Source organism: Euprymna scolopes, chromosome 46 (assembly GCF_053919585.1).
Source record: "Euprymna scolopes isolate OS-2025 chromosome 46, ASM5391958v1, whole genome shotgun sequence".
Classification (NCBI taxonomy): domain Eukaryota; kingdom Metazoa; phylum Mollusca; class Cephalopoda; order Sepiida; family Sepiolidae; genus Euprymna; species Euprymna scolopes.
Genome location: NC_136527.1, coordinates 42,875,576 through 42,947,664, shown reverse-complemented (window position 1 = coordinate 42,947,664; position 72,089 = coordinate 42,875,576). Strand labels below are relative to the sequence as shown.

The 72,089-nt window shown below is 30.6% G+C and overlaps 2 long non-coding RNA genes across 2 annotated transcripts; one reads left to right on the top strand and one right to left on the bottom strand.

The window, feature by feature from the left end:
• Window positions 1–21,795: 21,795 nt before the first annotated feature.
• LOC145270415 (uncharacterized) lies at window positions 21,796–30,585 on the bottom strand. The gene is made up of 2 exons (XR_013865350.1): window positions 30,484–30,585; window positions 21,796–23,350 (listed from the first exon to the last, which is right to left on the bottom strand). It is a non-coding gene; the product is annotated as an uncharacterized LOC145270415 (long non-coding RNA).
• Window positions 30,586–37,177: 6,592 nt separating this feature from the next.
• LOC145270670 (uncharacterized) lies at window positions 37,178–48,680 on the top strand. The gene is made up of 2 exons (XR_013865502.1): window positions 37,178–37,279; window positions 46,225–48,680. It is a non-coding gene; the product is annotated as an uncharacterized LOC145270670 (long non-coding RNA).
• The last annotated feature ends 23,409 nt before the right edge of the window (window positions 48,681–72,089 follow it).

Below are 72,089 nucleotides of genomic sequence, written 5' to 3'. Positions count from 1 at the left end.
ACATTTCAAAAAGAATGTAGTTTGCCCTCTGTGTGTGTTTTCATATGACGCAACATATTTGACTTCCGTGCAAAGGAAAAACCACATACCTCACAAGAATGTGGTTTATCTCCTGTATGTGTCATAATATGACTCAACAAATTTGGTTTCCATGCAAAAGAAGAACCGCATATTTCACAAGAATGTGGTTTGTCTCCTGTATGTGTTTTCATATGATTCAATAAATGTGGCTTCTGTGTAAAAGAAGAATTGCATATTTCACAAGAATGTGGTTTCTCTCCCGTATGTGTTTTAATATGACGCAGCAAAGTTGACTTCTCTGTAAAAGAAGAACCACATACTTCACAAGTGTGTGGTCTTTCTCTCGTATGTGTTCTCATATGATTCAACAAATTTGATTTCTGTGCAAAAGAAGAACCACATACTTCACAAGAATGTGGTTTCTCTCCCGTATGTGTTTTCACATGACTCAATAAATTTGACTTCCATGCAAAAGAAGAACCACATACTTCACAAGAATATGGTTTGTCTCCTGTATGTGTTTTCATATGACTCAACAAATGTGACTTCTGTGCAAAATAAGAACCACATACTTTGCAAGAATGTGGTTTCTCTCCCATATGTGTTTTCATATGACGCAGCAAAGTTGACTTCTCTGTAAAAGAAGAACCACATACTTCACAAGAATGTGGTCTTTCTCCCGTATGTGTTCTCATATGATTCAACAAATTTGACTTTCGTGCAAAAGAAGAACCACAGACTTCACAAGAATGTGGTTTCTCTCCCGTATGTGTTTTCATATGACTCAGAAAATTTGACTTCCATGCAAACGAAGAACCACATACTTCACAAGAATGTGGTTTCTGTCCTGTATGTGTTTTCATATGACGTAACAAATTTGACTTCTCTGCAAAAGAAGAACCACATACTTCACAAGAATGTGGTTTGTGTCCTGTATGTGTTTTTATATGACGTAACAAAGTTGAATTCCATGCAAAAGAAGAACCACATACTTCACAAGAATGTGGTTTATCCACTATGTATGCTTGCATGATTCCACAAAAAATATGTGCAATGGCGTGTATTATGATAGGCAGGCTTATGTATTAAAACTTTACAAACTCCATATTAAGAAATTTATATTTATTTTGAAACTAACGAAGAAAGGTCATTCTCATCAAGTAAGGGATTACTTTTCATTGTTGCAAGTTCTGGAAATATAAAATGAAATTACAAATTACACTTCATGTTGTAAAAAGTTGATTTATGTTGATTTTATTTTATTAAAAATATCAAAAACATTTATTATTTAATATATATATAAATATATATATATAGATATAAATATATATATATATATATATATTGTTACTTAAAAAGAAGTCTGCACTGATCATTTTTTCAAAATCCAAAGTTAAGCTGATTTATTTGAATGTAACTAAACAACTTTTTAAACAACCAACATCTCATTTGATTCGTTTTTATTACTCTATAATTTTACCTCTTCATATTTGACTTTTAAATGAAGTATTCTAGTGTTAACATCAATTTAAAAAATTAACTTCAAATCGAGAAGGCAAAAAGAAACTCCGCACAATGGAAAATTGTATTTTAATATAAATTTAAAACATTAACATAACACAATTACAACGGAAACATAATGGACGAGTTAATATTTAGTAGCATAGGTATTCTGCAATTTGACAGCCTGAAAAATTTTGGGTATTCTTTGAATCTACAGCAATACTCTCGTTAAATGGCATCCCACTTTACGTTTTGTTCAAAATTCTTTCAGATTTGAAATTTTATCATTGTTTAGCTGTTGCCTGATGTAATGCCATACGTTTTCGATAGGATTGAGGCCTTGGGATTGTGCAGGCCAATCTGATTGCGGAATATCATGCACTTCAAGGAAACTCTTGACATTATCAGTTGTGTGAATGGGAGCACTATTCTGCATGAAGATTATCAAAGTCTTAATAAAGTATTTTTAGAAAATGCTTAATCAAATTAAAGTATATTTAGAAAATGTTTAGACAAATTAATTAAGGCGAATTGATTAATGCCTCTCATCACAACTGAAACTCTACCACTTTGTAGTGTTGAAAATGTGCACCTAGGATAAAATTCCCAGTTATTTCTTTAATTGACATACAGCTTGTCATCTTTGTCTAGCCTACTGAACGTGTTTTCATTACTAAAAATTACTTTCGACTAATATGAAGTCATATTTTTCATTACATCTGATGAAGTCCAGAGGACGCTTTCTGTTCAGAAATCATTCGCTTGTGTTTTGCAACGCAACTTCGCAAATAAAATTTCTTCAGTCTGTTCATAACTATAGAAAATGAACACTTTTTAACACGATTACGCATTTACTGGATTTGGGGAGCCGTTTAAAATCTGTTTCTTAAACTATGAATCTGGATAGCATTGTTTTCCCTGTAAGAATTAACACTAGGATGGCCAGATTTAGTGGCATAAAAAGCACTGCCAGTTTTTTAGTGCTTTTGCACAGTAACTCATACCGTTTTCTCATCACAAGTCGATGCATGTGCAGTAAATGTTACGTTGTATAACAATTAGAGATGCTTTGTAAATATTTTAAGCTTATTTGTTGCTGCAGTTTTTATCTCCTCGATTTTACGTTATTATTATTATTTTTATTGATGTGAACACTAGGATAATTAAATTAAAAGTCAAACATGAACAACAGGTAAAATTATAGAGAAATAAAAGGAATCAAATGATGTATAAGGTTGTTTAAACTGTTACATTCAATTTAGCTTAAATTTGCAGTTTTTGAAAAAAATGATGAATGCAGACTTTCTTTTGGGTGGCACAGTATATATATAGATGTATAGACACTTTTCACTACACACATATATATATATATGTATTATATATAATTAATGATTTTCACTACACACATATATATATGTATTATATATAATTAATGATTTTCACTACACACATATATATATGTATTATATATAATTAATGATTTTCACTACACACATATATATATGTATTATATATAATTAATGATTTTCACTACACACACATATATATATGTATTATATATAATTAATGATTTTCACTACACATATATATATGTATTATATATAATTAATGATTTTCACTACACACACATATATATATGTATTATATATAATTAATGATTTTCACTACACACACATATATATATGTATTATATATAATTAATGATTTTCACTACACACATATATATATGTATTATATATAATTAATGATTTTCACTACACACATATATATATATATGTATTATATATAATTAATGATTTTCACTACACACACATATATATATGTATTATATATAATTAATGATTTTCACTACACATATATATATATGTATTATATATAATTAATGATTTTCACTACACACATATATATATATATGTATTATATATAATTAATGATTTTCACTACACACACACATATATATGTATTATATATAATTAATGATTTTCACTACACACATAAATATATGTATTATATATAATTAATGATTTTCACTACACACATATATATATGTATTATATATAATTAATGATTTTCACTACACACACATATATATATGTATTATATATAATTAATGATTTTCACTACACATATATATATATATGTATTATATATAATTAATGATTTTCACTACACACATATATATATATGTATTATATATAATTAATGATTTTCACTACACACATATATATATATGTATTATATATAATTAATGATTTTCACTACACACATATATATATGTATTATATATAATTAATGATTTTCACTACACACATATATATATGTATTATATATAATTAATGATTTTCACTACACACACATATATATGTATTATATATAATTAATGATTTTCACTACACACACATATATATATGTATTATATATAATTAATGATTTTCACTACACACATATATATATGTATTATATATAATTAATGATTTTCACTACACACACATATATATATGTATTATATATAATTAATGATTTTCACTACACACATATATATATATGTATTATATATAATTAATGATTTTCACTACACACACATATATATATGTATTATATATAATTAATGATTTTCGCTACACACACATATATATATATGTATTATATATAATTAATGATTTTCACTACACACATATATATATGTATTATATATAATTAATGATTTTCACTACACACATATATATATGTATTATATATAATTAATGATTTTCACTACACACATATATATATGTATTATATACAATTAATGATTTTCACTACACACATATATATATATGTATTATATATAATTAATGATTTTCACTACACACACATATATATATGTATTATATATAATTAATGATTTTCACTACACATATATATATATGTATTATATATAATTAATGATTTTCACTACACACACATATATATATATGTATTATATATAATTAATGATTTTCACTACACACACATATATATATGTATTATATATAATTAATGATTTTCACTACACACATATATATATGTATTATATATAATTAATGATTTTCACTACACACACATATATATATGTATTATATATAATTAATGATTTTCACTACACACATATATATATGTATTATATATAATTAATGATTTTCACTACACACACATATATATATGTATTATATATAATTAATGATTTTCGCTACACACACATATATATATATGTATTATATATAATTAATGATTTTCACTACACACACATATATATGTATTATATATAATTAATGATTTTCACTACACACATATATATATGTATTATATATAATTAATGATTTTCACTACACACATATATATATGTATTATATATAATTAATGATTTTCACTACACACATATATATATATGTATTATATATAATTAATGATTTTCACTACACACATATATATATGTATTATATATAATTAATGATTTTCACTACACACATATATATATATGTATTATATATAATTAATGATTTTCACTACACACACATATATATATGTATTATATATAATTAATGATTTTCACTACACACATATATATATGTATTATATATAATTAATGATTTTCACTACACACATATATATATGTATTATATATAATTAATGATTTTCACTACACACACATATATATATGTATTATATATAATTCATGATTTTCACTACACATATATATATATGTATTATATATAATTAATGATTTTCACTACACACATATATATATATGTATTATATATAATTAATGATTTTCACTACACACACATATATATATGTATTATATATAATTCATGATTTTCACTACACACATATATATATGTATTATATATAATTAATGATTTTCACTACACACATATATATATATGTATTATATATAATTAATGATTTTCACTACACACACATATATATATGTATTATATATAATTAATGATTTTCACTACACATATATATATATGTATTATATATAATTAATGATTTTCACTACACACATATATATATATGTATTATATATAATTAATGATTTTCACTACACACACATATATATATATGTATTATATATAATTAATGATTTTCACTACACACATATATATATGTATTATATATAATTAATGATTTTCACTACACACATATATATATGTATTATATATAATTAATGATTTTCACTACACACACATATATATATGTATTATATATAATTAATGATTTTCACTACACACATATATATATGTATTATATATAATTAATGATTTTCACTACACACACATATATATATGTATTATATATAATTAATGATTTTCACTACACACATATATATATATGTATTATATATAATTAATGATTTTCACTACACACACATATATATGTATTATATATAATTAATGATTTTCACTACACACACATATATATATGTATTATATATAATTAATGATTTTCACTACACAAATATATATATGTATTATATATAATTAATGATTTTCACTACACACATATATATATGTATTATATATAATTAATGATTTTCACTACACACACATATATATATGTATTATATATAATTAATGATTTTCACTACACACATATATATATATATGTATTATATATAATTAATGATTTTCACTACACACATATATATATGTATTATATATAATTAATGATTTTCACTACACACATATATATATGTATTATATATAATTAATGATTTTCACTACACACACATATATATATATGTATTATATATAATTAATGATTTTCACTACACATATATATATATGTATTATATATAATTAATGATTTTCACTACACATATATATATATGTATTATATATAATTAATGATTTTCACTACACACACATATATATATGTATTATATATAATTAATGATTTTCACTACACACATATATATATGTATTATATATAATTAATCATTTTCACTACACACACATATATATATGTATTATATATAATTAATGATTTTCACTACACACACATATATATATATGTATTATATAAAATTAATGATTTTCGCTACACACACATATATATATATGTATTATATATAATTAATGATTTTCACTACACACATATATATATATGTATTATATATAATTAATGATTTTCACTACACACACATATATATGTATTATATATAATTAATGATTTTCACTACACACACATATATATATATGTATTATATATAATTAATGATTTTCGCTACACACACATATATATATATGTATTATATATAATTAATGATTTTCACTACACACATATATATATATGTATTATATATAATTTATGATTTTCACTACACACACATATATATGTATTATATATAATTAATGATTTTCACTACACACACATATATATATGTATTATGTATAATTAATGATTTTCACTACACACATATATATGTATTATATATAATTAATGATTTTCACTACACACACATATATATATCTATTATATATAATTAATGATTTTCGCTACACACACATATATATATATGTAATATATATAATTAATGATTTTTACTACACACATATATATATGTATTATATATAATTAATGATTTTCACTACACACATATATATATATATGTATTATATATAATTAATGATTTTCACTACACACATATATATATGTATTATATATAATTAATGATTTTCACTACACACATATATATATGTATTATATATAATTAATGATTTTCGCTACACACACATATATATGTATTATATATAATTAATGATTTTCACTACACACACATATATATGTATTATATATAATTAATGATTTTCACTACACACACATATATATATGTATTATATATAATTAATGATTTTCGCTACACACACATATATATATATATGTATTATATATAATTAATGATTTTCACTACACACACATATATATGTATTATATATAATTAATGATTTTAACTACACACACATATATACATGTATTATATATAATTAATGATTTTCACTACACACATATATATATATATGTATTATATATAATTAATGATTTTCACTACACACATATATATATATATGTATTATATATAATTAATGATTTTCACTACACACACATATATATATGTATTATATATAATTAATGATTTTCGCTTTTATATTTATAGATGATTACCATATCATATAAACAAACTCACACATGGCAGCTGGTAACAAACGCACTGAATGATGAGGTCAGTTTGTCAGAATTGACATCATCAGAGATGAAAGGCCAACTATTTGACACACGCAGCTGTCAGAAGTGGGTGCAACTGCAAAAAGCAGGTCAGATATATAGCTCAACGTAAAAGGCAAAAGATGAAAGAGGCCTACAGTCAGTCGGCAATCAATGTTGCAAGGGCTCCATCTACCCACCTTCTGCTCAACACTCTTCAGGTCTAGCTGGGCGCGCAAATATGATGCCATGAAGAAACAAAAACTGCGCAACATACATTTTGTTTGGTACCGTTTTTTGACCAGTTATTCTAACAAAGAACAATGGAGCCTCGAGAAACTGTAAACACATGATAAAGAAGGATCCTGTGAAGTTTAGGAAAACAAAAAACCCATAAGATAAATGACATTTGATTTTTTACCCTTGTGTTTCTGCTCTCTCTCTTTATATATATATATATATATATATATATATATATATATATATATGTGTGTGTGTGTACATATATATATGTATATGTGTGTGTGTACATATATATATATATATATGCGTGTGTGTGTATATATATATATATATATATATCTATATCTATATATATATATATTTACACATGTGACGCACATAAGATAACAAAAAAAGAAACAGAAATATATGCTCAAAACTTTTTGAAGCTTATCATTTTTTCTAAATTTCTGTATCTAAAAAATTGATTTTAAGTTGTATTGCTATATTGTTCTTTCGTCAGTAGCATTTGCTATTGTTATAATGAAGCAGCAACGATTTCCAAATTTTGTGCAGGGGACTTCACTATTGAAAAAGGCAGTCAGTAACAAGATCGATAAGAGGGGAATCTTTTCTTCATAAAATAAACAACAAAAGACCCAGTCAGACAATTGCTAATCTCATGTTAAACAATGAAAGTGTAACATGGATCGAATGTGAGAAATCCCTAGAGGACTACTATGGAATTGTCATAAACACTAACAAACATATCGTTGAATTAGCAAACGTAAGACAGGCTAGGTTAGAAGGGATACAGTATACGTGGATAGAGCAGAGAAGCAGACTAGTCAGGGACAGGGAGCTGAAGATAGTTGTGATTAGACACGAGCCACAGGATCTTCAATAGCTTATTAGAAAGCCCTAGCAAAAGTTAAATGGAAGACCTGGCTCGCTGAAAGCCAGCAGTATGAAAACATGCCCATGCAGGTTTTTCACATGATACGGCTGATTCTAGTTGAGGCTATGGGTCCAGACAGTCATTAAAGATATGGGGACAGAAGTAAAAGAGGAAACTAAATAGGGAATAGGGGACTAGTATTTCAAACTAGAGAGAAGGAAAAAGGCAGGTAGAAAATGAAACGTTACTGTTGTGATGAGGTGCGTCATATACAGAGATTCTGCAAGAATCTCATCCAAGGAAACGGGGGTGCACTGCTTATGTGATTCCCGTCGAATGAAACAAAGGCATACCAATGCACATAGTCCATAGCATTGTTGTATCATTTGGATTATTTAGACTATTGTTCTCATCTTAAGTGTTATTTTTACAATGTTTGCACAATAAATAACACTCAAGATGAGAACTGCAGTCTTAATACTCTAAATAATACAAAGAATCATTCCTCATCTAAAAAAATTCAGACGCGTAATATTGTAATTTGTTTAAGAATCTAGATTATTTTTTTTAATTTAATCAAAGTTACTTTTGAGGTTTGTTGAATGTGTTTTTGGGTGAACTTAAAAATACATAATAATAAGTTTCTTTAATTATCAGCATTCTTTAAATAAACGAACAGAAAATCTGATAACTGCAAAACTGATAAATACAAAAATTAACAATAACTGCAAAACTAATAAATACAAAAATTTAATTAAAGAAATGAGAAAACAAAAAACTAAATGTCAAAAAAAGCTAAAAAAAAGGGGGGAGTTAGATCGCGAAATTTGACTGAAAAAGTCGATGTTTCCAAAATGGAGGCTCGATTTACCAGAACTTTGTATTAGAAATAGAACACACCGAAAAAAAATGGTAAAAATTGATCATCTGATTGATTAGTGACCATTAGATAAAAAAAATAATCCGTTATAAATTTAAAAAAATAATCCGTTATAAATAAAAAAAAATAATCCGTTATAAATTAAAAAAAATAATAATCCGGTGAAAATTGTTAAAAATAATAATCCATTGAAAATTAAAAAATAATTATAATCCTTTGAAAATTAAAAAATAATTATAATCCTTTGAAAATTAAAAAAAAAAATAATCCGTTGAAAATTAAAAAAAAAAATGACAATAGAAAAATAGATAGGGGGTGTACCACTTCTATACATGCATCGAGCATTCTTCTTTTACTTTAAACTTTTGAATCAGTGAAAAATGTATCAAATATTTTTTTAGTAAAAAATAAATAAGTTGTTTTGGTCGACATCAAGATTATTCCCCCCACCAAAAAAATCTTTACACTGATGACTTTTAAAAGATTTTCAAGGATGCTGAAAACGAATATATACTTTAAAAGTTGCACAGAGAAATAGTTTTCATGATATGAAAAATTTACTTTTTCAAAAATGAGGGATCAGTTTTCATTATAAATTTAATGTAAAATGAACACCCACTTTATGGTCACCAAGTAAAGCGGGCATTTTTTTGTTTGTTTTTTATTTTTTTTAAATCAAAAGTATTTTTTGTTATTGTTGCAGCACCGACTCCGCCCCATTCTGCACCGCCAATGTAAACACAGAATTTTTGTGAAATGTTAATCAGTACACTCTGTTCGATAAACTTACATAAAAAGTGGAAAATTATGTTTTTGTAAACCGCTCATGAAAACATAATTTCTTTTGATCAATTAAAAAGCATTAACAACTACATAACACATAAAAATGAACCACATTTAAAAACTTTCTTATTATAAAAGCCCACTAAAAGTCCTCCGCAATGTGACAAGTCACTTTACGCTCGTGCGCACACGAATGCAAGAACCGAAATTACGTAAACAAATACAATGATGCGTTGTGATATTAACTATTTACTTATGGAAACTAAAAAATATTTTTTTTTAAATGTAAGTTCTCTTCGCCAAAGAGAACTATTCGGTCTGTGAGCGTAATCAAGCGACTAACGCCATTATAGCTGATTATACAAAGAAAATAATCTACAATAAAAAATATTTTGTTTTCTACGTTAGAGTTCATGCTTTTTCTAAAATTTTACTGAAAAATATTATCAATTCTGTACGTGAAAGCACATACAGAATTGGCCACCACTGATAACATAAAGAATTACGTAATGACCTTTTTTTATGTTTAAGTCAGTATTGAAAACAAAATCTGATAGATTAGTGACCATTCGATAATAATCCGATGAAAAAAAGATGAAAATAAAAAATACACATACGTGCGCCATGTAGTAATACTTACGTTTTTGTTTTATAATCTGCTTTCGATTAACTTTATCTGCTTTTATAAAGGAAACGATTTTTCAAATGTGATTGACTTCACAAGCTCTACTTAACATTCAAGATGACGAACGGAAGAGCAAGTTCGCAGAAAACAAAATTGAAGAGGAAAAATAAAACAAATTATTTCGAAATAGAGCCGATCTATTTGGTGAATATCACGGATAAAATTAGTATTATTTTATTTAACATTTTAATATTTACATGAGAGAGAACAGATTACAAATTTCATCTTTATTATTTCTTTAATTCGTTAATGGCGGAAACTGATAAGGGAACATAGTTTTGAAAGCCGCTTCATCGTATTTTGTTTTTATTTTATAGAAACAGATTTATTTATTATCGTATGTTTTTTTTTTTATAGATTTCTGTTTTTTTTTTTCATGTTTTAATGAATAATTTGTAAAAATTACATATGAAAAAAAAGTTATAATGAAAAATGTTTTTACGGCGGCTTCAGAAACTGACAAATTCAGCTAAATTTAAATAAATTTCAAAGATAATTAATAAAGTAAAGTGTTAAGATATTGATATAAAAAAGCTTAGGTACTTGTACAGTTTAGTCAAGACATTAAAAAATGAAAATATCGAAAAAAAAAAAAAAAGTTTAAATTGTATGTATCCGTTATTGGACGAAGTTCTTTGAAAAAAAAATTCACTTAATTTCATCAAGTATTTTTTTACAGCGAAAAAACAATTTGTTATGATACCGAGCAAAATGTTCGATTTTTAGAAAGAAAAGCTAGAATTTAGAGATGGGGAAGGGTGTCGGCGCTTTAACTGGAGTTATCTCCCTTTGTCATTTATAAAATTCAAACATTTTTTTTTTAAATCCAATATGGCCGCCTTCAACGCGCTCTCATAAAAACGTGTTTTTCTGCTGTAAAAAAAAAAACCCAACTACTTGATGAAATTAAGTGATTTTTTTTTCAGAGAACTTTGTTCCATAACGGATACATACAATTTAAACTTTTTTCGATATTTTCATTTTTTAATGACTTGAATAAACTGTACAAGTACCTAAGCTTAATTAACCCACCACCACCCCCACCTCCAAAGCGAGAGTTGAGTAAAAGATCAAAACAAGTGACAACAAGTCGCGAATAAATTCTATAGAAGCCAAAAAATGGCAAAAATTTAATTTTATTTCATTACTAACAGGGGGGGGGACTCGCCAGGTTTTGGCCGTTCGAAAAATACGATTAAATTTAACGTTTTTATTTGTTCAGATTTCCTATATTACAATGTCGTGATGTCAGAAGTAATAAAAAACGTATTTGGGTGTCATCAGCTAGAATCGAAACCAAAAGTAAAAACTGTAGTATTCAAAGCTGGTGACGTTACCACTGTACAAACGTGACACGCATATGAACTGATTAAAAATAAACTAAGATGAATGTACAAAATGTATAATGATTTCTTTTTTAATTCTGACCCTATAGAACTCACAGAAATGGTGACAGGAACTGACTGAAGAGTTACTAACTTGTAAGGGTGTGACTCCGTGTTTACCTATTCATAATCGGAGTCTACCAATTTTTACGACCGAGGTTGCAGGTGCGGGAATCTCTTGAAGTCGAAAGTAGTAGAGTATCCACAGGACCATTCAAGGTAAATTTAACGAGATCACCAATTAATAGAAGGTTTTCACCAAGGCACATCCTCACATACATAAAATAAAAATATAGAAATAACTCCGGCAAATAACGACACTTGACAAACAACTCAAAATCATTGTATTAAGATGAAATAACATTTATTTACGTGTTAGGAATATTAATTCAAATCGTTCAAACGCAAATGTTTTCTTGTAACGAGTGTTTATTATGCAGGCTTAGTTAAATGAGGATCTCGTGAGAATAGCATAAAGTTTAAGATTACTGATTTTTATGAACAGAGTGTCACACGTGGCTTCAAATGAATGTGAATATTTTTTGAGAGAAAAGCGGTCATTAAACCATGTAAACTTTCTTTTTTGTGATGATTTTATGATTGAAACCACATCGAATATTTTTAATTACTTTTTGTGAAAATATTGAATGAATACTGCTTATCGTAATGTTCCTGAAATATTAAAAATATTTTGAAGGTATTTTTTACATAAAAAATAGTTTTGGTACTTGTACAGTTAAACCAAGACGTTAAAAAATGAAAATATCGAAAAAATGTTAAATTGTATGTATCCGTTATGGAACGAAGTTCTCCGAAAAAAAATATCAAGTAGGTTTTTTGGTAATATCCATTGAAAGCGTATGGTGGCTATATGAGAAAATAAAGCTGTTTCTTTTCTGTGCCGTATCATGATTTAAATGTGTGAGTCTCGTCTAAATAACTATCGATAAATATTTAATAGGCCGACCAAACGGGTGATCAAAAAGTCAGATCGAGCATACCGGAAAACGAATTTTTTTTTCTTGAACTTTGCGTTTTTCGGATTATTTTGTTATGTTATGTTTTCTTAGTGGATTTTTTTTTTGGGGGGGCGTTTTTTTGGGGGGGGGGCAGAGATTATAGTTATAGGAATTATTAACAACAAAATTGGTGCAAGTCCAGATTAGCACTTGTAAACAAAAATGTGTACCTTTTATTTTCTTGAATAATAATAATAATAATAATAATAATAATAATAATAATAATAATAATAAAATACTCGACGAGAACACGACTGTTTTTGATTTAATAATATTTTTTTATTCAAACGTAACAAATAAAAATTTCAATTTTGCTTGAACTTTGCAGTTTTCGGATTATTTTTGATTATTATTATTATTTTTTAGCCGGATTTAACAAACAGACAAAACAAAACAAAAACAATTTTGGTGCTTATGCACTTATGTTACCGTTATTTTTATGGTATCAGTGCGTTCCCCACTGTTTGAAGTGTTTCTAATGTTTTTACCCACAACTATAATCTCTGACAACCCCCAAATATCCACCAAGAAAATAAAACATAACAAAATAATCCAAAAAGCGCAAAGTTCAAGCAAAAAAAAAACACACACATTTAAATCATGATTTTCTCTAGTTCAGATGGGTGCAGTAAATAAACTTTCAACTCGAAATGACCCCTAATGTACTAATGTATAACATACGGCACAGAAAAGAAACATTTCTAATGCGTACACAGCTTTATTTTCTCATATAACCACCGTACGCTCTCAAGGGATTTTACCTTTTTTTTTACAAGCGAAAAAACTATTTGTTATGATACCGAGCAAAAAGTTCGATTTTTAGGAAGAAAAGCTAGTATTAAAGATAGGGAGGGGGTGTCGGTGCTTTAACTGAAGTTATCTTCCGTGGTGTTACTAAAATTCAAACATTTTTTTTGTATCCTAGATGTCTGCCTTCAACGCGCTCTCATAAAAACGTGTTTTTCCACTGTAAAAAAAAAAACAAAACAAAAAAAAAACTACTTGATGAAATTAAGAGAATTTTTTTTTTGAGAACTTCGTTCCATAACGGATACATAAACTTTAAACTTTTTTTTCGATATTATTCATTTTTTATTGTCTTTGTTGAACTTTACACGTACAATATTTTTATAATTATATTATTTTTTGTGAAAATATTGAATGAACATTGCTTATAGTATTGTTTGTGAAATATTAAAAATATTTTTATAATTATATTATTTTTCATGAAAATATTGCTTATTGTAATGTTCGTGAAATATTGAAATATTTTTAAGGTATTTGTTTTTTAACATTAGGTTCACCTCGACAATTCACTTTAAAATTCACTGGCCTTAATGTTGTATGCACACGCGATAAACAAATCTACTTCTCTGTGACCGACAGTGCCACCTAGCGGAAACAAATCCACTTTTTTTTCACAACCGAGAAATTAGTAATATGCATGTGTATAAGCCAAAACAATTACGACTTTACTTCCTTGAGTAATTTCATGTTAAGAAATTACAGGATAGACATCCTTAACCTCCCTATGTTAAGAACTGCTTTCGGAATAGACAACCTTAACCTCCCCATGTTAATTCTGTAAATTCTTAAAGAAATGGCTTTTGCAATAAACATTCCACTTGATGGAGAGGGGGATATTTGCCCCAAATGTAACTGTGATATTCGTTGTCAGCATACTCACCCACAAATACTATATTTTAAAAAAGTGGGAGTTGGCAGTCGCAGAGTAGATTCATTTATAAAACGCATACATGGAAGCCAGTGAATTATAGTGCATAATATAGGTCTTTATATCCTCAAAAATACTCTGCAAAATTTAAATATTTTCTCATTCAGCATAGTCGAAAACATATGAAAGTCATAATTTTAAAAACAGTTGTGGAGGTGTTATCATTTGTCCTCTGAAACAGAAAATAAGATATTTTCGTTTTTAATTTATTGTGAAGGGGATAAACATAATATCTACATTTTACAAATGTTGAAAGAAATGAATTTCTACAGTTAAAATAAATATTGAAAGCCATTTTTCTATTTTATTTGGCATGTAAAATAATTTTTAATTAAATCTGTTAAACTGTATTTTTAATATTTAAAAAAGCTGATATTTCAGGTTCCTGTGGAAAACCGTGAATATTAAAAAGATCAAAGAGTTAAAAGATGACCTTAGTTTCTTGTGAATATAGAGTCAGCTAACAGAATAATTTCTTTTATTATTAATTTTCCATATCATAATTTGTATTCTTTTTTCTTTTTAAATTAGTCTTTATTCTACAAAATACCAATTTTAAATTCCTAAAACTAAGTTGTTTATTTAAATCTTAACTAAATCCTTGAAATTAAAATTCACATTTTCAATCAATATTAACAGATTGCAAAAGTTGCCGTGCACAAAATATTTAATTAATTTTTAAATCATAATTGTTTCAGTTACTTTTATATTTTAATATGTAAAAAAAAAACCTAAAAAACACAAAGAAAATCGGTACGGCCAAAACAAAAAGAGAGAGAGTAAGTATATTTTAAAAATCTATAAAAAATCAAGTAATTATCCAATCAATACGTAATTTTCACCGATTATGAAGTGAAGAATGAATTTTATAATGACGTACTTTTTTATAATCGATATATATATATATATATATATATATATATATATATATATATATATATATATATTCGTGGGCACAAATATGCTTAAAATGATAAGCCGAAACTTTCATTTTTAATATACCATGCTTTTAAGTGCTTTTAAATCCTTTTAAGAATCCATACCATAAAAGAAAAGAAAGTAATAAATAACTGCGCATTTTGCTAAAAATAAGATGATTTCTTTTGGCAATATCTTATTTATTCACTTATAGTGGCCTAACCGTGATACTAGATGCAAGAATTGTTTTCAACACATGCGACGCCTAGCATTCCCCAAATAGTTACGCATCTGGTATTGGCTAGCCTCATCATTGTTTCACTTTGGGGTTATGTAGGCAACAACATATATATATATATATATATATATATATATATATTTGTTCTCTTCTTTCTGTTTATGTGCTTATTATTTATTATTATTATTAAACGTTTGCTTTTAGTAATCTGTTACTTTTACGTTTTTTTTTGTTACGAGTACTTTAACGTTTATCACTGTTTTTACATATACGTGTGTGTGTGTATGCTCTTACGTATCTTATGTGAAGTCCACTGCTATATGTGTGTGTGTTCTCATTCTTACAGTTTCTTTTGCCTTGGAAGGTTTCTGAGACGTGTATGCACAATGTAGTTTGAACATACCTGGTTGCTTTGGCCAGCGGATGATATCTTCTAGTCGCTGGTCTGCCATCTTGCTGGGGAGTGGTACTTACTGCTGCAGACAGATTCATTAATGAACAAGATGGGATTTTAAGCTTCAAATTTTTATTCAAGGCAAGCCTATCATCTCGGACCCTGATTGTCGGGAGGGTCCCAATTTTCCGTCTGCTTCATCTGCTGCCTAGACCAACTCCCAGCCCATGTGGTCGTCAACTGGAAGCCTACCCACAATTCCCGTATCATCCCTTACTTCACGGTGCATTCTATCTAGGTCGTTCAAGGATGACTTGAGTGTGTCTGTCAAACCTAACCTTCTGACCCTGCTAACTCGCTGATAGGAAATCAAAGTATGCTTACATAACTTTCTATTTCTAAACTACCTAGATAGCAATTAAGCTGGGATTCCCAATACTACATTTCTTCATTAACACTACTTTTTATATGTATGTTTCGTTTTATATTATTTTATTTTTTTTAATTCACTTTTCCCACTTTTCCCTTCCTCGTTCTCCCCGCCAACCTTGTTCTCTCCTCCTAACCTTTAAACTAGAAAAATAACACTCTTAATATTGGGATTATACGTCTGAATTTTAGAGCCGTATATCTCAGGATAATCTGTTTAGCAAATAGAAATATGCCATGCTGCAGGTGGTGTGATTGAAAGTTTCGTTCAATAATTAAACATGTAAGAAATGCAAGTGTAACAGGATATAGCAAAAAAGTATATCACATATTTGAGGATGGAATAGAGTTTTGAGGGAGTCTGAATCTGGATTCTATACAAGTAAAATCAGTCTGAAAATGGAAGGAAAATCTAAACCATTAAAACCTTCATGTCTAGCTGTCTGCATCTCTAAATTTTCATTCTTAAAACTAACTTAGAAAAACTGATCAAGAAGTAATTAGTTAATAAGATAATGATCTCTCTTCTCTGAAAAATTGCACTTTAAATAAAACCTTTGAAAACCAGAAAATCTTCATTGTTTTATTACACGTGTAATTTTTGTCTGTAAAATTTATCTAAAGTGAGGGCCAGGCCTCAACCACCATAAGATCAGAAGTCAATTACCCTAATTTAATCGAGTATAAAACAAAAAGCCTTGATCACTTGAAAACGAAAACGTAAGTGAGAAAAACTATGTGTTTATGAAAAGACTATACGAACTTCTGTTGAACATTAAAATATTACATTAAGTAAACCAAGCAATTTATACCTAGTGTTCTGAAAAACAAAATTATACTTTCTCGATATCATGATGCTGCAAAAGTAAATAATAATGCCACAGTCTAATTTCAAATATAATTAGAACAACAAAAATTGCCACAGTTTTTAGTTTCTTTTTCTAGATAAAAACATCACAGCGTTACACATTTCTCACATCGTTTAATGCATCTCTGGAGAAAGTTTTGTAGAAGATGCAGAAATTCAGAAATCAAGCTGCATCATCTGATTATCAGAGTGATATTTTGCAGGGACATATTAGCTGATCTGATCCCACCTCTTAATGTTGATTTTTATTTATTTAATTTTCTATTAAATGAAGTACAATAAGCCTCCTAATGCTGATAGCTTTATTTAATTTCCTATAAAATGAAGTGCAATAATCTCCTGTAATTGAGTTAAACATTGCCAGGAAATCGGTCATCTCCATTCCTGTCATTATTGAACGTTCCTTGTTCTTTAAAAAAATCTTACAACGCTTAAGCAGATATTTAAACATGAATACTCGATATAAAATAGATGTTTTATTGAGATGTAGTAAATTTTAGAAGTGAAAAATCTGTTAAGACGTGACGTTGGCATAAAAGTTGTATTCTTTCATTTTAAACATTTACTTGAGAATAAAAACTTTTTATTTAAATAAAATTATCAACATAATCAAAGGATTCTATTCTTTTCTCTTTTTTAGAGAAGAGCCACATACATTACAAAATATGGCTTTTTAGTTTTTCTTATTTTACTTTGTATGAAAAATCGAAACTTACTTGGCATGTGTGAATGCTTTAAAAGTTTGGTCTTGTAACAAAAACAGAAAAAACACTAAATAAGTTACCAAGTTTGTTTTATCATAGGCGATCACTAGAGCGATGCAGACTGTTGCATTTCTATGCAAATGATAAAAAGGTGAATAAAAACAGACGTAAACAGAAGACGAGTAAGAAGAAGGTGTGCTACGTAGTTGTGTGCAAATAAACTTGAAATAGTGTCAAGTTTTGGATTTAGACGTTTTGACAACAGAGTTTGTGTTTGGGAGTTGAAAATTTTGACAACAGAGTGTCAAGTTTGAGAGTTGGAAGTTTAAAGAATCAAACCGTCTCTCTTGCACTTGGTTCACCAGATATATTTATCAGGTACTTTGTTAAATTCTTTTAAGTAATTTTATTTCCTCCTATGATTACTGGAATATATTTCCCTAAAATTCCAGCTTCTTTTATATCTATTTAGAAACATTGATAATCAAATTTTGATAGTGAGCAGTCATTATAATTCTATCTTGATCATAGTGAAGACATCCTTTTTACAGCCAGTCTACAAAAATTCCTAATAATAATAATAATAATAATAATAATTATTATTATTATTATTTTTTTTTATTATGATTATTATTATTATTATTATAAAAAATCAAGAAACGACTTTTTCCAATTTTCTGAAATGCAAGTTGTGGAGTATTTTTAACTACTATTTTGTGTGATTTTTGAAGCAGATTTATTTTGATTTTGTCATATTTGTAAGAAAGTCTTGTGAAAAATGGTTGGCCAGTTTCCTGACAGACGCTGTTCTGCTGGTTCTTGTTTGTGATGCTGAATACAATTTTGAGGTATTGATTTTGGAAAATCATCAAATATTGTTTCTCACATGCATTTCATATGACTCAAAGAAGTAAACATCTGTTCAAAAGAAGAACCACATACTTCACAAGAATGTGGTTTCTCTCTGGTTTGAATCTCTTTTGCACTTGGTTCACCAGATATATTTGCCAGGTAGTTTTTTAAATTCTTTTGTCTAATTTGATTTGCTCCTAGAATTACTGACATAGAAATTTTCCAACGATTCTAGTTTCCTTTCTATTTACTTATTTCCCTAAAATTCCAGCTTCCTTTCTATCTACTTAGAAGCATTGGTAATCAAACTTTGATTGTGAGCAGTAATTATAACTCTGTCCTGATCATAGTGAAGGCATTCTGTTTAAAGTCAGTCTATAAAGTCTCCCTAATAATAATTCCAGAAAAGACTTGTCACACTCTTGTTTGACCCATTTTTCCAATTTTCTGAAATGCAAGTTGTGGATTATTTGTAACTACTATTTTGTGTGATTTTTGTAGCAAATTTGTTTTCTGATTCTGTAATATTTTTTCAGTTTCCAATATGACTTATGTGCAAAAGAATAGATGCATACTTCACAAAAACATGGTTTGTCTCTTTTTCTGTAATAAACGAAGTTCTCAGAAATCAAGAGGTCCACAATGTGGGGCTAACATTTGAAGTCTATGAGATATATAGATATTCGAATGTTCTATTTAAGTTCTTTATCTCTCAAACATTGATGCAGTAAAGAAATTGTCTCCTGTATGTTTTCATATGATTTATCAAAGTTGACTTCAGTGCAAAATCACAACTACATACAACACGTGAATGTGCTTTGTCTCTCGTATGTGTTTTCAAGACTCAACAGATTTGATTTCCATGCAAAAGAACCACAATATTCGCAAACATATGGTTTGTCTCCTTTTTTAAAATTTTGTTCCTTTGAAGATTGTTATGCTGGGTATTGGTCAGCCAAACCAGCCACCATTATTAATGACACTCACTTCAACCAAGGTTGTCACTCTGACTCATTCCATATAACTATGTAAGGTTTGACAGCAGCATTTGCAAGGTAGGTGGCTGTAGGGATAACATAGTTGTAATGTATGTTTATATATCATTTCCAACTGTTCTTTAAGGTTAATGTTCCCAGAACTTGCTGTTACACTGGATGTTTATTTTTTTACAGATGGTCCAGTGGAGGTACTTACATACTCCATCATCTCTTGCTGTGTAGTAGCCATCTTTTAAAAAAAAACTTTCAACTCGATACCAGATGACTCACACTTTCCGATTTTGTGTGGCAGAATCTGTATTGTCTCTTTTTAAAAAAAATTCTTCCTTTAAAGATTGTAGGCTGGGTATGGGGCAGCCAAACCAGCTGCCAACATTGCCCCGCTTTTTGAAAACAATCAAAAGCTCTTTTTAGTATCCTCGTTGTTACCTTAAGTGCAATTGTCTGGATCTCTTTTGCACTTTGTTCACCAGGAATATTAGTTAGGTAGGACTTCAGGTTCTTCTTCATAAGCCCTGTGGCACCTATGATAACTGGTATGATTGATTCCAGTTTCTTTTCATATCATACATGAGACATTGGTATTTGGTCTGTTTCTCTCTTTCAGCTCTGTTCAGACCGCCATCATTGGGAACACTCACTTCAATCAAGGTTGCAACTCTCTCTGACTTATTCCATATAACTGTGGCAGGTTTCACAGCAGCATTTTAAAGGTAGGTGGCTGTGGGGATTACATGGTCGTAATGTATGGTATGTATTTCCAACTGTTCTTTCAGGTTGATGTTCACAGGACTTGCTGCTACACAGGATGTTTTATTTTTACAGATGGTCCAGTGGAGGTACTTGCATACTCCATCATGTCTCGTTGTATAGTAGCCGTCCCCTAGAACTTTGCAACTTGATATCAGATGACCAACACTTTCCAATCCTGTATGGCAGAACCTGCATTTATTGTCATTACTGATCCCTCCTGTATGTGTTTTCATATGACGAAATAAAGGAGAATTCCATGCAAAAGAACAACATACTCCACAATAATGGGGTTTGAGTTTTTTTATTTCATTTAATTTGTTTTTGAGGGGATAGGCAATTCTGCGCAATGTCAAACATTCTCCCATTAATTTACTCAAACCGAGGGATCTTTTAAAGAGTCTACTTATCCCTGTATTTTCTTATGTTTATGTCGTATATAAGCCCTTGCTTATTTTCTCCTTATCAGCTGTTAAGGACAGCACCATTAGGGACGCCTTGTATGTGTTTTCATATGCGTCAAAAAAGTTGACCTCCATGCAAAATTTAAACCACATACTTCACAAGAATGTGGTTTCTCTCCCGTATGTGTTTTCAGATGACTCAACAAATTTGACTTCCATGGAAAAGAAGAACCATATACTTCACAAGAATGTGGTTTCTCTTCTGTATGAGTTTTCATATGACTCAACAATTATGACTTCTGTGAGAATGTGGTTTGTCTCCAGTGTGTATTTTCATATGCCTCAACAAATATGACTTCCGTGCAAAAGAAGAACCACATATTTCACAAGAATGTGGTTTCTCTCCCGTATGCGTTTTCATATGCCTCCACAACTCTGACTTCTGTGCAAAAGAAGAACCACATACTTCACAAGAATGTGGTTTCTCCCCTGTATGTTTAGTCATATGATGCAACAACCTTGACTTGAATGCAAAAGAATAACCACATACTTTACAAGAATGTGGTTTCTCTTCCGTATGTGTGTACATATGACGCAACAAAGTTGACTTCCATGCAAAAGAAGAACCACATACTTTACAAGAATGTGGTTTCTCTCCCGTATGTGTGTACATATGACTCGACAAAGTTGACTTGTGTGCAAAAGAAGAACCACATACTTCACAAGAATGTGGTTTCTCCCCTGTATGTTTAGTCATATGATGCAACAACCTTGACTTGAATGCAAAAGAAGAACCACATACTTTACAAGAATGTGGTTTCTCTTCCGTATGTGTGTACATATGACGCAACAAAGTTGACCTCCATGTAAAAGAAGAACCACATACTTTACAAGAATGTGGTTTCTCTCCCGTATGTGTGTACATATGACTCGACAAAGTTGACTTGTGTGCAAAAGAAGAACCACATACTTCACAAGAATGTGGTTTCTCTCCCGTATGTGTTTTCATATGATCCAACAAATGTGGCTTCTGTGCAAAAGAAGAACCACATACTTCACAAAAATGTGGTTTCTCTCCCGTATGTGTTTTCATATGACGCAACAAATGTGGCTTCTGTGCAAAAGAAGAACCACATACTTTACAAGAATGTGGTTTCTCTCCCGTATGTCTTTTCATATGACACAACAACCTTGACTTCCATGCAAAAGAAGAACCACATACTTCACATGAATGTGGTTTGTCTCTCATGTTTGCTTGCATCTGATTCCACAAAATGTAAAAATTCAATGAAGTGTATGATGATAGGCACGCTAATAAATTTCAACTTTAAAAAAATTTAATGAAGAAATTTATAAGTATTTTAAACCTTTCTAAATCACCAATGCAGAAAAGTTCTTCTTATCCATTAATGGATTGCTTTTCATTGTTGTAAATTCTGGAAATATAAAATGAATTTGTAAAAATACATTTCATGTGGTAAAATTGTATTATGTTGATTTTTATTAAAAATATCCGAAACATTTCTTGTTAATGAATTTAAAAAAAATGAGTATAGTTTTATTAAATACTGATTAGTTAACATTTTTTTTTAATTTGACTAAAAATAATTACGTTTTTCTTTTCATTTTGTAGGTGAAGTTTGATTATTCATATTATTTGATTCTTCAGAATACTGTTCTCATCTTGGGTGTTATTTTCCCAACGTTTCTATGTAACCTCTGATCTAATTCAGGTGTTTTGTAGAACTTGGGAACCTTTCTCTTGAACTAAGAAATCTTTACATAATTCAGAAGTATGTAACTTACAACTGAATTTACCTAGAACTCTAACAATAGCACTATGGTCCTAGCAGACAATCCTAGTATTAATTTTTGGAACTATTTTGTTTCTAGACACTTTTTATTACTTATTACTAAATATATACACACATATATATATATATATATATATATATATATATATATATATTATAATTATTTATAATTAATGGTTCCTACATCGTGTTATATATAATATAATTAATGGTTCCTGTATCGTGTTGAATATTAATGGTTCCTATATCGTTTTATATATAATATAATTAGTGGTTCCTATATCATGTTAAATACCATACTAGGTATGCTTTGTAGTTGATCATCATCATATCGGAATATGCACTGTTTCCTTAAGCAGATTATGCTTCATTGTTCACCTCAATCTGTGTGTTAAGCAAAACATAAATGAAGTTGTAGTAGGCAGGCAGGCTCAGACTGGTGATGCAAAGGTGGAAAAGAAAGTTGAGGTGTGTGTAAAAGTGTTGGTTGAGCAAAAAAACAAAGGAAAATTGCAAACACAAAAAGTGGTAGTAGGCAGGTAGGCAAACCTGTACAGCGAAGGAGGAAAAGAAAGTGAAAAAATGTAACGTGTTAGATGTTGTGCCCATCGAAAGTGACATAGGTATAAATTAAAGCTAGACAATCGAAAAGGAAATCCGTTGCCTCTCTTGAACGTTTTTGTAAGACATACATACATATATACATACACACATTTAAACAGATGTTTACTCCTTATATTATAGATGGTAGAGGGTTTCCCTTTTCCATCCATATATATTCCACCATAACTGATTTTTCAATTTCTCCACATATTACAGCTTCTCAATGTTTTTTTAACCTTACTGTTAGTGAATAACATGGCTCACTATTTGACTCATGCAAGTGTCGAAGGTGGGAGCATCTGCAAAAAGCATGTCACATATATAAACCATAGAAAAAGGAAAAGGATGAGAGGCCTACAGTCAGCCAGGAATGAGCATCGCATAAGCATTATTTACTCTACCAACCTCCCGGTTCACACTCTCCATATCTAGCTAGGCACACACATATCATGCAGTATAAGAAAGAGAAAATAAAATTATTTATATTATTATACAAAAACAAATCAACATCGCAGTCCACACTCTCCATCTTAACAAAAATTTGATTCTGAGTTGTATTGTTATCTTATTCTTTCATCAGTAGCATTTGCAATTTTTATGATGGAGTAGCAGCTATTTTCAAATAGATAAGACGGTGGCTACAGAAGGTGGGTGGACCATGTAGAGCAGTATTTTAGGGTGACCAGAGCACTGGATGAGGAAAAATATCAGATAGCTCTCTTAACCACATGGGGCCTGGTCGAACAATTCATGACCAGACTCATCTTAGACAATGAAAGTTTAACATGGGTTGATTTGAAGAGGTCTTTAGAGAACTACTATGGAATTGTCGCAAACCCTAACAAACAAAGTCGAATTAGCAAACATGAGACAAGATAGGTTAGAAGGGGTACCTGACTATATGCACATGATAGTTAGATGAGAATAAGGCGCTTTTAGTGGGATAGTCAAGGTTTGTAGCAGATACTAGTTGAGGCTATGGGTCTAGCCAGTTCCTGAAGATATGGAGATAGACGTAAAAGAGGAAACCAAGTACAAAGTAGGGGACTAGGATTTAAAACTAGAGAGAAGGAAAGAGGCCGATAGATAATTAGGTGTTATTATTTTGTTGAGGTGGGCAACATACAGAAATTCTGCAAGAAACCTATCCAGAGAAACCAGGAGAGCTTCATTAATGCAATGCCACCCAGCTGAACAAGGGCATACCGATGGCATAGTTGATAACATGGGTGCATCATATTCTGTATTTATTAAAATTGAGGGAAAGAATTATAGAAGTCTGGTGGATAGGGGCTCAGAGTTGTCAGTAATAAATAGCAGTGTTTTTAATGCACTTAGACAGAGACCCGAATTATGTGATAAAAATTTAAGAACAGCTAATGAGTCCCCATTAATTGTAGAAGAACTTGCTCGATTAAGAGTAGAGATAGAAAGTCAGTCTTTCCACCATGACTTGTTTGTTGCAGAGAATCTCAACATAAGTGTGATAAAAACTGCGAGTACTTAAGAAAAATGGGGTGAGGATGTGCTTCGATTAAGCTGAAATGATGCAGGCAGATATAATTGAAAGACTGAATAGCCCATGGAGTATTCTGATAGTGTAAGTAGAAAAGAAGGACGGTAGTTGTAAAGTGTTGAAACATTATTTTGAACAAAGCCAATTAAAAGGGCGGAAACCTCAGCAAACATTAAAACTCTCAAATCAAATATTGAAACTTGCCGCTCAATACAATTTAAAAATACATCAAATGGATATAAAAAAATGCTTATTTAAATGCTCTGATTGACTTTGAGTCCCCCAGAGGGATTTAAAATGAAAAATAAAAATTTTGTATGGAAACTGAATAAATCACTGTACAGTCTAAAAGATAGCGCTCACAATTAAAATTTTACAATTAAAATTTAACAATTAAAATTTAACACTCCATAATTATTTAATAGAACAAGAATTCAGGCAGTGTCCCATAGAGGTGTGCATGCATACCAAAAATATGTGTAATAAATACTTGTTTTTGGTGTTTTGGGTTGACGATATATTGCTCACAATAATTTTGAGACAACACTTTAAAAGATGTTAAAAAATAATTTAAACAAAAAATGTAAAATTACCAATCTTCGCCAATTGTCATAGTTCCTCGGTATAAAGTTTACCTGTGAAAATGAAACTATAACAATGAACCACTCATGGTACATTGAAAAAATCCTGATGAAGTTTGGAATGTGAGATTGCCAACCACCACCATTGAGATTGATATAAACAAGAATATAGAGATCGAAACTAAATTAAGAGACGATCGATTATACAGAGAAATTATTGGAAATCTAATTTATTTGATGACTGTCGCTATGCCTGATATATTTTACACTGTAACAAAGCTATCCAAAAACTTATCAAAACTGACAATTAAGGACTTAATTCATGCAAAACAAGTCCTTCATTATCTAAAAGGAACAAGCTTACCAGTCATTGATGCCATAAAAGCCCCACTTGGGTCAGCCAAATACTTGCTAAACTTAGATCTGAAATCAGGGTACAGACAGGTAAAATTACTGTATTTGGATGATATTTTAATATCCTAAGATACTATGGAAAGTCACTTAGATCACATAGATAGGATACTACTAGCCAGTTTACATAAGTACAAGCTCAGGATGAATGCTATCAGTGTGGGGTTTAAGGAGAAGTACAGAATCTGGGGTTCAAATTAGTGAATGGGGTATATAGCCAGAACTGGACAAAGTCAAATCGATAAAATCCAACTCCAACTTGTGTGAGAAAAGTCAGAGCTTGGATTGGTATGACGTCATATTATTGATTATTTATAAAATATATTTCTGAAATTGTCGAGCAGTTAGTTCATCTTATGATGAAATATGTGGAGTTTTAATGTGACGTTACATGTCATTTTGCCTTTGATAGCCTTAAACCAAAGCTCACAGATATGGTTATACTGGCTTATCTTGATCCTGAGAAGAATTACAGAATGTACACAGATGCCCCAATCATGCGATTGGGGCATCTGTGTACATTCTGTAATTCTTCTCATGCGATTGGGGCATGTTTGTCACAAATTTTGTGTCACAGATTTTATCGATTTGACTTTGTCCAGTTCTGGCTATATACCCCATTCACAGGAGAGACATTGCGAGCCTGTCTTTGTTTTATTGTTACTTCCATGGCAAGTGCTCGTCTGAGCTCTGATCCCTGGTCCACCCTCGCTCGCAGATCTTTCATGAAAAAACACCCGTCTAGCTGAAACAACTGTCAAAAATTTTCCCCACTCTTTATCTGTGCCAAAACCAAAACGTAGATTCCAAGAACAAAGCTTCTTTCTTAGAAGTGTACGCCTGTGGAACTCTGTTCCGTCTGCCTGTTTCCCACCTAACTACAACCTGGAGGTCTTCAAGTCCAACATAAACAAATTCCTGATGAAGCGTCCTCTTAACTAAGACACTTTATCAAATCCCAACACTAACATACTGTACACACAATAACCCTTACCCCCGAGTGGCTTCCAGTCCTTGATAAGTGGTGACCACCTTGTAAAAAAAAATTATCTATGATCTGAGCGAGGGTAAAGATGTTAAAAACAAATTTACTTCTTATCTCATAAACTTAGTGATACGCAGACGAGATGGTACTTGAAAAGGAAGGACGCTGTTTGTGTGGACCTCTAGTCGAGACAATGAGGATCCTGGTAGAAATAGATGATAGAAATTATTGAATCATTTTGTTTGAGCCAAAATAGTTTTCAACATATCAGAAGCTTGAGGGTTCATCAGTATCACACGACCATCCTACGTTGTTGGGTTTTTATTAAATTAGGGAACCAGAGAAAGATAATTAAATTTTTAGATTCAAAGATGCAGAACAAAAAAGTTCATAGAGATGGACAAGATAGTGTATTACTTGTCCCAACCCGACACCAAACTATTGGTAATAGTTCTAAAACAAATCCTTTGTTCGATAAAATGCATGCCCATTGGCTGATAGGAAGGGGAGCGGTGGATACTAGAAAGCTGATTGGCTAACTAAAATCCTCAACATATATAAAAACGAGAAACAACCACAGAATTCGCGCATAAGTCTGACGAATCCTATAGTGGATGAAACGCCGAATATTCAGGGTAGCTTAATCGCCATATATATTTTATAAATTACTAACTAGCTCTACCTACATATTGAGCACTTTTGAAGTAAATACTTAAAGTTTACGCATAAATCTATACTTTCGTATATTAATTTTATGAGAGTAAATGAAGTATATAAACCAAATGTTGGCAGCTGTCAGATTTCATATGAGCTAAACTACAAATAACGAAATTATCACCATACTATTTGCTCGACAACAGAGACGTGATTCTGCCATTAGATAATATATTAATGCCTTGTAGAGTATACTATGCTGATGAGTAACACTGGATCACTCAAAAAGTGATGCATCGATGTTTTTTGGTAAGGAATAATATTCAGGACGTTAGAAAAAAACTGATAGAGAACAAGAATAAGAAAATAAAGTCATTAGATTTTAAGATTGGAAATCTGTTTTTTTATAAGAACCACCAGAAGGCGCATGTGGAACATCTGTGGGCAACGTTGATTGAGGAAAGTCCAATGAGTCGGATAGTGATTGAGCCACAGAACAAACTGATATCCCAATATGGAGAAGTCAACATCAATGGGAAAGGCTATTGATGGAACGGAGAGTCATGACACATAGCATGACATCAAAAATTGCAAATATTTTGAACACGAGTTATCTCCCATTTGCATCAATTGTGTTGTCAACCACAATAATAGGATCCATTTGGAAAGGCCTAGAGTTGGCTCGGAGTTTGGAAGTGGGGAAGAGGAACAAGTTAGAGGGAATTGTTTAGGTTGGGTAAGATCTATATTCTATTTTTAAAAAAATATTCTTTTCTCAGGGTTTGTTCTATATGTGAAAATTTCGAAGATGATTTCAGCTAACGATTTTTTCAGAGTATGCGAAGTGTTATGAATGAGTTATGAAAGAAAAGATTATGAGAAAAACCAAAGAAATATTTTTTCTTGTTTTTAAACTCGAGCATCAAAGTCATCGAGTGTCATCTACCGATGTTAATTTTAAATTATCAGATGGTATTCATCATGCATCGCGATTTCCTCATATTAAGACATTTAACAAAAGAAAAAAAGAAACTTATTCTTGGAAAGAAAAAATTCAGTTAACAAGACAATAACGGATTTTTCAAATATTAAGCAATGTAATTCCTTATGAATGGTTCGCACCACTGATAACATAAAGAATTACTTAGCTTACGATCCATAAATCTACTTGTTTGCGGCAATTTTAAATATGATATTCGTTTTCAGCATACCCAACAACCTATAGAATTCGTCATGGTAAAGATGACTGTTAAGGTTGAAAGTAAGTAACAATTTACCAAAACGGCTTTCAGGCAGCCCCTCCCCCAAATATTACCGCGTGGCCAGAAAGTCGGTGCTCATGTTACATTAAATTTATATAGAAAAGTGATCCTCACTTTTTGAAAAAATAATTTTCTCATATAATGAAAACTAATTCTCTGCACAACTTTTGAAGTATTTATTCATTTTCAGCATCCTTGAAAACCTATAAAAGTCGTCATTGTAAAGAATATTTGTAATTTTGAAAGATTTTAGACATTGACCTTTTTTTATATTTAAGTCATTAGTGAAAACAAAACCTGATTTTTTAAACTTGTGCAACGGTTAAAAACATTAAATTAAATTTATAAAATTATTTATTTCTTTTTGGTGAACGATAAAGAAGTTATTTTTTTGTTTAAGTCAGTTTAAAATAAAAACAATCGACAGCGAAAAATTTCAACAATAAATCAACATTTTCATTAGGATTATTCGCTTTTTTTTTTTTTTTGATTCCATGTTTCAATAAAGACACAATGACATTAAAAAGCAAAAATCAAGAAAAATGTTATCAATTCTGTACGTGAAAGCGCATTAATAATTGGCCACCACTGATAACATAAAGAATTACGTATTGACCGTTTTTATGTTTAAGTCAGTATAAAAACAAAATCTGATAGATTAGTGACCATTCGATAATAATCCGGTGAAAAAAAAAATATGAAAATAAAAAATACACATACGTGCGCCATGAAGTAATACTTACGTTTTTGTTTTATAATCTGCTTTCGATTAACTTTATCTGCTTTTATAAAGGAAACGATTTTTCAAATGTGATTGACTTTACAAACTCAAGTTAACATTCAAGATGACGAACGGAAGAGCAAGTTCGCAGAAAACAAAATTGAAGAGGAAAAATAAAAAAAATAAATTATTTCGAAATAGAGCCAATCTATTTGGTGATCACGGATAAAATTAGTATTATTTTATTTAACATTTTAATATTTACATGAGAGAGAACAGATTACAAGTTTCATCTTTATTAATTCTCTAATTCGTTGCACGTGCAAGTTAATGGCGGAAAATGATAGTTTTTAAGCCGCCTTTTCGTATTTTTATTTATTTATTTTTATATAGATTTCCGATTATTTCTGGATTTTGTTTAAAAGATTAATCTATGTATACAGTAATACAAATCCGATTAATCTAAAGTTAATCTATACGAGAAAAAATTAAAGAGATTAAATGTAAAAAATTACAGGTGAAAAAAAAATTATAATGAAAACTGTTTGCACGTTGGAAGAAACTGACAAATTCATCTAAATTTAAAAGTTAAATAAATTCCTTGTAAAACCTCAAAATTCCCATTAAGAATAAATACTAGTTTTCTGGGCCTATTTCAAAGATAATTAGTAAAATAAAAGGTAATATTGTCATGTTTCTTACCGGCTCCCGCAACGAAAAATAGTTCGTCCCAAAGTTGTATCAAAAAGCGGAACTTGATGTAAGAACGGAATCGAAAAGAAAATTCGGGTTTGTATTACTGTACACATAGATTCGAAAAAGTTGTCAAAAAACAAATATATAACAAATAGATGTTATCAAAGGCAAGATAAGTTACTTTTCTACCAAACTGGATATATTTTTCGTGTTTTTATTCCATGTAACATGTTTATTCAGCTCAAAAAACATACAATGTTTGCCGATGTATTGGAAAATTAAAATGGCGCCCGACTCTCTCTTTAACATGGTAAGTTTGGGAAAAGGTGTTATAAATAATAAACTAGACAAAATACTATTAAAAACCTACCGAATATATGTCAACTTATGTCACGGTAACATATATTGAGCGAATTTCTAATAGTATTTTGTCTAGTTTATTATTTATAACATCTTTTCCCGAACTTACCGTGTTAAAGAGAGTCGGGCGCCATTTTGAATTTTCCAATACATCGGTAAACACTGTATGCTTTTCGAGCTGAATAAACATGTTACATTGAATAAAAACACGAAAAATATATCCAGTTTGGTAGAAAAGTAACTTATCTTGCCTTTGATAACATTAATTTGTTATATATTTGTTTTTTGACAACTTTTTCGAATCTATGTGTACAGTAATACAAACCCGAAAAGGGTTACTCTTCCGTTTTTTTTTTTTTTTTTTTTTTTTTTTTAAATACTGCAATAATTAATTTTAATTATTTTCTTCTGTATCTTCACTTTTCACCGCAACAAAAAATAAAGTAGAAAAATATTTTGTAATAAAAAAAAAATATTAGTTGCATTCAAAATAATTAAAATAATAATTCACCGGTTTGGGGAATTTTGTTAAGAGAAGCCAACGAACCAAAAAAGTGACAAAGCAAGATAAGTTACTCTTCTACCTACATGGATAAGTTTTCTATGTTAATGTTTTTATTTGTTTCAATAAGTTACTCTTCTACCTACCTGGATAAGTTGTGTATTTTAATGCTTTTATTCGGTTCGATAGGTTAGGTTACTCTTCTACCTACCTGGATAAGTTATGTATGAAAATTCGTTTAGATAAGATACTCTTCTACAAATTTGAATAAGTTATGTGTTGTAATGTTTTTATTTGGTTCGAGTTCGATGAGTTACTCTTCTACCTACCTGGATAAGTTTTGTATTTTAATGCTTTTATTCGGTTCAATTAGTTACTCTTCTACCTACCTGGATAAGTTATGTATTTTAATGTATTTTAATGCTTTTATTCAGTTCGATGAGTTACTCTTCTACCTACCTGGATAAGTCATGTATTTTAATGTATTTTAATGCTTTTATTCGGTTCAAAAATCGCTTATGGCCGCCGTGTTACACTGTTACACTACATGAAACATGCGGAAAAGTATCTTTTCAGTAGCGTGAAAATTTGATTTAAGAGTAAATGTATCCATTATAAGGCTTCGATAGTTCGAACTGAGCTGTCTCCTTACTTATTAAATGTATAAAAGATATTCGTTTTCAGCACACATGAAAATCCCTAGTAAACAAGTTTTTAAAAGCAGATTTTGTGTTGGTCTACCAGGTCACAATTACCAAATAACCCCCATAAAAAAATTACCAGACCCCCTATAAGGTTGAAGGGGGGGGGGCTCCTTTCTGGCGGGAATCAAACAGCATTAAAGAACGACAACACAAACATAGGCGTTAACAATAGAACGGTCGCGAGAGAACTGCCGTCTGAGCTTACTTTATTAGAGAATTGCTCATCTAGGGTTATGTCCATTTACTTGTGGACATCCCTCCCCATCTTGGTGGGACGACCTTTCTTATTTTAATTTTTATTATTTTTTTTTTATTTTATTTATTTATTTTAACTTACTTTATTAGAGAATTGCTCATCTAGGGTTATGTCCCTTTACTTGTGGACATCCCTCCCCATCTTGGTGGGACGACCTGTCTTATTTTAATTTTACTAGTTTTTTTATTTTATTTATTTATTTTTTTAACTTACTTTATTAGAGAATTGCTCATCTAGGGTTATGTCCCTTTACTTGTGCACACCCCTCCCCATCTTGGTGGGACGACCTGTTTTATTTTAATTTTTACTATTTTTTTATTTTATTTATTTATTTTTTAACTTACTTTATTAGAGAATTGCTCATCTAGGGTTATGTCCCTTTACTTGTTCACACCCCTCCCCATCTTGGTGGGACGACATGTCTTATTTTAATTTTTACTAGTTTTTTATTTTATTTATTTACTTTTTTAACTTACTTTATTAGAGAATTGCTCATCTAAGGTTATGTCCCTTTACTTGTGGACATCCCTCCCCATCTTGGTTGTACGACCTGTCTTATTTTAATTTTTACTATTTTTTTTATTTTATTTATTTATTTTTTAATTATATTATGAAGTCTTTGAGTCTAGCTGGGGGCAGTCTGTTCCGAGATGGGTTTTGTCTCGGTAACTAGTCAGCTATGTGTTTTGGGCGTCTCCAGGTCTTCTGGGATGTGTGGATTGTACTCACCTTCAGAGTCAGAATCAGAGTCAGTGTTTTCATCCCTAAGTTTTATGCGTTTTAACAAAGAAGAGTTTCAAGTCACTTGGTGGTTTCCTCTCCGAACCGTTATCATACTTGCCTTAATTTTTGTTTAAGATTGTATGGTGGTGACAGTTTGTTTACCTCTTCTGTCTGATCAAGACCTTATAACCCAGGCTGAGAGCTGTTGTTTTTATCTTTCTATCGGCGTACCCCTTCATCTTCTCCTTTCCTTTTGAGTCATTTTTTTTTATTTTTTCATGCATCGGCCCTGTCCATCTCCAATTAGCATCTTTTTTTGTGATCCGTCTCAGTGGTTCACTAATAGTGGCATAATGTGGAATAAATCGAGCCACATACTGTGTCATGCCCAAGAATGATCTGACTTCACTGACATTGCTTGGAGATTTGCATTTTGTAATAGCAGAGATTTTATCTGGGTCAGGGGACACTCCATTCTCACTGAAAATGTGTCTGAAGAAAGTCAGTTTCCGTACAGAAAAGAGGCATTTTTCTTTGTTCAGCTTGGCTCCTACTTGTAGACGTTTCAGGATGTTCCTCTAGCTGATGTCATGTGATGGCTTGTCACGTGCATAATTTATTATGTCGTCTGATAGATTTTTCACTCCTGGGATGTCTCTAAAAAGGTCTGATATAGCTTTTTGAAATAGTTCAGAGGCTGCATTCACGCCAAAACTTAGACGCTTGTAACAAAATAAACCTGCATGTGTGGCAAATGTCGTTATATATCTGCTGGACTCTTCCAGTTCTAGTTGATGATAAGCATTGGAGAGGTCTAGTTTGCTGAAAACTCTACACACATTTAAGTCTGCTATTAAGTCGTCTACACTGGATGTTTTATCCATTGAATGGCTTCATTTGCCTTTCTCATGTCAATGCAAATTCATACGCTACCATTTTTCTTGGGAACTACCACAACCGAACTAACCAAGGGGGTAGGTCCAGTGACGTCTTCAATCACATCTATTTCTCTGAGATGTTTAAGTTCCGTCTCCACGTCTTTTCTCACATGGAAAGGTATCCTGCGGTGTCGCTGTGTTACTGGGGAAACCGAGGAGTCAATGTGGAGATTAATGATAATCCGGAAATTTTTCCTATCTTTCCATCAAACAAAAGTGTGGGGAACTCGTCTTGAATTAGGATCGTCACATTGAACGTGAAGTTAAACGTTATCACCCCCAGTGCTTCAGCAGAATGACCACTGTCGACTACAAATATCTTAGCCCTACAGGATTTATCACGAAATTCTATGCTTGCATTAATAAATCCTCGGATGGGTATGGCATGTTTAGATCTGTACGCAAATATCTGGGTCATTGTTTTGTTTACACGGAGTTTTTGTTTTAAACCAGCATATATGTGTCCAGCAATTATATTGACACTAGCACCCATGTCTATCACAAACATTACAGGGGAATTATTGACAAGGGCGGTAACTTTTGGTGTCTTAATTGACGGTGTAAATTCCACTGAGTAAACAGACTCCTCACTAGATGTAGAAGGGGATACCGGGGGAGGATTGGTGAAACGAATTACTCTTACTGGCTTTGCTTTGCATGCTCTTGCAAAGTGTTTTTTCTTGTGGAAATTCTTGCATTCTTTTCCTCGGGCTGGACAAGTCGGATGTGTAGAAGAGTATCCACAATAGTGACACGCTTGCTGTTCGCCATATTTTTTTTTTGTCCACCATGCAGTTGATTCTTTGAGGTGTCATAGCGACTGTTTTGCCATGCGTGTTCACAACAAATGTCTTTACTGCCGTTGATGTTGAAATTTTTGTTATTTCCACATGTGAGACGCGTGCGGTTCTCGTTGCAGTAAAGAGCGTGTAGTTCATTACACTCCATGTCTGCGGCACGCATATAAGCCAATTCGATTGCCCTAGCGTCATCCAGGATTTGCTTTAGTGTAGAGTTGTCCCTTAGCGCCTTCCTTCTGACTTTAGAGGATGTGCACCCCTGCAAAATTTGGGCTAGGATCTCTCTGTCTTTATCTTCAAAATCGCATGTGGAGGCTAGAGTCCGTAGCTGTGCATGGTATGAATCTAAGCTTTCATTCAGGTTGTGCACAGCCCGTCGAAACTTGAAAATGTTGTGGGACGTGTTCTTTTGCGGTGTAAAATGATTTGTCAGTGAATTTTTGTAGTTTCATCTTCACCTGAAACTACATTTGCCGTTGTCCAAAATGTTGGTTGTGGGACGTGTTCTTTTGCGGCATAAAATGATTTGTCAATGAATTTTTGTAGTTTCATCTTCACCTGAAACTACATTTGCCGTTGTCCAAAATGTTGGTTGCGTCTATGCCCTTTTGTTGGTCTGTGACGTCATGGAAAATATCGAAAACTTCGTCTCCTGCATAGTGGAGAAGTGTTGCTTTCTTTTTTTATTGTCATGAATGTCCATAGTGACAAATAATTCTCCAACCTGTCTATCCATTTTTTCCAACGAACGACGGTTGTAGTTTGGTTCGCATGTACGCTAAAACTGGGAAAAACTGGTAAACCACTGCTGGCCATTTTTTTTTTGTATTAATTCCGAATTTTTTTTTTTTTGTATTAAATTCCGAAAATTCTGTAGCGTGAGTTCGTCACAAAAAAAAAAAAATTCTCGTCGTCAGATCTAGTGTTGGGCCGTTGGGGTCTCCCGTCTGGCTGGAATCAAACAGCTTGAAAGAAAGACAACACAAACATAGGTGTTAACAACGGCTCGGTCACCAGAGAACTGCCGTCCGAGCTTACTAGAGAGCGAAGGGTAGATAACTCTTAGGGTTATGTCCCTTTAGTTGTGCACATCACAGTAGTCTCTGCCTGTTTGCAGGGGCTGCTACAAATCACTTCCGCGTAATATTATAAATAAAATAACAAACAAGTAAAGATAATTAGAAATGATAATAATTAAACGTTATTGAAATATCAAAATATAAATTAAACGATATTGAAATATCTATAAAAATAATTATTGTAAAAGAATGTTTTAAAGTCAAAATCATATTTAGATAACACAATTCGATTGGCTATTAAAAGTGAAACATTTTAGTTTATTTTAAAATTAAAAAAAAAATTTGATCTCCAGTTATTGCTATAAAATATTGATAGAATTTAAACATTATAATTATTGTAAAATAATTATTTGTGTGTGTGATACACGAATATTTTAAAAATATTTTTTAAATATTCGTGTATAAAAATATTCGTGTATACATATATATATATATATATATATATATATATATATATATATATATATATATATATGTATACACGAATATTTTTAAAATATTTTTAAAATTTAAAATAAAGTTCGAAATCGATTCAAAATTTTTTTTTTTTTAATAGTTGTCTGTTTTGCGTGTATTATGTCTTAGTTTAATTGCTTCAACATTTATCTGCCTTTGCCGGACATTTTTCTTATAGAGTTTCCCTTGACTCGACACCGTCACATTGACCGGTGCTTTGTTCCCTAATTGTAGTCAGCAGCATTTCTAGACCCATAATGTCTCTGTCTCTTCTGTTGTCCTTCGTCGTTTTAAGCCATCTCCGGTAAGAAACATTATATATCTCCTTCTTAAAGACACTTTTTAATATTTTTAACGTTATTTTTTTAAAATATTATTTCATCTTAACTACGAACTTTGTTTATTTTCTTTACCCACATGTCAGACCCCCTTACTTCTGGCTGTGTTGTTCATTTCCTTACGCATACGACTCCCCATTCATCCCTTTATAACTTCTCGATTCTCATCTTTTCTCTTTCTGTTCTCAACAATGTTTTTTTTTTTTTAAGTTGAGTTTTTGTTTTGTTTTTGTTTTCTTTCATTTATTTTGTTTGTTTGTTATCGTACTCTCAGTGAATTTGTTTATAGGATTTCCTGTCTTGATTGTATTTAATGCTAACTGTTCGAGGGTCGTATGTTTATAATCAACACAATATGTCAATTAAAAAGACAATACAATATGCGTGTGTTAATTAAAAAGGGGGAATCTCCTAAGTTAGCGTTAAAATTATTTTTTATAAAAAATATGACATGAGGAGTCATTTCGATTTAAAAATTATTTTATTTAAATTTAATTTAAAATGGAGAAATAACATTTCAAATGTGTTCAATAATCATCATGATTACTTTGGAGATTACCGAAAAAAAGGTTAAAAAGAGAAACAAATCAAACTTACAAAGGAAGATAATAACTTCCGGTGAATACCGTAAAAATATCCAATAAATAAAACGTCGTTTAGTAAATCGTTATTTGTATTTTTAAACTAAATATTTATTCTGGTTTATTTAATTAATTTATTTATTTATTTTGTCAAGTTAAATGAACTTAATATGAAAATGGATGATGAACTTTAAAAAATCAATTATTGAATGGATTTTATTATTTCCTGTGACACCGATATGATGACTAAAATCGCAAATTATTGTCTTTTTAAATTCGATTGATCAATAAAAAAAATACAAAGTTTTTAGAAAAATATTTAAACCTATGATTTAAAGTTTTGAGATCTAAAAAAAAATAACGCATGAATTTGTTTGCTTTTTCATATAAAAATAAAACAATGTAGATGTTAACATCTTTTTTTTTTACTTGCCTTCCTACGAGGGCAGAGTTAGACACAAGCTTGGTTTTTAATATGGGGGAAATCAGCTCCCCAAAAAAGGACCTTCGTGTTAGTAACAAAAATAATTAAAAAATGTATCAGTCATGAAGGATTTCTCTTCCATTAACCGAAACCAAAAAGTGAAGTGCAGCATCAGAACAGATACTACAAATGGGTGTCTATTATGAAAGCCATTCTTAACATGGAAAGTTGAGGGTGTCTATTCTGAAAGCCATTCTTAACATGGGAAAGTTGAGGGTGTCTATTCTGAAAGCCGTTCTTAACATGGGAAAGTTGAGGGTGTCTATTCTGAAAGCCATTCTTAACATGGGAAAGTTGAGGGTGTCTATTCTGAAAGCCATTCTTAACATGGGAAAGTTGAGGGTGTCTATTCTGAAAGCCATTCTTAACATGGGAAAGTTGAGGGTGTCTATTCTGAAAGCCATTCTTAACATGGGAAAGTTGAGGGTGTCTATTCTGAAAGCCATTCTTAACATGGGAAAGTTGAGGGTGTCTATTCTGAAAGCCGTTCTTAACATGGGAAAGTTGATGGTGTCTATTCTGAAAGCCGTTCTTAACATGGGAAAGTTGAGGGTGTCTATTCTGAAAGCCATTCTTAACATGGGAAAGTTGAGGGTGTCTATTCTGAAAGCCATTCTTAACATGGGAAATTTGAGGGTGTCTATTCTGAAGGCTGTTCTTAACATGGGAAAGTTGAGGGTGTCTATTCTGAAAGCCGTTCTTAACATGGGAAAGTTGAGGGTGTCTATTCTGAAAGCCGTTCTTAACATGGGAAAGTTGAGGGTGTCTATTCTGAAAGCCGTTCTTAACATGGGAAAGTTGAGGGTGTCTATTCTGAAAGCCGTTCTTAACATGGGAAACTTGAGGGTGTCTATTCTGAAAGCCGTTCTTAACATGGGAAAGTTGAGGGTGTCTATTCTGAAAGCCATTCTTAACATGGGAAAGTTGAGGGTGTCTATTCTGAAAGCCATTCTTAACATGGGAAAGTTGAGGGTGTCTATTCTGAAAGCCGTTCTTAACATGGGAAAGTTGATGGTGTCTATTCTGAAAGCCGTTCTTAAAATGGAAAAGTTGAGGGTGTCTATTCTGAAAGCCGTTCTTAACATGGGAAACTTGAGGGTGTCTATTCTGAAAGCCATTCTTAACATGGGAAAGTTGAGGGTGTCTATTCTGAAAGCCATTCTTAACATGGGAAATTTGAGGGTGTCTATTCTGAAGGCTGTTCTTAACATGGGAAAGTTGAGGGTGTCTATTCTGAAAGCCGTTCTTAACATGGGAAAGTTGAGGGTGTCTATTCTGAAAGCCATTCTTAACATGGGAAAGTTGATGGTGTCTATTCTGAAAGCCGTTCTTAACATGGAAAAGTTGAGGGTGTCTATTCTGAAAGCTGTTCTTAATATGGGAAAGTTGAGGGTGTCTATTCTGAAAGCCGTTCTTAACATGGAAAAGTTGAGAGTGTTTATTCTGAGAGCCGTTCTTAACATGGAAAAGTTGAGAGTGTTTATTCTGAAAGCCATTCTTAACATGGAAAAGTTGAGAGTGTTTATTCTGAAAGCCATTCTTAACATGGGAAAGCTGAGGGTGTTTATTCCAAGAGTCGTTCTTGACATGAAATTACTCAAGGAAGTAAAGTATCAATCATGAAGGAAGTAAATTCATAATTGTTTTGGTTTACATGCAAGCACATTATTAATTTCTCAGTTGTGAAAAAAATAAGTGGATTTTTGCCGCTAGGTGACTCTGTCATTTGTATGAAAATAAATTTGTTTATAATGCACAGATACAATATGAATGCCAGTGAATTACAGTTCATAATACAAATCTTTATATTTCAAAAACTACTTGTCTCTGCAAAATTTCAATGAGATTTTCTTATTCAGCATAGTTGAAAACCTACAAAAGTTGTCATTTTAAAGAAATTTGTGCGTTACATGATAAGGGCTGTCCCCTTTTCATGTAAGTACAAAAATAAGGAGTTTAGTTAAAATGAAAATGAAATAGCAATAGACGAAATTCGAACCTCGTAATTTAGGTTTAGAAATAGATTATGTGTGAGAATTTAAAAATGTAAAACAAACGTTTGTTTAGAATATAGATAAATAATTCAAGAAAAGAATGTGAACTATCAAGTTTGTTATGAAATTTTAAATTGAAAGAATGCAGCTTATAAGATAATGTTTTTAACATATTGGAAAAATAGGTTACTGAATATAGGTTAAAATTCCTTTTGTAGAAATAGGAAAAGATTTGGACACGTATGTCCAGAACACGTGAAAGAAGGCACATGTTTTAACATGTGTATGACGTCACGGAAAATAGAAAGTTCTAGGGATAAAAAAAACTTTAGAGTTAGGAAGTCAGTCAGTGAAAAAACTCAGAGAGAGTCAGTCGTCTAGGAAGCGAGACGTCACTTTGAAACTAAAATGTGAAGCCTTGAATTCTTGGTGATGGGAACACGGCCGGTCGTGACGAAATAAACCATCGTGTGTTTTGTAAAGCCTGTCTTGTCTTATGATTCTTACAAAAAGGTAAAGTGAAATTGTATTATATATTTGTGTTATAAAATGTCTACATACACGTCTCAACATCATCATGTCTACACAATGTCTTAACAGTGAACACTATCTCATCATTCTAAGAGCTTTCTCCATTCAACACAATTGAGGAATGAACATTTAATATATAATGAAACTCTCTTCCTCTTAAACAATCTCTCTAAGTCTCTTACAATAAAATGAACAATCTCTCTCTCTATGAGTCTTTCAACATCCCTCTTAATAAAACACTCTCTCTAAGATACAGCCTCACGAAGACTCATATCTTTACTAATAAGAACTCACGTAACATACGCACAAGTGGTACCCTCTTCTAATATAACCAATATGCAACATGTGGAGGTTGACCTAACGTAACAAAATACATTTAACATTTCAAGAACATTACAATAAGTTGTTTTCATTCAATATTTTCAAAATAATAATAGAATTAAAAAAATATTTAGTGTGGTTTTGATGATAAAAATAATCTGAAAAAAAATGTAGTAGGCAAAACAAACAAAAAAAAATACAACTAAAAACAGACGGAACAAAAATTCGCTTTTTTGCAGACATGTGGGTCGTAACAAGCACAATCTACTCGCCAGAATCACCTACACACAATTTGCAGAACGCTCCCTCTCCTTTCCAGTGTCCTGCCTTTATAGCAGCCAGGAACGACGTATTTGCATAATCGCACAAGAGCAGACGTGATTCAACGATAATTACATTGGCTAAACGCTAATAAAAGCCCATGGACGCGATCTTGGAACTCACTCTTCCGCTTAGCCCAAAACATTTTCGGGTGCATTGTCTGTTAACAACTGGAATCGTACCCTGAATCTGGGGAAAATTTCATCCCACAAAAGATGAACCACCATTTCTGCCTTCTGCAAAAGCCTCTGGCCAACACTATACATATCGATGAACGTCACTATGTACTAGTTACATGAAACTATGGAGTAGGGCTTTGAAATATCCAATGCCAGTTTGAGAAAAAGAAACGGAAGCAGATTGCACTTCTGCATTCAAGGTTGTACCTTCCTCAGGTTTCTGTTTTGACACAGAATACATTTGCCTACATATTCTTTCACTCACCTCCTTAAATAAACACAGCCAGAAATATTTATTCTTAATGGTGTGAAACGTCTTCTCCACCCCCATGTGACCATTATTGTCATTATACTGCACAAACATACTTTTTTCTAAGATGCAACGGTACATATAACCTTATGAATGGTTCATCGCTGAGTTGCAACAAGTAATACACTATCTCGTCTATCACTATAATTTTTTTGTTTCATTTTAGACAATTTACCATTCTACATCTGCATCTATAAATATAAAAATTTCCTTATCTTTCTCTTGATCCCTAATTAAATCTAAACCTGATAACTAGGGCTGTGACAACAGCATATTCTTTTCATTCTTTTAACTTTCGAGTACATATCAGAGACAGTTAGACTAAGTTCATCAACTGAGACCCACATCAATCTATACAAAAACATAAGATATTAACGGATATATATTCACGAGTCAAAACAATGAAAAGAATATTCTGTCACAGCCCTACTGATAATCTACGATGCTCATGCAATACCGATGAGCCTTAACCATATATGATGCAAACCCTTTTGACTCAAAAGAATTCAAGTTTATTGCACCTACCAAGTAATTTCCATCTAATTATACCGGGGAAAATCATTGTTTTGACCTGAATCCACAGTGCATGATAAGAGATCCACAAAAACATTCTCCTTCCCCTTCAGGTACTGTATGATGCAGCTATAAGCAAAAATACACAAAACCCATGTCTGTATTTTCCTGTTGTGTAAAGACGAGTTTAATAAATATTCGAGGGTTTGTGATCTCGAAAATTTGTTATAAATCGCTGATCATATGACGATACAAATAACCTATCTCGTCTATCACTATAAATTTTTTGTTTCATTTTAGACAATTTACCATTCTATATCTGCATTTCTAAGTTTGTTATAAATTGCTGATCATGTGACGATACAAATGAAAGTTCCGATTTTATCGATTTCCTCCATTCACTTACTTTGAACCTCAGAATTGACATTTCATGGCTTTCATCCTGGCATAGTGCTTACATAAACTGGCTAGTACTATACTATCTATGTTTTCAGACAAACTTCTTTGTGACTTTATTTGAAGTCATAAAATCTATGCAAAATCTTTTACTACCATCCTTCTTTTCTATTAACACTATCAGAAAATGTTTTTTTTTTTTGCTTTAGTAGTGTTCGATATGGGCATCTCAGTATCAATACACATCTTCATCATATTGTGGTGAACATAATGAACAAATCTCTATTCCGCTTCACCAACTTATCAACTTCCAACTTGAATTCTTCAGGTATTTTATTTAATTAATATTCAATATTTAATCAAATTAATTAAAAAATAATAGTAACGATGAAATAAATAAAAAATAATAGTGAAAAATAAAAATCAAATTAAATAATAATGATGATGAAATTAATAAAAAATTATAGTGAACAATATTAATAACATTAAATAAAAATAATAATAATGATGATGAAATAAAATAATAGTGAACAATAATAATCAAATTAAATAAAAAATAATAATGATGAAATAAAAACATAATAGTGAACAATAATAATCAAATAAAATAAAAAATAATGATGATGAAATAAAATAATAGTGAACAATAATAATCAAATTAAATAAAAAATAATAAGATGAAATAAATAAAAAATACTATTGAACAATAATAATTAAATTAAATAAAAATAATAATGATGAAATAAAATAATAGTGAACAATAATAATCAAATTAAATAAAAAATAATGAGATGAAATAAATAAAAAATACTATTGAACAATAATAATTAAATTAAATAAAAATAATAATGATGAAATAAAATAATAGTGAACAATAATAATCAAATTAAATAAAAAATAATGAGATGAAATAAATAAAAAATACTATTGAACAATAATAATTAAATTAAATAAAAATAATAATGATGAAATAAAATAATAGTGAACAATAATAATTAAATTAAATAAAAAATAATAATGATGAAATAAAAAAATAATAGTGAACAATAATAATCAAATTAAATAATAAAATAATAATGATGAAATAAATAAAAAATAATAGTGAAAAGTAATAATCAAATTAAGTAAAAAATAATAATGATGATGAAATAAATAAAAAATAATAGTGAACAATAATCAAATTAAATAAAAAATAATAATGATGATGAAATAAATAAAAAAAATAATAGTGAACAATAATAATCAAATTAAATAAAAAATAATGATTATGATAAAATAAATAAAAATAATATTAACAGAAATAAATAAAAATGAAAAATAATAATATAAATAGAAAAAATAAAAATAAAAAGTAATATAATAAAAATAATAAAAAGTAGTAATAAAAATAGAAAATTGTTCCTTTTTTCTAGTTTTAAATACGCGTCCCCTACTCTCTACTTCATATCTCCATACTTTTAGGGAATGGCTGGACCCATCGGCTCAACTAGAACCTCTGTCTCGTGTGAAAAACCTCCATAGGCCTGTCTTCATACTCCTGGCTTGCATTTAGCCAGAACTTCCATTTAACTTTTGCTAAAGCTTTCTAATAAGTCACTTGAAGATCTTGTGGCTCGTGTCTAATCACTACGATCTTCACTTCTCTATCCCTAATCCCAGTCCCTGTTTTCTGACTATTCTGTTTTTCTGGTCTCATCCCACTAAAAGCGCATTCTTCTAATGTAACTATCCTTTACATATAGTCTTGTATTCCTTCTAACCTTACCATTGTTACGTTTGCTAATTCGACTACATGTTTGTTAGGGTTTACAACAATTTCAAAGTTGTCCTCTAGGGACCGTTTCAATTCTTCCCATTTTCAACTTGCATTGTTTAACATGAGTTTGTTTTTTAATTATCCAACTGAATTGTCCTGTGTTGTTAAGAGAGTTATCTGACATTTTTCCCCGTCTACTGCTCTGGTCACCCTACAATAAGATTATAAAAATTTGAGTATATGTGAATTTTGGGGTTATCTTATGTGCGTCATCGTTTTTCGAGCAGAAACATAAGAGAAAAATATCCAAATTTTTCTTTTCTTTTCCTTTATATGTGTTAACTCAGCGAGAGCCCTTTTCTTTGGGCTATATATGTGACCTGCTTTGTTCAAGTGGGCTCGATTCGAGATCTGTGCATGTCAAATAGTTGAGCTTTCACCACTGATGATATCAATCTTGACAACCTGACCTCATTGTTCAGTGCATTTGCTACCAGCTGTCATATGTGCGTTTGCAAAACTTGAATGCATGACACCAATAAAACTCTTGTCTATTTTACTTTCCAAATCATGTGATGCCATGTGGAGTTAACATAATTAAAAGACTCTCATATCCAAACTTCAATTCTCACAATCTATATAATGTAAAGAAAGTAACAGACTGTTTCTTACAACACCAAGCAAAAGCAATATGTACTAATAACAATACATATCAAAATGAGGTGGAAAGTTTAAGAGAAACCTCCAAGAGAGCAAGATACAAAATACTGCCGTTATATGGATAACACTTTGCATACGATATATGAAGAACTTGGCAAAAAGAATTAAAATAATCTGCAGTCTATATAATGTCAGGATAGTATTCAAGAGTGAGTCGACTCGCCAGAACATTAATAATAAACAATGAATAATATTTATGTACATATACAGTAATATATATATATATATGAGAGAGATTATGTAGTAATAGTGATAACATCTCGAACCAGAATATTTCCTAAAATTTGTACTAGGATTGTCTTGTAGGACCAGTGGTGCTATGGTTAGAGTATTTGGTAAAATTCAGTTGTAAGTTACATACTCTTAGACATTGAAGTTTCAATCATCAGTGGGATTTAAAATGGAATTTGAAATTACATAGGAATTCTAGCAGTCATCGCTAACGATATAAGAGCATGCTAATCTAATATACTAAATAAAGACTTCTGTTCAGAATTTTGTACATAATTCGGAGTTGAAAAGAAAAGTTGCCAAGTTCAACAACATACACCCAAGATGAATCCAAATAATATAAATAATCCTCATAAAGATTTTTTGTTAAAGATTTTAAAATAGAAACACATTGAATATTTTAAAATAGAAATACATTAATTTTGCTAACTAACTAGTATTGCATAAAACTATAATCATTTTATTTTGAATTTCATCAATAATAAATGTTTTGTATATTTTTAATAAAAATCAACAAAATAAATTTAATTTTACCACATGAAATGTATGTTTTCAATTTTTTTTATATTTTCAGAATTTGCAACAATTAAAAGAAATCCATTAATGGATAAGTTGGACTTTTTAAAAAATAATTTGAAATTTTCTAAAGCTGAAAAGAGTGCAACTTAAATAAAAAAGTTTAAAATTTGATCAAAAATTTCTTTATATAAATTGTCTAAAGTTGACATTTATTACCGTAACATACTCCATTGCATTTTTAGTTTTTTTTTAAATCAGATACAAAACAAAATGGGAGACAATGAACATACGAGAAAGAAAACACATTCTTGTGAAGTATGTGGTTCTTCTTTTGCCTGGAAACACTCTTTGTTGCGTCATATGAAAACACATACAGGAGAGAAACCACATTCTTGTGAAGTATGTGGTACTTCTTTTGCACAGAAGTCAACTTTGTTTACTCATATGAAAACACATACAGGAGAAAAACCACATTCTTGTAAAGTATGTGGTTCTTCTTTTGCACGGAAGGCACATTTGTTGGGCCATATGATAACACATACGGGAGACAAACCATATTCTTGTGAAGTTTGTGGTTCTTCTTTTGCAACAAAGTCAAATTTGTTGACTCATATGAAAACACATACAGGAGAAAAACCGCATTCATGTGAAGAATGTAGGTCTTCTTTTGCACTAAAATCACATTTGTTGAGTCATATGAAAACACATACGGGAGAGAAACCATTTTCTTGTGATATATGTGGGTCTTCTTTTGCACGGAAGTCAACTTTGTTGATTCATATGAAAACCCATACAGGAGAGAAGCCATATTCTTGTGAAGTATGTGGTTCTTCTTTCTCTCAGAAGTCATATTCAATTTGCCATATGAAAATACATACAGGAGAGAAACCATATTCTTGTGAAGTATGTGGTTATTCTTTTGCACAGAAATCACATTTATTGAATTATATTAAAACACATACAGGAGAGAAACCATATTCTTGTGAAGTATGTGGTTCTTCTTTTGCTCAGAAGTCATATTTGGTTCGTCATATTAAAATACATACAGGTGAGAAACCATATTCTTGTGAAGTATGTGGTTCTTCTTTTGCATGGAAGTCAACTTTGTCGACTCATATGAAAACACACACGGGAGAGAAACCACATTCTTGTGAAGTATGTGGTTCTTCTTTTGCACGAAAATCACATTTGTTGTGTCATATGAAAACACATACTGGAGAGAAACCACATTCTTGTGAAGTATGTGGTTCTTCTTTTGCAGAGAAGTTAACTTTGTCGACTCATATGAAAACCCATACAGGAGAGAAGCCATATTCTTGTGAAGCGTGTGGTTTTTCTTTTGCACAGAAGTCAAATTTGGTGAGTCATGTGAAAACACATACAGGAGAGAAACCACATTCTTGTGAAGTATGTGGTACTTCTTTTACACAGAAGTCATATTTGTTGAACCATATTAAAAAGCATACAGAGAAGAACACCACATTCTGTTAATATGTTTTTCTTATTTTGCCCAGAAACATATAAACGATATTCGAGCACATATGGTACTTCTTTTGCATGGAAGTTGTGTTTGTTGCACCATATGAAAACACTAACAGGAAAGAAACTATATCCTTGTGAAGTATGTTGTTCTTCTTTTGGAACAGAAGTAAAATTTTAGCGTCATATGAAACACATACAGTAGAGAAACCCCATTCTTGTAAAGTATGTGGTTATTTTTTTGTACGGAAGTCAAATTTGTTGAGTCAAATGACAAAACATACGGGAGACAAGCCACATTCTTGTAAAGTATGTGGTTCGTCATCTTTGTTGCATTACATGAAATTAGATATGGGGCATCCCTAATTATGCTTGACTTAACAGAGCAGAGAAGGTGAAAATAAAATACCAAGGATTATGTATAACATGGAATCCAAAGCCAATACCTCAAAATGGTATAGCAGCATCACAAAGCAAGAACGAGCTGAACAACCACTATCGGGAACTGGCCAACCATTTTGCACAAGATTTCTTACAAATATGACAGGATCAGAAAAAAAATTGCTACAGAAATCACACAAGATAGTTAAAAATTCTCCACACTTTGCATTTCAAAAATATTTTAAATTGGCCTAACCATAGTGTGACTAGTCGTTTCGGGATTTATTATTATTATATAAGTAAGGAAGGTTTTAAAGACTGGTTTTAAATAGGATGGATCTACTGTGATCAGGACAGAATTATAATGACTGCTCACGATCGAAGCTGATTTTTAATGCTTCTAAGTCGATAGAAAAAAAGTTGGAATGTTTAGAAAAATTATTTTTCAGTAATTATAGGAGAAACTAAAATTCGACAAAACAATTAAAAAAAACTGGCAAATATATTTGGTGAAACGATTTCTTGGTTGAAATGTATGAGATAAAGGGTGAATGCCTGGCATCCGGTAGGATGCGCCATTACCAGCTGAAGCAAAAATAATTAAATTAAAAAAGAGAAAAAACATTCTATGGTTCTTTGAATAAAAAGAAAGATGTGTTGTGTTTCATGCAAAAACATACGGAATACAAAAGACCTTTAATAAAACATTACAATACCTATGTGTCTTATATTGCGGGTCATAGGTAGGGAGGCACTTGATTTCTTAGAACTCTGACTGAAGGAAATTGAAACAAACGAGAAAAAAGTATATGAAATCTACAATTTTATTCCGATATGAATTCATATCAGAATAAAATTGAAGTGTAGATTCCACAACACACACACAACTACGTACGTATCACACCTTGTTCTAACTTTTCATCTGTTTACTTTACGTTTTTATTCACATTTTTATCATAAAAACAATTGGTTAACTGTTTAAACCTTTTTTATCTTTTTTCTGTTTTTATTACAATACCAACAATTTGAAGCACACACACATGCTAGCCAAGTATGTTTCGATTTTTTCTACAAATAAAATAAGAAAAACTAAAAAGCCATATTGTTGTAATGTATGTGGCTTTTCACTAACCAGAAAAAGAATATGATCCTTTGATTATGTTAATATTTTTTCTCTCCAAGTTTCATGGTATTATGAAATTCACAAACAGTCTCCCGTTGTATGTATATCCCCGTCAGAGGAAATGATGACATTAGGTTTTCGCAAATATTGCAGGGAGGTGGCGACGTCTTTCTACATATAGTGTCTGCTATTCATAAATAGTCACTGATCTGTTAATGATCATGCTCAGCGTTGCTTAACTATTATATAATGAGAACTGGTATGCAACGTGATTATGACATGTATGTGTTGTTTGTTCTAGAATGAATTTTGAGATGTGCTAAGAATATGCGTCTAAAGTTTTGAAAAGATTGATTATATAGGATGAAGCCTGGGTCTATCACTGCGATTCAGAGACCAAAGTCCAGTTAATGCATTGGAAGCACTTGGATCGATTACACCCCAAAAATTAAAGACTGAATCCCGTTGTTGTCAACGTCATACTCGCATTCTTTTATAACAAGAATGGAGATGAGAGATTCCCTGGCAAAGTTTAACAAAATTACAGAAGCTTATTATGCTTCATGTTTTAGAAATTTTAATAAGGTTATCAAAATCAAGAGGCGGGGCCCAATTAGCAAATATCCTCCTTCAAAATATCACTTCGATGCAGAGATGATTCAGCTTGATTTCTATCTCCAAAGATGCATTAAACGATGCAAGAAATGTATACCTCTGTGATGTTATTATATAGAAAAAAACATATACAACCGTGATGTAGATAATAAGTTGTGTATCAGTTATATTTTGTGGGATAGTTTTATATTAGAAATTAGACTTTGGCATTATCATTTTCTGTGAACAAATCTTTCTACTTAGAATAATTGATCTATTATTATCTGATGAAAATACGTTGTATAAGGTTTACTTCTACTGAGCTATTTACACAATTCTCTCATGTCTAAATCATGTAAACGTATGCATCTAAGTCACCAGCGATATGACATGACATTAGTGTTAAATCATTTCTTTAGTTCTTTTGTTAGAAAACGGGAAATAAAGTTAACAAAATGTTAGAATTGACATTTTCATTAATTTAACTTTTAATTAAATAGTTTGATTCATTTTTTTGTATTTTTCCATGTATTCACGTAATTTGGCATAAAATGTGTTTCTTTGAAGATTCTTTCCAGATTCAGATTGGAAACTCTTTTCTATCCTCAAACACATGAGATATTTCTTTGCCATATCATGTGACACATTTCTCATATATTTATCTAGGGAAACTTTTAATCACGCCACCTGCAGCATATTTCTGGTTAACAACAGGTTATCCTGAGATGTACGACTCTAACCCTCAGCAAAATTCATACAAATTAACAAAATTGTTACAGGCGTACTTTCACGTGTTTCATTAAGCTGCCGTGTGAAAGAGCATAAGCTGAAGAGCTTCATTCAAGTTTTTTTCACTGACACAAGCAGTTTTCTTGGATAAACCAGTCGAGCGCTACATGCTAACAAATGAAGTTTTAGCCTTCAATCTATGTATGCTTAGCGACACATGAGACTTAGACGTGGCGAAACATGTGTTCATGTAGATCTAACAGAATAAAGACAATCGAAATGGAAAGACAAATTCCATTAAAATATAACTACAAATATATTTTTATCTTTAATCCTAGTTGATTTTTTAGTTAGAAATGTTTCTCTTAATACAATTAATTTTCATTTTCTAATTATTATTTTTATAATTGTATTCAATTAATATTTACGTAACATACAATCAATTTATTCGTTTTACAATAAAAAATTAAACTTCAAGTTTTTTTACAGTTTTAATTGATTTTTTATTTATATTGCATCCAATCAATTTATTTGTTTTACAATAAAAGATTAAACTTCGAATATTTTAATTAATTTTTTTATTGATATTACAGCCATTCAATTTATTTGTTTTACAATAAAAAAAATTAAACCTCATGTTTTTAAAGTTTTGTTAGATAGTTTTTCAATTTCGTCACATCCAATCAATTTATTCCTTTTGCAATAAAAAATACAACGTCAAGTTTTTTAGCTTTATTTTCTCATTTACCTCACATCTAATCAATTCGTTTTACAAAAAAATTAAGCGTCAAGTTTTTTAAATCTTTGTTTTATTTTTGTCGGATTACGTCACATCCAATCAATTTATTCATTTTACAATAAAAAATAAGTCAAGTTTTTTTTAAAGATTTGTTGGATTTTTATTTACGTCACATCCAATCAATTTATTCATTTTACAATAAAAATTCAACATTGAGTTTTTAAACCCATGTTTTATTTTTTATTTACGTCACATCCAATAAATTTATTTATTTTACAATAAAAATTCAACATTGAGTTTTTTAAACCCATGTTTTATTTTTTATTTACGTCACATCCAATAAATTTATTTATTTTACAATAAAAATTCAACATTGAGTTTTTAAACCCATGTTTTATTTTTTATTTACGTCACATCCAATCAATTTATTCATTTTACAATAAAAATTTAACATTGAGTTTTTTAAACCCATGTTTTATTTTTTTTTACGTCACATCCAATCAATTTATTCATTTTAAAATAAAAATTGAACATTGAGTTTTTAAACCTGTTTTATTTTTCATTTACGTCACATCCAATCAATGTATTCATTTTACAATAAAAATTAAACATTTTTAAAACCTATGTTTTATTTTTCATTTACGCCACATCCAATCAATTTATTCGTTTTACAAAAAAAATATGTTTTATTTTTTTCATTTACGTCACATTCGATCAATTTATTCGTTTTACAGAAAAAAACTGTGATTTACTTTCATTGACGTTACATTCAATCAATTTATTTTTTTACAATAAAATAGAATAATGTCAAGTTTTTTAAGCTTTCTTTTATTTTTTACATTTACGTCACACCAATCAATTTATTCGTTCTACAATAAAAAAAATTAAACATTAAGTTTTCTAAAGATTTGTTTGCTTTTTTTATTTACGTCACATCCAATAAATTTATTCGTTTTATAAAAAAAAGAATAAAAAAACTGTTTGATTTTATTTCACATTAATCACGTCGAATCAATTCGTTTTTCAATAAAAACGTCAAGTTTTTTAAAGATTTGTTTGATTTTTTTTATTTACGTCACATCCAATCAATTTATTTGTTTAACAATTTTAAAAATCTGATTTTTTACATTTACGTCTCATCCAATCAATTTATTTGTTTAACAATTTCAAAAATCTGATTTTTTACATTTACGTCTCATCCAATCAATTTGTTTGTTTAACAATTTCAAATATCTGATTTTTTACATTTACGTCTCATCCAATCAATTTATTTGTTTAACATGTTCAAAAATCTGATTTTTTACATTTACGTCTCATCCAATCAATTTATTTGTTTAACAATTTCAAAAATCTGATTTTTTAGATTTACGTCTCATCCAATCAATTTATTTGTTTAACAATTTCAAAAATCTGATTTTTTACATTTACGTCACATCCAATCAATTTATTTGTTTAACAATTTCAAAAATCTGATTTTTTACATTTACGTCACATCCAATCAATTTATTTGTTTAACAATTTCAAAAATCTGATTTTTTACATTTACGTCTCATCCAATCAATTTATTTGTTTAACAATTTCAAAAATCTGATTTTTTACATTTACGTCACATCCAATCAATTTATTTGTTTAACAATTTCAAAAATCTGATTTTTTACATTTACGTCACATCCAATCAATTTATTTGTTTAACAATTTCAAAAATCTGATTTTTTACATTTACGTCACATCCAATCAATTTGTTTGTTTAACAATTTCAAAAATCTGATTTTTTACATTTACGTCACATCCAATCAATTTGTTTGTTTAACAATTTCAAAAATCTGATTTTTTACATTTACGTCACATCCAATCAATTTATTAGCTTAACAATTTCAAAAATCTGATTTTTTACATTTACGTCTCATCCAATCAATTTATTTGTTTAACAATTTCAAAAATCTGATTTTTTACATTTACGTCACATCCAATCAATTTATTTGTTTAACAATTTCAAAAATCTGATTTTTTACATTTACGTCTCATCCAATCAATTTATTTGTTTAACATGTTCAAAAATCTGATTTTTTACATTTACGTCTCATCCAATCAATTTATTTGTTTAACAATTTCAAAACTCTGATTTTTTACATTTACGTCACATCCAATCAATTTATTTGTTTAACAATTTCAAAAATCTGATTTTTTTCATTTACGTCACATCCAATCAATTTATTTTTTTAACAATTTCAAAAATCTGATTTTTTACATTTACGTCACATCCAATCAATTTATTTGTTTAACAATTTCAAAAATCTGATTTTTTACATTTACGTCACATCCAATCAATTTGTTTGTTTAACAATTTCAAAAATCTGATTTTTTAGATTTACGTCTCATCCAATCAATTTATTTGTTTAACAATTTCAAAAATCTGATTTTTTACATTTACGTCACATCCAATCAATTTATTTGTTTAACAATTTCAAAAAGCTGATTTTTTACATTTACGTCTCATCCAATCAATTTATTTGTTTAACAATTTCAAAAATCTGATTTTTTACATTTACGTCACATCCAATCAATTTGTTTGTTTAACAATTTCAAAAATCAGATTTTTTACATTTACGTCACATCCCATCAATTTGTTTGTTTAACAATTTCAAAAATCTGATTTTTTAGATTTACGTCACATCCAATCAATTTATTTGTTTAACAATTTCAAAAATCTGATTTTTTACATTTACGTCTCATCCAATCAATTTATTTGTTTAACAATTTCAAAAATCTGATTTTTTACATTTACGTCACATCCAATCAATTTATTTGTTTAACAATTTCAAAAATCTGATTTTTTACATTTACGTCTCATCCAATCAATTTATTTGTTTAACATGTTCAAAAATCTGATTTTTTACATTTACGTCACATCCAATCAATTTATTTGTTTAACAATTTCGAAAATCTGATTTTTTTTATTTACGTCTCATCCAATCAATTTATTTGTTTAACAATTTCAAAACTCTGATTTTTTACATTTACGTCACATCCAATCAATTTATTTGTTTAACAATTTCAAAAATCTGATTTTTTACATTTACGTCACATCCAATCAATTTATTCATTTTACAAAAAAAAGAATCTTTTTGGTTTTTTTTCCATTACGTCACATCAGATCAATGTATTCGTTTTACTGTCTGATTTTTTTTCATTTATCTCATATATAGTCAATTTAAACGTTTTACCATAAAAGTATGTTTGATTTTTTTTCATTTATGTCACATCCAATCAATTTATTCGTTTTACAATAAAAAAAATCTGTTTTTTCAATTACGTCACATCAGATCAATGTATTCATTTTACAAAAAAACTGTCTGATTTTTTTCATTTATGTAAACTCTAGTCAATTTATACGTTTTACAATAAAAATATGTTTGATTTTTTTTTCATTTACGTCACATCCAATCAATTTACTTGGTGTGCCAGAATTATTGGGGAATTATACCACCAAAAAAACTGCAAATAAAATATAAAAACCTCTTGATTTCTCTTTTTAAAGTGGTTGTTTATTTTGCAAAATAAACTATTAAGGCTGTTAAAAAATAATAGAAATATTATTTCTTTTAAAAAAACAGTGTTTACAAAGTGCCTGCGCGCCTTCACGCAGCCATTTTGTTTACGTAATGAAATCAATTGAATTTTACGAGTTAATTTTTTTTCAATTTTTTCACTTTAGAAATCGATAAGAAATTTTCTATTGGTTAAATTTTTACGATATTTTCAAGTTCAATGTGAAATTTTATGCTCTTTCCAATAAACCGAATATAATATTCTAGACAAGAGTTTTTTTATTCACCCCCATTTTGAAATGTCTATAAAATGAAAATAATTAATTTTCTCAGCTGAAATTGAAGATAAAAGATCAATAAAAAATAAATTAATTTAAAACAAAAAAATACAGTTATTTGCAAATTTACCTGTAAAGTCACACGTTTAAAACCGTTTTTTTAAACCACGTTGAATTTTTTTAAGTAAAATCTTATAATCTTCTTATACTGCACAGGAAGTTTCGTTTTATTACGACAATTATTTCTAGTTCATTCAATATTTTTTTAGATATTAAAAAAATTCACTCTGTAAAGTAGAAATAAAATATATTAAATCCAATACTCATTTATTTCTTTGAGAAAAGAAAAAAAAGAAAAAATTCCCCGACTGTTTTTTTAAACAAAAATTTATAAGTAAAATGTAACTAGTTTTCGTCTATGGTGACACATATTTCTTCACACACAAGGCTAGTCGGCTAACGCGAACGTGTGGGTTGTACGCCATTCTGTCCATCCGTATTTCAAAACAAAAATAAACACCGCTTCAGCATTTCACTAACATCATAAAAATGCTTACGTAATGGCGGCTTTTTCAAATAGTTGTTTTAAAAAATTCTTTTATTTAAAAAATACATGAGATTGTAAATAAAAATATGGATAAATTCTTAACAATGAACAATGGAAGTATCCATTGAATAGTATTTTTATAGGTAAGTGATTTTTGGAATTTATATACACATACTTATCGAAACAAGTTAAAATTCGTTGATTTTCTTTAAATCTTTTTTAAAGAAAAACGATTTAAAAACACAAATATTGCATAATTTGCTGTTAAACCTGTCACTTTTTAAAAAAGTTGGTCTTTACTCCTTTATTTTAAAAAAATTAGAGTTTGAATTACATTTTTTCAAGTAGTTATAAGCTTGGAAAGATAGGAGGTCGAATTATTCAATTTTTCACGCATTTTTAATGACTTTTCTGACACTGCTAAAATTTTACTCGTTTAACAATAAAATAATTAAACGTCAAGTTTTTTAAATCTTTGTTTTGTTTTTTTCCATTTGCGTCATATCCAATCAATTTATTCGTTCTACAATTAAAAGATTAAACGTCAAGGTTTTAAATCTTAGTTTGTTTTTTTTAATTATGTCACATCCAATCAATTTATTCGTTTTACAATAAAAAAAAATTAAACGTTCAATATTTCAAAGCTTTGTTTGTTTTGTTTTTATTTAGGTCACATCCCATCAATTTATTTGTTTCGCAATAACAAAACTGTTTGATTTTTCATTTTCGTTACATTCGACCAATTTATTCGTTTTACACAAAAAAAACACATCTGTTTTATTTTTTCATTAACGTCACATCCAATCAATTTATTTGTTCTACAATTTTTTTTTATATTTACTTCACATCCAATCAGGGCGCGGTATTTTGAGAGGGTAAAAAACAATAATTTAAAAATAAATGAAAGCTAACAAAATATCTTAAATTTAATGCCAAAAAGATTGTAAACATCGGGACTTTTAGAAAAATATGTCCCTATATTATGAGGTGAACATGTAAGAGGCGGCATTTTAAAAGGTTAAAAATAGAAAAAATAATAAATAAATAAAAAGCTAACAAAAAAATCAAATTTTTTTAACGAAAATGTAAAAAATCTGAACGTTTGGAGGTATCGGGTTCAGAAAATGTGTCCCTGTTTTATGGGCGACCCATCTCAGGGGGCGGCATTAGAGAGAGTAAAAATAAAAAAATAGAAAAAATAAATAAAAGCTAAAAAAAAGTTTGAAATTTTTTACCGAAATGTAATAATCGGAACATTTGGAGGCATCAGAATCGGAAAATGTGTGCGTATTTTACGATCGGCCCATGTCAGGGGGCGGCATTTTGAGAGGGTAAAAATAGAAAATAGAAAAAATAACTGAAAATAAATAAAAGCTAACAAAATATCTTAAATTTATAACCGATAATTTGTAAAAAAAAATATTTGAAATTTTGGAGGTGTTGGAATCGAAAAAGTGTGTCCCTGTTTTACGAGCGGCACATGTCAAGGGCGGCATTTTGATAGGGTAAAAATAGAAAATAGAAAAAATAAATGAAAGCTAAAAAAATCTCAAATTTTATACCGGAAATGTTGTAAAAAAATCGGAACATTTGGAGGTATTGGAATCGGAAAAATGTCTCCATAATTTACGATTCCGAAACCGATTGTTTAAACTTTTTAATCTACTTTTTATTATTAGTACTAAAGTTTTATTGATAATAACATCAAATACGATGTAAATTTATTTTATTTGTAAAACAATGATAATTCATGCAAGCTTTTTTGAAACTAACTTTTCAAAGAAAGCAGTTGATTTACATGTCCCAAAACATGTTGAAAAATTAAACAAAACATTTTTGTCAAAAAAATACTTTCAAAACATCACTGATAATGAAGTGATACCACGGAAAATTAGCGACAGAAAATAACGTAATTTTGGAATTGTAGAAACATTAAGCAAGTACGGAATAAAAATTGACTGTAAACAGATTTATGAACGTCATATAAAGGAATATAGTTTTAAATGGGAACTAAGTGCTACACCCCAAATACTATTGTAGTGGCTTTCTGTTTGATAGTTTAAATACTGCCGAATTTCTGTCAAGTTTCAAACAATCACGGAGTAATTGATTTTTTCAAACTATTAACAAAATTTTATAATCACTGACGTATTTGTGATTAAACCGAAGTTTATTATGATGAATCATTTCTGGAAATAGGATTTTAATTATTTTTTGGTTGCTTTAAATACAGAGAGATTCTATAACTAGTAAAAATCAAATATACAGCAAATAAATGTTATATGCCCCTTCTTCGTCTTACTGAAAAAGGCGCGAGGAGCTTCGTGTTCAGATTTGTTTTTACGCACATATTTGAAAACTTAACCGCTCATAAATAGAAAATAAAATATTCAACAGAATAGAAAAGTGGGCATAAACATATGTAACATTTAAAATAGAAAATAAAATGAAAGACTCTTTCCTCGTAAGTTTCTTGTTTTAGGGGGTAGTGACGATCTCTCTGTCTCTATATATATTTAGGGTTAAGCATCTCAGAAAAAAATGATTTTATGGGGGGGGGATATCTCACCTTTTGTGGTACTAGTTCGGAACAACACAAGAATTTTTAATTTTTTAGGAATATTTCATGAATTTTGAAAGAAGGTATCGTAATAAAGAGAATGAAGGAGAGTGATGCGGCATTGCGTAAAAAGCGAAAAATAAAAGAAGAGGAAGGAAAAAGAATAAAGGCACGCTGTTAAAATTCACGGAAAAGACTTCTGTGGCCGAAACGGCCGAAACGAAGGTCGAAAATCATGCTGAAACCGAAGTGAAGTTGTTACTTCGAAAGTCGACATTGATAGCGTTGATACATCAAAACTGTCAATGATGTTAATGCACCTCAAGTGGAAGAATTGGAATGGCAACCATGGCGCGAAAACATACACTGCAACCGATTTTACAGATGTTGATTTATGGCCAGTTGAGATTAATCATAAAATTTGCGCTGCGCTTGTTCAGCAGGGATCTGCCGCTGTGCAGCAGCTGGATCATGAATTCAAGGAAGTAGTCCGACCAGAAACAAAAACTAAAGGTGTCGTTAGAAAACTACGTAAAAAATGGTTCTATCGAGAATTGTGCAACGGTGAGAAAATTTTGAGAACATGGGTGGTGTATTCTCCTTCCAGAGAAGCCTTATTTTGCTTCTGCTGCAAACTGTTTTCAATTGAACTGTCAATTTTTTCTGCTGATGTGGGTTTTACGAATTAATAGAAATTAAACCCGAAAGTATATGAACATCTTATTCTCAAGTGTTTATCAACTGGAAGGAAAGGTAGTTGACAAAGTAGAGCAACATCTTATTGAGAAGGAAACTAAGAAGTGGCACGAAATTCTAGCTAGATTGCTGGACGTCATCAAGTTTCTCGTCAAGCAGAATCTGGCACTACTGGGTCACCGGAAAGACATATATAATGATGAAAGAGATCAAGAAAACAAACGGAATATTTTTTAGAATTGGTAAATTTATTGGCCAAGTATGACCCTGTGCTCCGTGAACATTTGGGGAAAGTTAACTTGGGAAAGAAAATCGCTATTTTTTATCTGTCACCTGAAATTCAAAATGAATTTGTGAACATTTTGGCAAAGCAGGTGAGAAAAAAATCATCGATCAGATCAAAGAAAGCAAATATTTTTATAGCATTTCTGATGTATCTCACAAGGACCAGATGAGTGAAGTGTTGCGCTACGTAAAAATTGATAAAAAATAAAGTAACAGTGGATGAGTCGTTTCTCCGCTTCATCGAGACAAAAGGTAAAAGCGCGGATGACATTTCTCAACTGATGTTGTGAGAACTGCAGAACGATGCGATTCAGACTAACGACTGTATCTGCCAGGCATTTGACAATGATGCTATTATGGCAGGCCACCGATCGGGTGTGCAGATACGAATCTCCGACACCAACCCAAAAGCTCTATTCGTTCCATGCATTAACCATCCATTAAATCTGGCTTGTGTACATGCCGCTTCTGTAGTGATTGATTCACTTTGTTACATTTTTTGGCATACTTGACCGGTTATTCTCGTTCTTTTCTGCATCTACACATCGCTGGGACGTCTTGATTCAGTTGACTGGTTTAAGTATCAAGCGGACTGTAGAAACTGGATGGAGTAGTCGAGCACAAGCTGTAAATGTTGTGGTAAAAAAATTATTGGAAGTCGTCCGTGCCATGGAATAGCTCACAGAAGGAGGAGAAAATTCAACTATAAGATCAGATGCATCTTTAATTCTCAACTCGGTATTGTCGTTTCCGTTTCTTTTATTTCTGAGCCTTTGGAAAACTATTCTCCCAGAAATCAATGATGACAATAAGTATCTTCAAGATAAGGGGCTGGATCTGCATCAAAGTTCTGTCAGGCTCACGGCGTTGAGAGATTACCTTCTTCAGAATAGAGAAAATATGGTGGGCACTGCAATAGACGAGTCAAAAAACTGCTCTGAAATAGGGATAAACATGGAGCATCTTATCCACAAACAGAAACGAATGGGTGGTGAAAAATAGACTGATGCAGCACTGGGGTTTGATACTGAATTGAGGTGGGAAATGCTGTATGTCATAGACAGGTTGGCTGAAGAAATATCTTGCAGATGTCCACAATCTTGTAAGTAAATACGCTTTTCTTGAAACTGAAGCTCATAAAAAACTACCTTCGATCAAAAGTGAACCGGACAAGGCTTACAGACTTGGCAATCCTATCCAAACCGAGGGAACTTGTCGATAGAATTAATTTTGATAGAGTTATTTTCCGAGAAAAGGCGAAAAGTATATTTCAAAATTTTCAACTGACTTGATGCTTTGCGATAGTTCTCTCACAAAACATGAATTTATTTTCAATTCATAAATGTATTTATCAAAAACAAATTAAAACTATTTTTAAAAGGATGGAAACATTATTAACAACAAGAAATTTCTTTAATTTCGCGCTTAAACCGATCGACTACACACACGGATTTCAAAAAGCACCGATACAAAACGTTTTTTCTCTTCGGGAAGCTCGACCTCTTCATAATAACATTATGAAGAAAAAGAAAAGAAAACTACATCGGACTGTCCTCTTCTTGATACAGCCATGAATTTTCGTGAAAATTCGAAAATAAAATTAAAAATGCAAATAAAAATGATTTTATCATTTCTTAACCTTTTCCTGTTTTCAAATGTTCTCATTTAAATTTATAAATTCAAATTTCAAATATTCTCATTTAAATTTATAAGAAAATGTTTTCTAAAATGTGTGACTTTCCATTCCTTAAATTTTGCGCTTAAACCGGGCGATAGCACACAAGGATTTTAAAAAGCTCCGATACAAGATGTTGTTTTTCTCTTCGAGAGACTCGACCTCTTAACAATAACATTATGAAGAAAATGGAAAAAAAAGCTACCTCGGATTCTCCTCTCTTTGATACAGCCATGCTATTTGGCGAAAATTCGGATTTTAACAACAACAAAAATGTAAATAAAAATGATATTTTCATTTCATAACATTTTCAGGTGTCCAAATGTTCTCATTTAAATTTATTATCATATTTGTTTGTGTAGCCAATTAATTTCATTTAACATTTTTTAGATAATTTGAATTATACGTTTTCTTTTTTTAAAAAAATTGGTTTTTGTTTCATATTAACGTTTACATAATTCCCTTCAGATTAATGTTTAACTAAAATAAAATACACATCAAATGCTCCATCCTCAGTGTCTTGTTTTCTCCGAAAATATATTTCTTATAAATTTCATACAAGTAAAATATTTATTTATTTCCTAATATTAATGTTGTGATTTTTGTTTCTTTCTTCTTCATTCATTTCGACCCGTTGAATTATGCACATGTGCTAGTTAGGTAAGTCACGTGTTTCCCTACAGTTATAAATTTCAAACAAGTAAAATATTTTTTTATTGATTTATTTTCAAGCGCATTTGATGCGTATTTTGTTTTATTCAAATGAAATCAATGTTTCTATATAGAACTCACACCTTTGACGTTAATGATTACATACTTATTATTCAAATTATTGACTGTTTTATTTTTTTCATTTACGTTACATCCAATCAATATATACGTTTTACAATTAGAAAAATTAAACGTTAAATGTTTCAAAGCTTTGTTTGATTTTTTTATTCGCGTCATTTTACGATAACAAAACTGTTTGATTTTTGTCATTTACGTCATATCCAACCAATTTAATCGTTTTACAATGAGAAAAATAAAAATTCAAGTTTTTGAAGATTTGAGTTTTTTTCATTGACATTACATCCAATAAATTGATTCGTTTTACAATAAGAAATAAAACGTTATTTTTTTAAACCTTTGATTTTTTTTCATTTACATCACATCCAATCAATTTATTCGTTTTACAATAAAAAATAAAACTTTGATTTTTTTTCATTATTTTTTTCATTTACGTCACATCTAATCAATTTATTCGTTTTACAAGAAAAAATTGTTTGATTTTTTGTTTCATTTATACGTTTTACAAAAAAATCCGTTTGATTTTTTTTCAATTACGTCACATCCAATCAGTTTATACGCTTTACAAAAAGAAAATCTATTTTATTTTTTGTATTTACGTCAAAGCCACTAAATTTATTCGTTTTGTAAAAAAAAATGTTTGATTTTTTTCATTTACGTCACATCCAAACAATTGATTCGTTTTACAATAAAAAAATTAAATGTTAAATGTTTCAAACATTTTTTTTTTCATTTACGTCACATCCAATCAATTTATTTGTTTTGCAACAACCAAACTGTTTGATCTTTTTTTCACTTACGTCATATCCAATCAGTTTTTATTTACATGACATCTAATCAATTTATTTCACCATAAAATTAAAACGTCTATTTTTTAATCCTTGTTTGATTTTTTCATTTACGTCACATCCAATCAATTTATTCGTTTTACAATAGAAAACTTAAACGTGACGTTTTATAAGCTTTAATTTTTTTTCACTTACGTCACATTATGTTGATACAGGTGTATGTGATTGAATTAGTAAAAGGTTAGTGAGAAATAGAGCTGGTATCAACCTCGAAAGTTAATAGTCTTTTATCTTCAACAGGAGCTGGATACAGGTTTATCTATCTTCGAAGTATACTGATTACAGCCGTTAGGAGTGTTGTATTATGTTGATACAGGTGTATGTGACTGAATTAGTAAAAGGTTAGTGAGAACATTAAGAGAAGAGAGACCCAGTACCCACGTGTGAACATAACAGAAACTTTATTAACACTGAAAAGGGGTCGAAGGTGGGAGGTTACATGCAATCAAGGGAAATAACTCGTATTATTCGATGTGAAGTTTATTGTTGTTCATTTTTCGTGCCCGTTTGTGGTACGGCTTGTCTTGGACTATTTTCTTGATTGAATATGTTTTCATTGTCGTATGGAACTTTGCGTGTTGGATTTTCACTTGTTTTTAAGAGGTGACACCTGTTATGTCTTTAATATTTTCCTTGTTCTGTTTTTGCTAAATACGAACGAGGCTCTTTTAGTTTTTTTTAACAATTTTACCTTTCAGGTTCCATTTTCGTTGCTTAGTGTTGGTAGTTTTTCTTTAGACTTTTTGTTGTTGGTTTCTATGATTTAAACACTGTGTGTGTGTGGCATGTGCCTATCATTTCTTTTATCTGATGATTTATGTTGGACCAATATATGACTTCCTTTGCTCGTGCAATACATTTCTCCATTCATGAGTGTCCCGTATGCATATTTTGTGAGAATATACGGGGCTATTGTGGGTGGTACGTCTTTGCAATGTTAGGTCTTTCCCAGTCTCTTCTCGGTAGACGTCAAGTTTTTGGTCGTTCATTGGGTATTGTTTTAGGATGGTATGGTTATATTTATCCATCTCCATATCAGGTATCTCTTGTGTACTGTCCGATTTTTTTAAAAATCTGCCTTAATGGTTTATGATCGTTTTCAATATAAAATTTTCTTCAATATATGAATTGGTGAAATTTGTTAGAGACAAACACTATGCTAAGTGTTTCCAATTCAATAGAACAATAACTTTGTTCATCAGGAGTTGTTGATCGTGATGCGTATGATACGGGTAGCCATGTTTTATGTTTTTTTCTTGTAGAACTGCGTCTAGGCCATGTTTGCTAGCATCAGTGGTAATTTTTATTTCTTTAGAATTTCAAAATTGGTAGGCGTGTTATTACTTGTTTTAACTTCTCTACAACCTCTATTTGAGGTTTATCAAATGACCAGAGTGCATCGTTGTGTAGAATTTTACCTAGATAATTTGTCATTCCCAAAAATCGTTTTATGTCGTCCAAGTTGAACTGGTCTGACTTCTCGTGGTCTGAGTTGTATGATTGTCTAACAATATATAATTTTTTTCTTTTTGTTGGACACATTCGTGCATAATGCCCTTTTCCCACAGTTTGTACAGGTTTTGTTGTATGCGGGACAGTTGTTTTCCTGGTGCGAACCAGAGCAATAGGTACATTTTTCGATCCAGTACTGTTTTGGCGGGCTTTTTGTCTTCTTGTTTAAAAGTTGCATGGGCAGACATCTTGTTTTTTGTTATTCAATTTTCCTCATGTTCCGAATTAGCAATATATTTACTGTCTGACATGGCCATTATTTTAGAGTGTCTCTTCGTTTCTTCGGCATTGAGCCCTGTTTGGATTGCTTTTTCTTTCTTGAAGCATGTTATCATTAATGCCACAGGTGAGAATTTCTTTTATTAGTCTTTCGGTAAGTTCTCAAAATTCGCATTTGCTTGCTTTTTGTCGTATTTCGGTGACATATTCATCAAATCTTTGCGTTTCTTTTTGTTTGCAAGTCAATAATTGGTATGTGAGAAAATTTAGGTATTTTCTTGGTTGGCAGTGCAAGTAGAAGTTTTCTATCACATTTTCCAGGTTGTATTTCTGTTCTTCGTTCTCGAAATTGGAGGTGCAGTAAATTTTTATTCCTTTATTTCCTATACAGGTCAATAGTATCGATGGTTTAAACTTTTCCAGCTTTTTCTCTGACGCTGTTGCTTGTAGAAATAACTGGAATTGGTTTCTCCATGTTTCCCATTCTTGTCCGAGATTGTCTGATGAAAAGTTAAGTTCTTTGGGGTGCGGCAGAAATTCCATAGTTACACACACACACGCACACACAAACATACACACACACACATTATATATATATATATATATATATATATATATATATATATATATATATATATATATACGTTTGTGAGTGTTAAGGTTCGTAATTATTTTCTGACACCATGTTGTATTATGTAGACTGAATTAGTAAAAGGGTTAGTCAGAATATTGAGATAATAGAGAGAAACGTGTGAACGAAACAAAAGCTTTAATAAAACTGAAAAAAGAGTAGTAGTTGTTTTTGCTACTAGGATATATCATGTGATTTTATGGTGGGAGTTTGCAGGCAATAGTGATGGTGGGATTAATCCCAATCAAGGGGAAATTACTCATATTACTCGATGTATATAACAAACTTCCTCAAGACATTTACACGTTTACACATGTTTTTGTAATGATGCAGTACTCATGCTAAGTTTGCATAATGAAGACTCTTTTTTAAAATTTGGTCTTTGCAAATAATTAGGGTTTGAAATTACATTTTCATATTGTTATAAGCTTCGAAACTAGTTTGTAATGGCGACTTCTTACACTGCTAGTGTTGTATTGTTGCCGTGTTTCGTGAAATAATTATTTGTGTTTATATGCTGCCCGAGTTGTGTTTGATGTGTTGTTTGTGTTTTGTAGTTTCTTTTTTGAATGTACGGCTTTTTCTAACGATTTTCTTTGTTGAAGTGAGGTGCGAGTTATTCTATAGATGTGTGTACATGAAAAATGGAATTTGAAGTTGTCGTGTGTATTTTGTATGCGGGACAGTTGTTTTCCTGGTGCGAACCAAAGCAATAGGTACATTTTTCGATCCAGTACTGTTTTGGCGGGCTTTTTGTCTTCTTGTTTAAAAGTTGCATGGGCAGACATCTTGTTTTTTGTTATTCAGTTTTCTTCATGTTCCGAATTAGCAATATATTTATTGTGTCTGACATGGCCATTATTTTAGAATGTCTGACAAGGCCATTATTTTAGAGTGTCTGACATGGCCATTATTTTAGAGTGTCTGACATGGCCATTTCGTTTCTTCTGCAAGGAGTCCTAATTGGATTGCTTTTTCTAAATCCAACGACGGTTCTCTCAGCATTCTTTCTTGAAGCATATTATCGTTAATTCCACAGGTGAGAATTTCTTTTATTAGTCTCTCGGTAAGTTCTCAAAATTCGCATGTGCTTGCTTTTTGTCGTATTTCGGTGACATATTCATCAAATATTTGCGTTTCTTTTAGTTTGCAAGTCAGGAATTGGTATTTGAGAAAAGTAAGGTTTTTCTTGGTTGGCAGTGCAAGTAGAAGTTTTCTATCACATTTTCCAAGTTGTATTTCTGTTCTTCGTTCTCAAAATTGGAGGTATAGTACATTTTTCTTCCTTTATTTCCTATACAGGTCAATAGTATCGATGGTTTAACATTCTCCGGCTTTTTATCTGACGCTGTTGCTTGTAGAAATAACTGGAATTGGTTTCTCCCTGTTACCATTCTTGCCCGAGACTGTCTGATGAAAAGTTAAGTTCTTTGGAGTGCGGCAGAAATTCCACACACACACACACACACACACACACACATATATATATATATATATATATATATATATATATATATATATATATATATATTGACGTTTGTTGTATTATGTAGACTGAATTAGTAAAGGGTTAGTCAGAACATCGAGAGAATAGAGAAATACATATGAAGAGAATAAAAACTTTATCAACACTGAAAAATAGTTTTTGCTACTACGATACACCATGTGATTTTATGGTGGGAGGTTGCAGGCAATAGTGATGGTGGGAATAACCCCAATCAAGGGAAAATAACTCATATTACTCGGTGTATATAACAAACTTCCTCAAGACATTCACAGGTTGACACATGTTTTTTGTAATAAATGACGCAGTACTCATGCGCCTGCAGCCGCCTTACTCTGGCCCTTACAAAGTACTTAAAAGATATTCGAAACATTCCGTGAGAGATATGAATGGCAAACATGACTCCAGCAACATTGATCGACTGAAGAAAACATTTTTCGAAAACACAGAATGTAGTACCACAGTGATATGGATGCAAACCTCGGAAGATTCGTTAACTACTGCTGCATCTAACAACAAAATGCTTTCTGGTGCTGTGACTTCTGGCAGATAAAGCATCCACTCTGTTTTGCTACATATTTTACCCTGTGAACTATTTGTATTCTTTTTTTTTTTAGATTTGATTTTTCGTCCAGGAGGAGAGTCATGTAGCGACAGCCACATGCTTGGAACAAATATTCAGCAGACATTTTTGTAGCAAGCATCATTTCAGTGCCCATGTGTATCATTATGAGCAAACACACAACGTCATGATTTGGTCACCTGCACAATATTAATTAACGAACCGTGCTGTGTTTCCATGCATAGTGATACATTAAACAGGCTTGAATGTTCGAGAACATCTGTATAGAAAAATTCGCCCGCGAAAATCAAATCAGTTTCGTTTTGTTCTAGTTTTTTTCTCTCATCTTCCTCGGGAGTGGATCTAAAAATAACTTCGCTCTTAAAGGCGTTAAAATTATCCGTCTTGAATTTGCATGCCAAGCAAACGTTAAATTCTTATTCTGGAAAATTACCACATTGAAGGAAATTTAAATCTTTTTATACAATATTCTTTCAAACTACTGTTTTCTTACATGATGAACACACACATATTCCACTTACATTATTTAATATTTTCCTCTCAGAAAATACAATTTCGAGTTCTTTGTCAAGTGTTGTTTTTTTCCGGAGTTATTCATATTTTTATTTTATTTTTGTGATGATGTGATTTAAAGAAAATCTTCTGTAAATCAGAAATCTCATTAAATTTAACTTTAATGGTCCCGTGGATACTCTACTACTTTCGACTTGTTGAGATTCCTGCACCTGCAACCTCTGTCTTAAAAAATTGGTAGATCTCGATTATGAACTAGTGGACACTAACTCACACTCTTACAATAGGTGACTCCACATCGAGTCATCCTACACATTAACCCGTTCTCATGCTACATGACTGCTCTCGTCCATACATGAACACACACTCCTTCTACCAACTTCAACACATTTATACACTGAACTCTTCTCTCTTTCAACAAGTCTGTTTAATATTTAATCTACGTTTCCACACAAGAACATTTTCAGCTACTAACCCGTTTCTCTCCTATATTCTTACTAACGAAGATAACCAATAAAGTTGATTTCAATTGTTAGAATGAGAATTCTTTCCTTGTTTTCATTTTATAACTAAAAATGTTTGTGCTTTGCAAATTAGCTATACATTAACCCATTATCAAAGGGAGAAGACAAAGCCTGCGAGAATGGACTTCCTAGAATTGCATAGGACCAAAGACACACCTTATTAAACAGGAAACAACCCACCTCAATAATGGACTCCATCTTGTCTTTGGTGCCAAAGCAAACCACATGTGCTTCCATACATGCGGGAGTTACATATGGCAGTTTTAAGCCAAATATGAGGAAAACTTGATAAAATATTTATTTTTGATGGAAAAAAATATGAGTGTATATCAAAATTTATGGAATATAATTCAGTTCTTTTATTTGTATTTATGGTATTCGACTTTTGTTCGCAGATAACCAACACCGTTGTTTTTAGATATTCAAGGGAGATAATCCAAACTTTTTTGATAATTCACTTTGTAAATAAAATTCAGAACGACAAAATATAAAAAAAGATAAAAACATAAGAATTTATTGATTTCAATTATACATTTATTAAATTAAACTTTAAAATATTTATTGGAGTAAGAGAAACTAACGTAAATAACTTGTATAAGATTACATTAAGTACGTGTAGTTTTGACGTGTTATTGCATGAAAAGAGAGAGAATCTCATTGAGGTGCATTAACAGAGATTTCCGCTATAGTTACTCTAATTCAATGATTATCTCAACTTTTACGTAAATCTTCTAAAATAAAGACAACAAGTGATGTTAATTCAGCGTAAAATTGCGGTTTAACTTTACTATATTGTGTTTTCGAATGAATGCATTTCATAGCAAAACATTATGGGTAATATGTCTTCTTCTGAGAAAATAAAGCTGTGTACGCATTATAAATATTTCTTTTCTGTTTCTTATGTTATACATTAGTACATTAGGGGTCATTTCGAGTTAAATGTTTATTTACTGCACTCATCTGGACTAGAGAAAATCATGATTAAAATGTGTATGTCTCGTGTAAATAACTAAGGATGAATATTTAATATGGCCGACGTTCAGAAGATGATTTTCTCTAGTTCAGATGGGTGCAGTAAATAAACTTTTAACTCGAAATGACCCCTGATGTAAGAATGTATAACAGAGGGCACAGTTATAATACACACACAGCTTTTTTTTTTTCATATAACCACAATACGCTTTGAAGGGATATTACCACATTACGTATTTACTTATGTCGAAATTAGTATAAATTCAAAAAAATATTGAAAAATTGTCCAGTAGAAAAATAGTATTAAATTTGAGGAAAAATATAATAAAAAAAATTCACTATTCGATTTTTATTCTACATGAACCTCAACTTTTGTGAGGGTGTTCGAACATGTGTTTCCTCACATATACACACCCACATGTACGCACGAACATACGCACACACACGCACGCATGTACCCATCCTCATACACACATGTACGCACACATACGCGCACAAGTACGCACACATGTACGCACACATACGCGCACAATTACGCACACATGCGAAACGTCACTTCCCTGAAAGGAATTCTAGACAGGCGCAGTCAGAACACTCACCCAGATATAAAAGTCCACAACACTATTCAACTTCCTCTTTCTTCCCTTTGGCCTGGTTCGGCGTCCATAGCTCTTGGTTTGAAGACTTTTCCACATGGACGACTGCTATCATGAACGCCCGGTTTTGCTGAGGCAAACACTCCCTTTCTATTTTCCTTTCTACGTGCGGCACGGCCATTTCTTGCCCTCGACTTCATTTCTTTCTTTTCAACGCCTGAATGAACACGTGTTACACCTAAACCATTTTATTTTCGACAGAAAATAAACGACATGTTGTTTCCTTCATTTTATACGTTTCATTATTTCCTTTTCTAGCAAGTTAGGATATTTATATCCTGGGTCGCAACAAGGGGTGGAAGAGATTTAAAAAAAAGCGAATAACTTTTTTTTTTTGAAAAAAATCTGAAACTATCCATTTATTGGGCAATCTTGACTAAAGTCGTATGCTCGTGGCAGCGAACGGATATAAAAAATGGAATGGGACGCAAATTTTATCAAAACGAAATTGGTACGCCAACTGTACAGCATAGCAAGAAAATAAACAACAACAACAACAACAACAACAACTCGACTGCTGATAACAAAAACTATACAAGTTCTATAATTAAAAAGGAAAGAAAATTATAAAAATCTTTTTGTAAACCTCTCGTAGGAACTAATTTTTTTAGATCAATTAAAAAGCATCAAAAACTACGTAACACAGAAAAATGAACAAATTATTTTTGTTTTTGAAAACTTTCTTTATTTCAAATGTTTGCTAAAAATTCCTCCGCGATGTGATAAATCACTTTACTACACGTTTTCGCGCATAAACACATCATGTAAGAATAGCGTAAACGGAGGTGTTGAGATGGCACAAAATAGTGCGAGTGTCCAGGAGTTAATTGCATCCAAACGATTTTTTGGAATAGAATTAAATTGTTGTATATTGTCTGTGCAGATTTCAACTATATATTAGCTATATACGGTGGATCAAATTCCACGACAAAATTATTACCAAGATGTTTCTTAGGGTGATTAAATTTCTTTTTTGTGTGTATGGATGAGGATGCTAACTATATATTAGCTATATATGATGAAGCATATTCCATCACAAAATTATGACCAAGAAGTTTCTTAAAGTGATTAAATTTCTTTTTGTGTGTACGGATGGGCATGCTATATTTTAGTATTGCAGAATAAACTTAGACCGTACGCCTGTAACATTTTTGAATTTTGGCAAGGGTTACAGTTGTACATCTCAAGATAATGTGTCGAAACACGGAAATATGCAGTTCTGCATGGAGTGTGATTGGAAGTTTAGACCGTAATATGCATTAATGTTTAATTTATTTTCTTTATAATAAATATGCACGTCACAATTCATTCTTCTCCAACTAATCTAGTAATTGTCATTGGTAAAATGCCAAATTATGTTGGTGCACATGAAAATTATTTTTAAAAAATACATAATAAAACTATTTAATCAAACGTTAAATTAATAAAAGTCAATTCTAACAATTTGTTAAATTTATTTCACGTTTTCATTCCTCTAACAAAAGAATGGGGTTAAGAAATGATTTAACACCAAATATTATGGTGACTTGGATGCGTGCATTTACATGATTTAAACAATAGAAAAGTATATAAATAGCTCAGTAAAAGTACACTCCATACAATGTATTTTCCTCAGATAATCATAGATCAATTATTCTTAGTAGAAAGATTCGTTTACATGTAAATATAAAACAGCCCCACAAAATATAAATACTACACAACTTATTATTATCACCTTGGAGGCTGTATATATAGCTGTTGAATTTTTATCGATATCTTTGATGCTGCAACAGTAAATGATAAGCAGATGTTGTTCAATACTCTCGCTTTTTACGTATGTTTTGAGATGATAAACTGTCCCTGAAATGTAAAATTTATGTTATTACATGCGTTCAATACATAATGTCCTGGTCTAATTTCTCATATAAGTAAAACAACGAAAATTGGTTTAGTTATTAGTTTTTCTAAATAAGAACATCACAGAGCTACACATTTCTTGCATCATTTAATGCATCTCTGGAGACAGTTTTGTAGAAGATGCGTAGCTTCAGAAATCAGACTGCATCATCTGTGGATCAGAGCGATATCTTGCAGGAGGATATTTGCTGATTTGGCATCCCCTTTTGATTTTGATAATTTTATTTAATTTTCTAAATATTAAAGCGTAATAAGCTCCTATAATTGAGGTAATCTTTGCCAGGAAATCTCTCATCTCCATTCTGGTTATAAAAGAATGCGAGCATGACGTTGACAACAATGGGCTACAGCCTTTCATTTTTTGGATGTGGTCTATTCAAGTGCTTCCAATTCATTAACTAGGCTTTGGTCTCTGAATCGCAGTGACAGACCCAGGTTTCATCCTATATGATAAGTCTTTTGAAAACTTTTGACTCATATTCTTAGTACATTTCCAAACTCATTCTAGAGTAATAGACACATGCGTGTCATAATCACGGTACACACTATTTCTCACTATATCACCCAAGTTAAGCAGCATCAACGAATAATGCTTCAGTACAATACGGTAATCAATGCGTTTTTGCTTCTGGTATATTG